Source organism: Chelonoidis abingdonii, chromosome 4 (genome assembly GCF_003597395.2).
Source record: "Chelonoidis abingdonii isolate Lonesome George chromosome 4, CheloAbing_2.0, whole genome shotgun sequence".
Classification (NCBI taxonomy): domain Eukaryota; kingdom Metazoa; phylum Chordata; order Testudines; family Testudinidae; genus Chelonoidis; species Chelonoidis abingdonii.
In genome coordinates, this window is record NC_133772.1 from 72,559,908 (window position 1) to 72,631,996 (window position 72,089).

Below are 72,089 nucleotides of genomic sequence, written 5' to 3' on the forward strand. Positions count from 1 at the left end.
AGCAGACCATGAATTCATATCCCTGCAAAAGACTACAGTTGATTTTCTATAGGAACCTTCTAAATATAAAAAGTGGAAATTATAATAGGATTCACTTTCTTTTCTTCTTAGGAATCCAGTATCCGTTTTTTCCCCATAAGACAGTCACAGTTGCACACACAATTAGCAGTTTCAAGTTTCTTTTTACTGAATAACACTCCAAAGATAAACCATTGCAGCACAGCAGTTACAGTGCACCCCAGCTAGACTAACATCATTAAATAGAGATTTGTTATTTTCCTTTAAAATGAGTATAGCACTGGGCCTAAACTTTAATATCTATATATTTAAACCTCACAAAACAAGTACAGGGTTTGGGACTTCTGACAGTTGGACATCTTCTGCTTTCATGTAGGCTCACCCTGGGTATTATATTGATAGCTAGATAAAAATTTAATTGTACCACATAACCAATTGTTTCAGTATCCACAGTTTGAGTGCACACACAATCTCAAATAAGAAAAACTGATATTTACTGTAGCTGTTAAGCTCAGATGGGGTCTTTGGTTCAATTAATACAACTTGCAAAGACATTTGGCCTCTGGTCTATGATTCCTCCTTTATGGCATTTTCCCAGTCTCAATCCACTGACTTCTGTAAAATTACAGGAAACTGTACCAAGATCCAACCCACAGAAATAGTGAGGGTTACACCTGGGAGCTCTATCTTCTCCCTGCAGGGCTAGGCCTGGATCGGACTGGCGCTCAAAAAGGCTAACCATTTTATAACCCTGATAGAACTTATCACTGACTGGTCAGGAGCTTCCAGCTTCCAACTAAGGATGTATGAGTGTGCATGCAAGAATGTCTACCCTTAATGAAGCCTTCCACATCAGCTTCATGGTTAACAACTTCTTGAACTCCCTCTAGTTCAGTGGTCCCCAAACTGTGGGTCGTACCCCCTAGCCTGGGCCAACCCCCACAGGGGAAGGGGGAGTGAGCACCACCCAGACCTGTTCTGCCCCCAGTTCTGCTCCAGCTCCAGCCCTACCCCCAGACCAGGCCCCAGCTTGGGCTCCCTGCCCCGTGCACAGCCCAGCCCCAGTCTAAGCCCCTTACTGCAGCCCAGCTATTACCCTGGTTGCAGCTGTGGCTCCACCCCCTGGCTTCCAGTCCCACTGACTCCTGGTCATGGCTTGGCTCCTGGCTCCGGCTGTAGCCCCACAGCCTCAGCTCCAGACCTGGCCTCAGCCCCAGCCCTGCTCTCGGGGGCAAGGCAGGCCTCATATAGATTATATTACAGGAAAGAGGGATACTACATAAAAAATCTGGGGACCGCTGATTTAGTGACTGAAATAGCCACCTGCTCATTTTCAGTCACTCAAGCCTCTATACTGCCACCTTGTCTGTGAATATTTCCAAATCAACTCAGAGAAAGTAGAAACAGTAGCTGTAAATACAGCATTAAAGTTTTTGGCTGAACATGAACAAATAAGAAAAACAAAGAACAAAGGGAGTTACACAAACACATCTTAATTTAGGAAAAGTTCTGTTTTATGGCTCACATTTTGTAATCTTCACAGGGGGGTAGCAAAGGTAGCTTTATTCCACATGAGAGTAGCAAAGGTAGCTGTGAGGTCCAAAACAGTACGGCAGTATCATTGGTGCTGTTTGTGGCCAGAAGCACAAACCAAAATAGCTATAGTGGCATGTGTTACAGCCCTAGCCCCTCTTGCTCACAACTCTATCTCCCTGCCAAGGAGAGCTGAATCTTTCCCTATGTTTTTGTCTGAATGTTGTGGCCTAAGTCCATTGCTAGTTCCTACAAACAAGAGGTTTTTACTGAGGAGCCTGAATGGATCATTTTGACTAATCAAGTCCTTTTTCCCAGAGACTGAAGAGAAAGAGCCAAATTCAGACCGTGGGTGGATGTAATTCCATTGAAGTCAGTGGAAAAACATCCAACTGCAGAACGTTTGAGCCGCAAGTGTCTTAAATCAAGAAGCATGGTGGTTCTCCAGAAGTATAGCTTTGTTGTCCAAATTTTATCTTTCTTAATCACTATGGCTTAAAAGTCTTTCTTCCAATTTTTTTTCCAGATTTTTTCCCCTAGAGTTCATAAAAGCCCTTTTATTTATTTATTTTTCTGGGTGGAGGTAAGCAACTTAGAAAAGGAGCATATTTGTATTGATTTCTTTAAATGAACATTATCACATTCAAATAAGATCTGGCAGCCAGACATTATGTGTTGAGCTTTGGTACCTGACCTCTACTAATTTAACAGCATGCTTGAAATGAAGTGCATTTTTAAATTAGCATGATGTCAGGCAGATTCTAAAATAACTCCTGTTAGTTTCAGACTGCCTAAACTGGCCAACAGGTGTTGCTAGTGTTCCTTGATTTCTCCATATTAAGTATTACTGTTTTCTTTAGACAAAGGGCTAAACAATATTAGAAGCTGTAAAGTTAGGGTAGCCAAGCCATTTTGGGGCAGATTACCTGTGCAATAGTGGAATTGCAATGGTTCCAATACAGTCAAGATTTGTTGTAGGCCTAGAGAGGGAATAAGAAGGATTTGTCAAGGCAGACTTTACCCTTTCTACCCTATTACATAAGGGTGAATTGGTTTGAATATAACAAAAACAAAGCCAAACTTTCAGAATCAAACCACACTGTTTTATGAAAGTTAAAAAGAGTTTGCATAATTTGAATGCTTATTTTTATGAGTCCCTGTACTTATGGATTAGAATATAAGGCACTGATTCAACAAAGCACTTAAACATTTGCTGAATGTTAAGGTGAGTAATTCAACTGAAGTCAATAGGATTACTCAACTGCTTCAGGTTAAGCATGTGGCTAAGTGCTTTGCTGAACTGAGGCCTAAATATGTAAATATTATTCCTGCACATAAATGTTTGCAGGATCATGGCCTTCCTCTTTATTCTCCATATTGTGGATTGATCTTCTTCAATGAAAAGTAGATTCACTGGGTTATAGTTCTACACTCCTTTTGCATCTCCCAGCTTCTTTTGCCTTTTAAATTAAGAATGAGGGTATACTTGGAATTAGCCAGGAGACCATATCATTTCTGTCTGATTCTTAGCTGTTTTCTAGCCAATTAAATGATGGGTATCTGAGTGAAATATCTACAGTATCTTGCTGATGAGCAGACTGGTCTCAAGATAAACTTTATATTATGAACAGGAAATATGTACAGAATAATATAACAAAATTTCTCCCACTTTATGTAGCAGAAGCCTTCAACTTCTCTACCCTGCTCTTGTTTGTTTTTGCCCCATTAGGAAGTACAGTATGTCATAGGAAATCCCAGAGCAGCATGAAGAGTGTACAGGAAGTGTGGCATCTCCATATTTTCTGGAGAATTTAGCACAGGGAACGGCAATCTTTGGCATGCAGCTCATCAGGAAAATCCGCTGGTGGGCCGTGACAGTTTGTTTACCTGCAGCGTCCACAGGTTCGGTCGATTGCAGTTCCCACTGTCCACAGTTCGCCATTCCAGGCCAATGGGGGCTGCGGGAAGTGGCGACCAGCACATCCCTTGGCCCACACCACTTTCCGCAGCTCCCATTGGCCTGGAACAGTGAACTGTGGCCAGTGGGAGCTGCGATTGGCCAAACCTGCGGACGCTGCAGGTAAATAAACTGTCATGGCCCCCCAGCGGATTTCCCTGATGAGCCATGTGCCAAAGGTTGCCAATCCTTGATTTAGCACAATATCCATCAGTCCTGTGAATCTGAGTCACAGAAACACAATTGAAAGATAAGGAGCCTGATTCTGATCTCACATCAGTTTTACATGAAGGTTAGTCTTGATTTTCTTCAGTGTTAAATGAGATCAGAATCAAGCCCAAAGAATTTTACCTCTTTTCTGATAAGTAAGCAACTAAGCGGGAGGCCTTGACTGCAAGGCAGATGGTGAAGCATGAATGAATGAACATCAAAACATTTTTCTTTCTTCATTTCTAACTGAAATTGCTTTCAGCTTGCAGAATATTTAATGAATCCTCCAGTGATCACTTTTTTAGTCTCCCATTTCCCCCATGCTCTCTCAATCAGCTCAGCTAGTGATGATCATGCACCATGTAGATGTATGAACCATATTTTAAGATGTAGAGACATTATAATTGATTTTTTTCCCCCTTTAGTTGCTGTGAGGAGTGACCAGATTCTTTGTCTCTTTCAAGTCAAGTAACACACTGTTTCTCCTTTTTTTTTTTCATTTAAACATACCTCAGTGAGGCGTGTGCTGTGGGGATATATGAGTCCCTCATGCTGAGCCAACAGGCTAGCTTTTAATTTAACATTTTTCAGGGTTTTTGAAATGGTAACCAAAAAAAGGCTAAAAAAATTTAAAGAGAATGTTGAGTCCATCTACATCCTATTATCAGTCCCATAAATAACTGTCTGCTTTATTAATGGCCATCTTATAAATATGCCCAGAAGATGTTGAATTTGAAAGGAATTTCTCTTTTTTGAGCAATAGTCTAGTTACATTACTAAATTAATATATTCAGTTAATGAAAATAGGAAAACATTTTTTTTCCATTAAAAAGTTTTACTGTGGACTGAAGCAGATGTATAATTTTCATTTAAAACAGTATGAAAATGAGATCCCCTCACTATCATATTCTATCAAAGACAGATTTATTATGCTTGAAATTGACAATCAAATCACAAGCCTATCATTGATGCTGTTGCACCTAGTAGGGGAATGTCCTCATGCCCTGAAATATAGATTCCCTCTTTTTTATTATAAAAGCAGCTAGATAGTGAGTATTCCACATGTCCCACATTCCATATTGGCCACCAGCTACTTCAACTAGTCTGACTGCAGATACTAAGAGCTATTAGAAAAGTTGTGAACACAATGGCAGAAAGCAATGTCACAGCAACACAACATATTACTAAGTAAAATTTCCCATTCCTTATTTTTTATCATCATCTTTATCATCATAATATTGTCTTCTTTTTCATTTCACACTCTGTAAACTAGGTCTCTCTCTTCCTATAATCAAGCATTTTAGATGTCATTTTTAAATATTTGCTTCTGTTAGTAAATGATCAGTAATTCATAGATATTCAGCACAACAGTAGAAATGGCCACACTATAATAATTGAAAAAAAAATGATTTCTAAAATAGGGATACATTGCAGTTTCTAAGGAAATCTGGATGTTTTTCAGGGCTAAATTCATATTCTGCAGCCTTACTCTTTTGCACTGTCATTGTTAGTCATTCAAACACATAGGGTCAAATTCAGACCTGATGAAAGCCAAAGCAACCCTATTGAAGTCCACAGAATGACACCTGCTTACATCAGAATGGAATATGGATCTCAGAAAGAAATACAGTCAGATTTGTTTTCCAGGAGAATGCTGTATGTGAGTTATCTGTTGTCTGAGATCTTGAATCTTTCCATTTAATCTGGGGCTGTTTTAAACAAAAGTAATGGAATGAAGCCACTCGAGTGAAATTGACTGTGTCTAATACAGTACAGCTTTACCATAAAAGTGTTATTTCTGCTTATTTAATAGGCTCAGTTTGTCACTACTCCTCACTTCGAGTATGCATAGTACCAGGTTTTTTATTTCTTTCTGAGGGTTTTTGTTTTTGTTTTTTTGGGGGGGGGGAGGGGCGGGGAGGGAAGTATTTAACCTTTTGCACAAATCTATAGTTCTTCCAGGTAGGTCAATATTTTTGAAGGTTGGTGTCTGCAATTAGGTGCTGCAGGCTATTTTTAGGTATCTTTTAAAAAGTAGCTTTATTTTCAGAAGTGTTACGCTCCCACTGAAGTCAGTTTTGGCCTAAATGCCTATATATTACACATTACAAAATTATATTCAAATACCAAGTTTCTGTAGATAATGGATTCATAATGCTATTAATTGTCCACTTCTCTAACCTCAGAGTTGCTCTTCATAGCTTCAGTTATAACATCTCTTTTTACCAGCTGAAACAAAACATTGGTGACATAGCTGAGAGTAGGAGGAGGAAAAGAACATCCTTTGCTGCAGCTTCCCTCTGTGGAAATGTGGATCATCTGGCTAGGACCCCAGCAGCGTAGAAGTGCTCTCCTAGCTTCAGTCCAGCTTTCTCTGCAGGAGACACAACCAGCCAGGGAGCAGCCGGGAATAGCAAGAGCAATAACAAACTCTCCTCCCTCTCTGCATGAACAAGGATCAGCTGAGGCTGGACCGAAAGGGAATGAATTGGCTCCAGCTGTCTTTCTGGAACATATGGATGCTTCAACATTTCACGCATAAGCACACTATGCCCACTACTATGCACTCGCTGCTGTTTTTTAGGCATGTCTTTTACACAACAGCATAGAAAACGTGATCAGAATACACACACGTACATACATATATATCTATATCTATATATAATTGCAGGGAGGCTCAGGGACAGGTCAACTTTAAAAGAAGAAAGTGAGTAAATTTAGATTAAATTGACCACTTACAAGTTGGCTGTGTCCCTGTAACTATGCTACTAATTTAGAAAGTTTCAAGATCAAAGACCCTTGTTCAGTGCTTAAGATGTGTCTTTCAGAAAGCCACATTAGCAATTAAAGAATGACACTCTCCAAGAAGCATAGCTTTCTAAACACACGGAGAATATCTGTCCACATTACCTGCATTTAATTCTGTAACTGGTAATCGGATGTGAAGCCTTTTATTTTTGATTAGTGTCTTTCATGGAAATGGTATTGTAATTGTATATTAAACATTACTTGAATTGAAATATGGCTTTGAAGTTTAATAACTAGGTACCTCGTTAATAACGAGGTTAATAACGAAGTTTAATAACTAGGTACCTCGTTTTGAAATCCTCAAAATTGAGATTTGAAGACCTCAAGCTGCAGGGAATCCACCAGCAAGCGACCCATGCCCCACGCTGCAGAGGAAGGGGCCCTGGAGGTTTTTCGCCTTCCTCTGCAGCGTGGGGCATGGGTCTCTTGCTGGTGGATTCCCTGCAGCTTGAGGTCTTCAAATCTCAATTTTGAGGATTTCAATAACTCAGTCATGGGTTCGGGGTTGTTATAAATGTGTATGGGAAGGGTTTTGTGGCCTGCCTTGTGCAGGAGGTCAGACTAGATGATCATATTGGTCCCTTCTGACCTATGAGTCTATGAGTCTATGAGTCTATGAGGTACCAAACATGCATCCATCATGTAGTAATTAGAGCTGCAAAGGAAATTTTAGTTTCCACCTTTTTATTATTCTTAAAGAATGTGTAAGACCTTAAATAATGGTTTAAATGATATGAGTGATGTAAGATAAGGAGAAATGATGTAGCATTAGAACTATCAAAGTTAGCATCTAATACCAGGTGATGCCCCGATCCAAAAGATAATCTGATTACCTGACAGGAACAAAGCATACAGAAGAGAATTTTAGTACAGCAGTAAAAGAATAATGTTGAGGGCATAGAATTCAACAAATACCCCAAAATGTTTAAGACTGTTTGCACCAATAAACAATTAAATTAGCTTTAATTGTGTTTGTGCCCCTTTTGTGTTCACTTGCCACAAAGATTCTGCTGCATGAGTCCACTGCAAGGATTGTTGGCAGGAACTGTGAAAATTTAGCAAAGATTAGCAGGTTCATATAAAGAAAACTCTGAACTTGTGAAATGTGAGTATTCACAGAGAAGCCTGATTCCGAGTTCTCCGTATCAAGTCAGAGAAGGGAAACAAAACTACGAATGGACATTGCACAGCAGCACTCCAGCCACATGCACTTCCCCTAGCTGCACCTTCGGTTCGCATGCCGCCTTTGCTGGGTGTTGTGAGTGGTTGGAATAGAGACATTGAGCAAATCTATATTATCTAGGGGACCCCTTATGCTAGGGATATTTCCCCAGGGGGCCAAATCTGACAAGTTAAAGCCCCTGTGCTCTGCTGAAGTGCTCAAAAGAAAGAAAAGGCCACAAATCAGGCCCCTGACCCTTATCCATCACCAGGAGGAGATCTATTAAAGCAACAAGTGGAGTTTCTGCTGAATCCAGGCCTGTAATCAAAATGGTAAGGGCCAATGGCTTTTAAGGCAGACAGATACTCTGGGGGACTAGTTTCACCACAATCTTTCCAATACTCTTCAACCAACACGGAAGATTAGACAGTGGCCGATTCTTAGCCAAACTGAGGCCATTTAAAAAAATGATGGCCACACAACAGCTTCTTGTACAGAAGCCAGCAACCTACCATCTCTGGGGGCAGCACTTTCATCGTCCACCAAAAATTGATCCAGTTCTTCCCTGCTCTGGCCTTCACTTCACCGGGAAGATTATGGGTTCATGTCAAAGGTATCTGGAGTCCAACATAGACACTTGCAAATCACACTAAATACATAAATACAAATGTAATTAGAAAAGTATTTGGTCTTTTTTATATCCAGTAGCACCACTGGACTTGAGTGTTTAGGGCTTGATTCTGCAAGGGACTGAACAATTTGGCCCTGAACCAGCACAGAGCTGGGGCCAGGAGCAGGGCCCTGTCTCCAGAAGGGGAGGGGACACAGACAGGGATAAGGGGGCCAAAGCAGGGGGTAGGTGTGAGGCCAGTGGTGGAGCCCCACATGTGGGGCCGTCAGCCGGGACCCTGTTTGTGGGGCTGGCAGCCGGGACTCCCGGGCATGGGACTAGCAGCCATGATGCGGGACCCTGCATCCATGGCCTGGAGCAGGGCCAGCAGCCAAGACTGCGCATAAAATCTGGATGCTGCAGTACCCCCGTACCCTTACTTCCCATGCCTACGGTGCTTAAAGATAAGGCCATGTTTAAATGCTTTGCTGAATCAGAGCCCTCAACATCTCACAGTATCAAGCTCTTCTTTTATTTTACAAACCCTGACTGATCACAATAAAATTAGAAATTAAGCAAATAAATCCTTGTCCTTGTTGCTTTAAGGAATTTCATACAATGATGTTTGGCTGCAGCATAGTCTTCTCCCTTCTGTGTTTCTGTTGTAAAGGGTTTGGGATGTATATTTCTGAATGCTTAAGTCATGTGAGTCAATAAACAGGAATATTGGCACAGTTTGTGTGCATGCCATTCTTCCCACCATACCCCTATTATTTTTCCCTCTGGGTAATTACACTAATATACAGCAGAACGTAGTGACGCTTGCAATGACTTTATGGGAATTAAGCCTTTTAAAAAATCAATATTTATTCCAAAGAGGCTAGTCTAAGCAGAGGGATGTATCTTTGCATCAATCTTTGTTCTTGACAGTTCAACCAGCTTTAACACAATTAGAATCTCCCAACTTCTATAGAAAAGATACAGTAGCACATCAGAGTGTTCCTTCATGACTGGCGTTGAGGAACATTGAAAGAGAAGTTAATCTTCAGTAGGATTATCAGAGTCACATATTGTATTTGAGAAAATTGAAATATTTTGTGTCTTAATCTTGCTATTTCCTGTTTGGAGTAGGGATGAAAAGTAAAAAAGGAGCTGGAACTGGATTTTTAAAAATAGTAATCTTATACAATTGTTTGCATTGATATTCATCTAATTTAGTGCAGCACATCTGCAAGCTCCAATCTCATCTGCATCTAACATGAAAATCAGATTTAAACCCTTCTTTTTCAGAACAGTCATTGACTATTTCTTATTAGAATATAGATATTCAGGCCTGTCTGTAAAGGCCTATGCTTTAAGAACCTAGGTGTATTTTTATCACTTAGCTAGTTATAGCGGTATAAAACAAAGAATCAAAATCACAAGTCTGCCTGTGTATGGGCCTTCTCCCACTAGGATAGTCTGAGGTCTTGTTCTTATTCCTAGATTCATAGACTCTAGGACTGGAAGGGACCTCAAGAGTCATCGAGTCCAGTCCCCTGCCCTCATGGCAGGACCAAATACTGTCTAGACCATCCCTCATAGACATTTATCTAACCTACTCTTAAATAGCTCCAGAGATGGAGATTCCACAACCTTCCTAGGCAATTTATTCCAGTGTTTAACTACCCTGACAGTTAGGAACTTTTTCCTAATGTCCAACCTAAATCTCCCTTGCTACAGTTTAAGCCCATTGCTTCTTGTTCTATCATTAGAGGCTAAGGTGAACAAGTTTTCTCGCTCCTCCTGATGACAGCCTTTTAGATACCTAAAAATTGCTATCATGTCCCCTCTCAGTCTTCTCTTTTCCAAACTAAACAAACCCAATTCTTTCAGTCTTCCTTCATAGGTCATGTTCTCAAGACCTTTAATCAGTCTTGTTGCTCTCCTCTGGACCCTCTCCCATTTCTCCACATCTTTCTTGAAATGTGGTGTCCAGAACTGGACACAATACTCCAGCTGAGGCTTAACCAGCGCAGAGTAGAGCGGAAGAATGACTATGGGGCAGCCATAAACTGGGAAGCGTATGGTCACATTCTCACAATCCAAACCAGTCACATTGAAATAAGGTGGTGTTGGGCTGTTAGGAATACAATCCTGTCCCGATAATGCCTATCACCACCAGATAAAGAAACAGATCTTAAGACGGTTAAAGAAAACTTAATGATAGCATCCTGTCTGGCAAGAAATCACTTGTCAATGGTGGTGAAACCCTCATTTCTGTATTGTTTTATCTTTATGGCCCCACTTCTCTATTGTTAATCTGTCTGGTTCTCTAATTGTTTCTGTCTGCCGTATAATTAATTTTGCTAGGTGTAAGTTAATTAGGGTAGTGGGAGATAATTGGTTAGAGAATTATGTTATAATATGTTAGGATTGGTTATATAGATTTCAGTATAAAATGATTGGTTAAGGGATAGCTGAGAATGTTACTATATAAACTGGGGTCAAACAGGAAGTAAGTAGGGAAACTGGAATCATGCTTGCTGGAAATTAACCCCAATAAACATCGCATTGTCTGCACTTCAGACTTCTGGTCTTTTGCTGCTTGCTGTCTGCATGACAAGAACCAGGGAAGTGGGACAGTGGAGGGAAAGCCCTCTAACATTGCTCCCTGAGGCCAATTTTTCTTCTAAGCCCATGTCTACACTACAAACATTTGCTGATGCAAGTTACGTTGGCATAAAGCCTCTGCGGTCAGTATATCACTTGTGAATGTGTATACTTGGCTCCTAGTGTCAGCACTGTGCATGCTCACAAGGTATGCTTTTATCAATGCATAGTATGATGCACCATGAGTATGTATTCCCGTGTGCATCCCACCACCATCCATATGGTGTCTTATGGGAAGTTTTGGCAATACATGGTAGGGCAGAAACAAGTTGCACAGGGGTAATGGGGAGCAAGGAGGGAATCAATTTCCCAGCATTCAACAGCCTCCATCACATAATGTCATCATTATCCCATAATTTTCAAGCCTTTTTTAAAAAATCCTTCAAATCTGCACTGCCCTCTTCACTGTCCACCATCTCTGACAGAAGCCGGGAGCCTGCAGGGCTCTGCACTATTGTCATAAGCATTGCAAGGACAGGATGTACAATCCTCTGGTATTTGCAGAGGTACATGAAGAACCAAATCAGTGGGGAACATGATGATTTCTTGGAGGACAGATTGCTGTGAGACATAGTGAGAACCAGTTTGAGGTTGTTGAAAATATAACTCCAAACCTTTGAAAAACTTTAAAGCTATAAATAAAAAAACACATTCTATTATCATCTGAACTATAATTAATGTACATCACACATTTAAATTATAGCCATGGGAAGGTGTTAGCAGTGAGGTGCATTAATATCTTTTACTATTCTATTTTACGTATGGCTAGGATAATTGGCAAAGAAAGTCAACTTCAAGTGACTTTTTATACATTAAAATAATCCGCTTTTATTAAAGGGCTGCTGTATTTTGCAAAGTGACTTCTAAAAATGGCACCTTCTTACTCAGCAGATTTATCATCTATGTGTATTCAGAGCCAGAACTGCTTAAACAAACAAACAAACCCTACATTTTTGCAATTTTCACTCCTATCATCTCTACAGAATCAGCAGCATAACTTATTTATTATTTTTATCTGGCATTACAAAAATTCTCAAATATGAGGCTATGGTGACAACACAGCTTTGAAGTATAATAAAATATTAAAAATCAAACTTGGGTAGTATAAAAGTAAGATCTTTGGGACAGACCATCCTTTAATGTATGGCCACAGTCCTATAAACTGCTCCACATGGGCAGATCTCTACGCTTGTGCAGATTCCCACTGAAACCAATAAGGCATTGTATGAGGGGAGGGAAAGGGCGGCTGCCCTCATAGAGCACTGAAGTAAGTGAGATTAATCACAGTACATAGAATTACACTTTTTTCAGGATTGGGGGCTATGTTTATACAATTTGTATAAAAGGAACCCAAATCCTGACTGGGGCTGCAGGTGTAACAAATAAAATAAATAATGCTGGAGACCCTGTGTCTGATTGTTGCGTTTACATGTTCTATCTAAGAGGGCAAAAACACAAAAAATTGTTTAGTAAAGTGTGTACAAAATGTGTAATATTTATTCTCCATATTGGGTGGTTTACTGGATATTTTGAAACAAGTCACCACAACTGATGCTTATCTAGGCTCCAGTCCTTCAAAACACACATCCGCTTAACTTTATGTATTGAGTAGCCCCATTAGTATCAATTAAAATACTCACATGTCTAAAGCTGAGCACATGGTAAGTGTTTTGCAGAATCAATGCCCCCATTTGACATCTTCTTCCACCTGTCTAGACAATTAGTGAAGAATAATAGAAAATATACATTTTGACACATTTTCTGATGGCTGAGATTTGACCTTGTGTTAACTATACATTTATGTAATACATTAAGGCATCTGTAATTGAAAGGTCCCGAAGAAATGCAATCATCATCATCTATATTTCCTAAAGGCTTGTCTGCTCTTGGTGCTCATTCCTCACCTAAAGTCATAATCTTGTCTGGGTATCCTGTTTCTGTTCCTGTGGAAATGATTGTGATATCCCAGAAGATTATGGGACTATGGTACTGGAAGCACAGATCCTGTTTTCAGGCAAATTCTCCTACCAAATTAAAGAATAAGGAGAAAAGACAAAACAGAATGAGAAGCTTTCAGCAGAATTCATTTGGAATAGAATAAAAAGTACTTCATCAGATGCATGCAGTGGAAAATACTGCAGGAAGATATAAATACACAGAGGACATGAAAAAATGGGTGTTGCCGTACTAACTATAACAAAAGTAATGAGTTTTTTTTCTCCTGCTGATAATAGCCCACCATACCCGATTACATTTGTAAGAGGAGTCAGGATGAGCCCTACCCTGACATCTGGTGGTGAATTATGGGGAGCGTGGAAAGGAATTTTAGGTATTTGCATTGGCACACCCACCCCACCTAGCATAGCAGCCTGGGATGGTTATTTTGACAGCTCTGGGATCCCCAATTTCATTGTTATTGGGGCAGGAGGAATAAAGTGTTGTCACCCTCATTATGTGAATGAGGAACTACGAGACAGGGATGTCTCAATATAAATTAAGTGACACTTGCTAGACAAGAGACATGGGTTCCAAAACCCAGTGAACTGAGAGAGGCTGGGGACAGGTATCTGTGCCTGGTGGTGTAGGCTCCTTGTGTGAGCCAGAAGCACCAGTTCCACCCACTCCTCTCTCCACTGTGGAATATCAGAGTTAATTTTTTTATTCCCTTATGAATCTAGATACAGGTTACTGAGCTGAACTTGTTTTGGGCTAATGGTGCACTAGCACTGGGGCTCCCCTACTATGAGCTGAAATCATAAAGAGTTGACATCACTAAAGACCTGGAATTACTGAGCTGAGAGCACTGAGTACTGTGCTAACTATTGGGGGAGACTGAAGCTATACTGTGGAACAGAGCAGCTGGCAGAGTGGAGTGGAGCAGTTTGTGGGGACGGCTGGAGGAGCAGAGTGGAGTGGCTGGTAGAGCGGAGCAGTTCGTGGAGAAGGTGGAAGCAGAACCCCACGGAGAGGCAGGGCAGTTGGCCCCAGACCACGTAAGGTGCCCCTTTCTACCTAGGCTGGGCGGGGGGACCTCTGCAGATAGACTCTCAAAGTCTGGGGCTGCACTGACCTAGGACAGAGACTTTTGGGTTGTGGGACTTTTGGTGATTTGGGGGTTGCTGGACTCAAGAGCCCAGGGAAAAGGACACGGCCCAATTTCCTGGGGTGGGTCTTTGCTCACGGTTTGGTCTATGAACTCTAGTTGAAATGTTTTCCCAATTTAATGCTTGTTGTTTATCTCATCTAATTAAACCTTTTCTGCTACACCGAGACTCTGTGCTTGTGAGAGGGGAAGTATTGCCTCTTCAAGGTACCCAGGGGTGTGTGTAAGATTTTCCCGGGTCACTGGGTGGGGGCTTGAGCTGGTTTTGCAATGTGTTATTGAAACAGAACTCCTGGATACTGAACCCATCCCCTTGATGCTGCCAACTCAGAGGGGCAGAAGGGTTGCACATTCATTATAGTTAGTATGGCAACATCCATTTTTTATATCCTCTGTGTATATAAATCTTCCTGCTGTATTTTCCACTGCATGCATCCTATGAAGTGGGTTCTAGCCCACGAAAGCTTATACTCAAATAAATTTGTTAGTCTCTAAGGTGCCACAAGTACTCCTCTTTCTTTTTGTTGATACAGACTAACATGGCTACCACTCTGAAAAAAGATCAATGGATTTTCTTTTGAAAGATTCCTCACAAATATGAAAACAGACTTGTCCCATTCATGAATTAAAATTTACGTACTGCCAAGCATGGAATAATAATTTATCAGACCTACTTTTTAACATCACTAATTAACAGAAAAGTTATCTGGTAGTTCAACCACATGATTAGGAATCAGGACACTAGTATTTGATTGCCAATTGCCACTGATTTATTGTGTGGCCTTTGGAAAAGCACTCAGCTTCTACTTGCATCAAGTTCGCTCAAACATTTTGATGCTCTGAAAGTAATACCGATCTATCGCAATAGATAGAGTCCTTGGGTTAAACTGATTAATAATTAGTGCAAAATATTATTTTTATTCTATAAAAATTTTATTAGAAATATGTTGATTGGATAGGTTAAACACTCAAAAGGCAGAAAATGACAATGCTAAGGTTTTTGCTTTCACAACCTCAACTCTCTCCCATTATCAACATGTATTACAATGCAATATAATTACATGACCAATACATATAGTAGAATAATACACAAACTGATTTGCAAATATTTCCACAAATACAAAAAGTATGGCTAGTTCAATGTTACTTGTGGAGGTAATATTTATTATTACTGTTATGGTGCCTAGAGACCCCAGTGAGGCTCTATTCATTCACCTAAGGACTTCCATAGCTCTTATTATTATAGTACAGAGTACATTGTGCTAGGACTGTACAAATACACGAGACAATCCTTGTTCCAAAAGAACTCACAATCTAAAGTCCTAATCCTAAAGTCAGATCTCCTAATGCAGCCCCCCGTAACCCTGGGAGGGGCCAGTTACCTCAGATACGTTTTTGATTTTACTAGGAACTCTGTGTCTCTACTAAATTACCTGTAGTCAAGGCAATGCCAAGCCATTGTTGTTTGGCATGTTCAGCTTGTGCAATAGCAGCATCTTTCTCTGGAGCATGCTGGTTCAGCCTGTGCCACTTTTCTGTGTAGGGACAGACTCAGAGGTAAGAAGGGATAGATATGAAACGAACCCTGAGCTCTTAATGAGCAGATGTGAATGCTACTGCTGCAGTCACTTACTGATGCTACTTCTGTGGAATCACTGCAGTAACTTGTACATGGTGAGTAAAATGAAAAATTCCCACCTACTCAATGCACAGGCAGAGAGAGATTTAGAGAGTGCCATCAGTAGACCTCCCATCAGGAATCCAAATTTCTCAGGCTAATAAGAAAGGAGGTATTGATTCTTTTAATATCTCTAAAATCATAGTTGCCTCTCTTTTCTCAAAGCAACAGTACTTTGCAGTTCACTAGAAACAGTACCTTGCATTTTTCTTCTTTGCACTTCCAACTGAGGAAGAGATGGTTACTTCCTGAAACTGTGGTTCTTCAAGAGGTGATGCAGACAGATATACCACCAAGGTATGGGCAGACCCAGCTCACTGGAGCAGGAGAATTTTGCCTAGCATTACCCATAGTGGAATGGCACTCGTGTCTTGTGGCCATAGCCTCTCCCCTGGATATATGAAGCAGTGCTGTCCTGACCCCCCTTAGTTCCTTTGTACTGAATGCCCAGGGACTAGACTGACGCAGAGGGGTTGGAGGTTGGGGTCGTGGAATATGCATCTCCATCACATCTCAAAGAACCACAATTGAAGTAAGTACAGTAACTGTTTCTTCTTCAAGTAGATGCAGCTATGTATTCCATTTAGGTAACTTACAAGCAGTACCCTTGCCAGGAGGCAGGTCTCAGAGTCTACCTAAACGAGGATCGGAGGACCACTCTACCATCAAGGAGCAAATACTCTATGGCCTATTGCACATTTAGGAGTAATGCCCATATTCTGTAGCCAAGATGCCCTTTTCATGGTCACTGTTGAGGACATGACTCTGGCTGAAGTATCGCAATCTCCATTGGGAACTGTAACAAAGTCTTAGCCACCAAGCAGCCTTCAGTGATATATACACGAAATTCCTCCCTTGAGGCTTTGCGCAGCTGGTCCACATATTGAGACATGGTATAAGGTGAAGAGTCACTCCTGTGCTAGGCTCCAGCCAATCCACAAGCCAGGAACTGTTCTGGTGACTCTCAGGGCAGGTACATAAGCCTCACAGGAGGAATAGCAGCTCAGTCTGCTCAATGTCTCTCTTTCCTGCCTGATAGTGGCAACAGACTCCCCAAGCCTTAGCCTGGTCCAGTCCTGCTCTTGCTTCCACCCTCTTACTAGTCTTGCTTCAGCCTTGCTCTCACTCCAACCTCACTCCAGGACTGCTCTGGAAACCTGATTCTGGCTCTGGCTCCAGGCTCTGATCACTGGACTGACTACCATGACTCTGACCACTCAGCCTGACCATTTGCATTATGTTTCTGACACAGCTGTCCAGCTCAGAAAGTCATATTTGGACAGCAATGCCTGCTGGTTAGTAATACACATCTGCAAGGAAGATGGGGTGTAAATCTTCCTGCCCATGAGGTCTATCTGTTTAGAGCCTTTATTTTTGGGAGTAAACTTAAATCTGTCCTGCTGGGCTCTATTGTTAAGAGTGATTAAACTGGGAGTTTGGGACCGGATGTAAGTAAAAACCCTCAGATTCCTGCACAGGAATGAAGTAGACTTTCTCCATGCGCTTTGCAGTAGGCAGTACCAAAGCTGGTGTGCTCCAGAGAAAACTTAACAGGCTCTAGGAGCAAATTGTTAAGAGGGAGGGTGACTCTCCCAGGGGTAGATGGTTGCAGGATACCCAACAAGGTATGGGTATTCTCCTGCAGGAACTCTGCTTGAATATCCATGGAAGCAGCCACCTGCTGCAAAAGGTTCTGGTACACTTTGAAATCCTTCAATATTGAAGAAGAGAAAGAGCTAGGCCCTGCAGAATTGTCCAGGGACAAAGATGAAATGGTTAACTATGTCAGATCCAGATCGTGCTTCAGGACCAAAGGACCTGGAGGGGATGACTCTGGAGGCTCCCCAAGGGGAAAGTTCACTGGTGCCTGGGCCTGTGGCAGATTGACAGTCACCTCCACAGGCCGGCTCAGTGATCTTGCCTTAGAGCAAGATAAGGAGTGAGGCCTCTGTGACAGAGGAGCAGTCCACAGATTCCATGGAGACCACTGGTATGGATAGGACATTGATGACCAGTAGGCACTGAGCCATGGGGCCCTGTCTTGACCACGATATGAGCACCAATGCTGGTACGCATATAGTACTCCAGGAATAGCCCCCAAAGTGGGTCAGCTGATGGAGAATGGAAGAAGGAAGATTCCAACCCGGACACAGAGGAGTCTTGGGTTTCAGGGGATAAAGGCAGAGCCATCCCTAAGGGTGCAAACAACTGGTCTGACTCATCCATAGCCCAAAATGAAGGAGGAATTGGTGCCACTGGTGGAAATGGTACTTCTGACCCCAAGTGTGCCTCCATTGTTTCTGTGCCAGAAGCAGTGCTGACTCTGAAGTCAGAAGCAGTACCAAAATTCAGAAAGAAATACCACGAAATACCCTAGCAATACCCTGAAATACCCTAGCAATCTAAATTTAGGTTCCAAGACCTCTCCCCTTTGCCTCCCTAAATACCATTTGTACCAATATGTACCATGACTGTGGGGTCTTCCTCACTAAGCACTAGATAGCCTGTCCTGATGTCTTCTTCTGTACCTGGCGGGCAAGATGAAGAATAGTTCTCACTGTCAACACATACACAGCTAATGATATTGCTAATGCTCTAATCCCATAACACCACAGTCTGTTTGCACCTCACAAACATTTCCCAATCTCCTAGACTGACTTCCAGGACCTCTTGTCCTCTTATATCAAGCCTATCTGTTGTGAAGTTGTCTTGCTCTACAAACAGTGGTTTTCAACCTGTGGTCTGCAGACTCCAAGGGGTCCGAAGACTATGTCTGAGATTTCCAAAAGTGTCCAAACCTCCATTTTAAATTTTTGTAGGGGTTCAAAAATGAAGAAAAAGGTTGAAAATCATTGCTTGACACTATCCCTTCATGTTATCTCTATAAGGAATTCCATTGCTATCTGTTGATCCAATTCAGCAACTCTCCTCATTACACCAAACTCAGAGAATTAAGAGCTGCTTGCACTGGGCACGTACATATATCATTTGGCCAAAGTAGTCATGCATTTTCCCCTTATCCTGATTACATGATTGCTTGTCTTCTGCCTTCAGGGTTTTTACTTACTGACTGGGATATGTCTAACTTTGAGGCAAAAGTCTGTATTTGTTTTATAGGTTTTATTTTGTCCACTGGCTAATAAATGAGCAGTCAATTCCTCTATGGTGCTGGACTGCCCCACAGTACACATTGCTGTGTACTCATTGAGTCAGAACTTCATTCCATCAACTTGAACTATCTGAGAACAGAAGAAAAGGCTACATTAACTGAATAATTTATTTACAACATATAATTTGGTCCACTCCCAAGTAGATCATGCTCTCTTTCCCCGCCATTTTCTCTACAGGCATTCCCTTTACTGTATGTACCCCAGCGCTATTCACACACAGTTTAATATATATTTCAGTATAATTGTTTGTATGGTACAGATTTATCTTATGAGAATCACAAGAAGTGACTTATGCTTCCTCCTGAGTCACTGCTGCAGTTAGTAGTCATAGCTGCAAAAACACAGCACATAAAACCAGACTGTTTTCTATCATCCAGGTGTACTGATTCTTTCATTTAAAAAGCAAGTTAAAGCAAGAAATATTATGGAAGAAGGCACAAGCACAAGTGTGAAAGAGACAGGAACAGGGGAAGTTAGTTCATCAGAAGAAAGGAGGACAAGGGAGGGAATAGCAGGAAATTAGGGCAGAGATTCTGGAGGGAACAGAGCTTAATGACTGCTCATGTTGCTTAACTGTCACATAGGTTCTGATCTTATTCCCATTGCCATAAACGTAAGTATGACTGACTTTAGAGGAACAGATAGGCCCTTAATCTGTAAAGTGTTTTGTAATATATGTAGCATTAGAGATGCTATAGGAAACCATAATTCTATTCTGATGACCCAAATCCATATGTAGTACACAGCTGACAGGTGCCAGTACAGTCTGATATGCTGGTGGTAGAATTAAAAAACATGGTGGAATAGTGCATTAGTAAAATAAAATTTATTTTTATTTTATTTTTTTTTTCTGCTAGAGATCAGGGATGATATTTTTGACATAGGTCAGAAATACGACTGAGTTTAATGAGGTTCTGTTTAGGCCCCAAAGGACAATTGTTGACATTTACAAAACAAATCACAAAATGTCCACAGCTCTGCACATTGTCAGATCAATAGATCATTTTTAGAGGAATCATTATTGTCTTTAATAGGTAGGACATGCATGTAGGCATGGAGACAGCAAGTTAGAAGAAGTGAGGTACATTGAGTTAGAGCTGCATAGGAGAAGCTTGCACAGACCCTCCTCATCTATGGAAGTGTTTAGTCCCTTCAGTTCATGAGCCTCATATTCAACTACAAAATGGTTCAAAAGCCAGCATGCAATAACAAAACAATATTTTTCCATAGTCTCTTCTAACATTGCACCCAAATATGAGCTGAAAATCCAAAACATCACACCCATGTGAAATAGCTGCTTAAGGAACATATTGGAAGCCAAATCACTTGGAACTTCTAAAATGACACTGGAGAAAGCACTAGAATAATGTATTCTGTAGGAAACTGCACTTCCTGAGAAGGCTGAATGGATGATCTCATAGGTCTTTTCCACTTCTCTCTCCTACAGTTTTGTAGAAGAAAAAAAATGCCCCAATTTTGTTTAAAAAACCCTCTGGCCCTATAGTATTTTACATTTAATTGAGCTTGCGGGTGGGCAAATCCTGTCACTACTAAAGTTCTCAAGCTTTTCCATACCATCTGGAACAATCCACATTACAAATGCATCTGAAAATCCAGAATTTATCATAATTTTTGTAATTTACATCAGTTTAAATGGCATTAATTTTGGAAAGTCAGTTTATTTTCACCTAGAAATTTTTTTTTTTTTTAAAACAAAACCCACTTCATTTGTAATTTATTTTATAAAAGTAACTCTGGAAAACTCTCTCACACTGTTCTTCTGTTCACTAGAGTAGCTGTATGTAAACGTCAAGCTGTATTAAGTTGCATTATATGCTAACATTAAATTACTGCAAACTGCTGATATGCTTTTACTCATTATCTTGCTGAGACATCTGTCAATATTAATATGATAAATGACTAAGCAATCATCCCTTGTAAATAAGTGTATCAGATCCAAATGCAGGCACCCTTTACGTAATTAAATGGAAGCTTAGGAATAGGAGATTAACATACCAATTATTTTGAATGACATTGTTTATGCCCATTTTTACTCTATGTAAATTAATAGTTGGTTAAAATGCACATGGCATGACAGAACAGAAATTCACCAGGACGACCTTTTGTTTCTTTTACTATTTAAAATATGATCTGGAGTTGTATCACCACACTAAAATGCTGAGGGCCCCTTAGATATTCTGCAGGAAGCCTAAAATAGGTATTCACAGTATCCCTAATTCTTCCATGAGGTCAATTCATTTTGTCTAGTAGCTAGAGAAGTGGGCTGGCAATCCATTCTCCTGAGTTCTGTACCCAGCCATGCCAAATGCTCATTGAATGACCTTGGACCAGTCAGTCAATATCTGTGTGTCTTACGTTTAACCACTTGGAAAATAGATATAATTTTAACCAACCCCTTGGAGATTTATGAGGCTTAATTAATTATGTTTGCAAATGCTTTGAGATCACATAGATATGCAAATGTATTTAGCACACACACACGAGGAGTATGGCAGTGAAATAAATACGGGAAGGAACAATATTAAGAGGTATAAATTTATTCAGGAACAAATATGCTAGAATCACAGTGAGCCTCAACCACCAATCAAGCATCTGATCCACACAGCCAATAATATCACAGCAGTTTTAAGGAGAAGGTGCCTATCCCTTGATATTTTGTTTGCCTGGAGCTCTGAAGTAGCTGTAAATGAGAACCTTATAGCCCTGACATGTACAAGGCTGTAGTCCAATACTATATTCTTATCTTTAGTTGCATTTTGGGGACTTGCTAGCACTTGGGTTCCAAACCCAGTCTCAGTAACTGGATCCTTTCTGGATTTGGTGAAGTTCTTTAGTTTTGTTGTCCTGCATTCTAAATGCATATTAATCAAGACACTTCACAAGGCAAGGCTCTCATGAATGTTCCACAACATTCTTGTTGTCTTTTTGGTATTTCAGAAGGGCCAAAACCAAAATTACCAAGTGCAGACAAATCCAGTGGATATCTGTGACCCTGAATCACAGGATCAGTAAAGACTTATCCACAATCCTTGCAGGCAGTTTGGAATCATCCTGTTAGCTGCTGCTGATAATTCACATTATAGAGTAATATACATAACATGTCAAATGGCAGGGCTGCTGATAAAATTTACAATAATAAACATGACACATATGCATAAAGAAGAAGCTCTTTTGTAGGTGTATTGGTCACATTATTCCTCTTTGATGTATAACACACCACTGTTCCTCAGTAATTTTGTCAGTGACCCAGCTGTTGCTTTATTTTCACTGTAAAATAGCTGCCTATCTCCAAGACTTCCTGGAGAAGGAAAAAGGCCCTTTAATGAAAGAACTATTGCGTTTTGAGTACAAATCTATTTATTTCTTGAAATAAAAATGATACAACACTACTCGTACGCTTCTTTCAGGAACCTCAATGCACTTTGCAAATGTGAATTAAGCTTTCTAATGGCCTAATGAGTGAGGTATTATTATAAATGTGGGTACATGCAGGTACAGAGAAACTAAGGGTTAAAACATTGATTTGGGTACTTACAGTTTTGAATGCTCATCTTGAGACACAACAGGCCTAATGTGCAGAAGTGCTGGATACCCAACTACTACAACTTAAGGGAAGAGTTGCTCTTTGTGCCAAGGATCTTGAAAATACAGGTCCACATTCTTCAGTTTCAGCACCTAACCACTAAAGCAGCAAAAATCAGTGGATTACTTTGGAAAATTTGGCTTTAGGGTTTTTTTTATTTTTTAAAAGAGCAGAGACTCGTGCCACAGAAGTGCATGTGCACTTGTGTAGTTGCTTTTGTGCAGCCCAGTCTCTGATGTGTGCATGCAAATTGGTTTTTCACAAGTCAACATCCCTGTTTGTGCACTTGTATGCACATATATCACTGGAACCAGCTTCCATTTAACTCAAGAGGAGCTGGATCAGGCCTTCTGCTGCTTCAATAGTAATGTGTAATCTTCTAATGTCTAGTCCCTCTTCTCATTAGGTATACATTTCTTCTGTGGCTCTTGCTAAGTTTTGGTAAGTGTTGCTAAGTTTTGATTGTCTCATTATAGAAAGAAGCAACAAAAATATGCACAGAGTTTATGACAAGTTTGGGCAATGTAAACTGCTGGACAACAGCTTAAAGTAATCAGTTTGAGGAGTATGGTTGTCTCAAGAGGTGCATGACTAACACAAAACTGTGAGAGTGGCAAGGAAATAAGTTATCAGGGATTGATAAAAGTACGTAGAGGACTTTCAATCATACTTGGAAGTATGATGTCCCTTCTTAAACAACCAATTTCTCATCAAGTGTTTTTGACATTAATATTCCTGTTGAGAAAATGGCACTCATCCTGAGGACAAAAGAGAATGTCAGTTTAGAACAGCACACACTGGAAGAGTACTTAGGGCCAGTGCAGATTGCTATAAATTCCAGGAAAATAAATGCTTTATATAAATAAGTGCTTTCTAAGGTAAAATAATATCACCTATGCAAAAATAAATACTTTTGTCAGCATGAAGTTTTATATTTTAAAAGAAATCACTGGAAACTATTTTTGGTTCTTAAACATGAAGTAATTCATGATAAAAATCTTACTTACATATTCTCCCTCTCCTTATCAAAATGAGCATAGAGTTCTTGTAAAGAACACTAAATCATTGAAATTAGAGATGGAAAAGATTTTAGGTTGTTTAGTACAAGCTCCCATTCCACTACTGTATGTTATTTGGGCAGCATGTTTGCTATAGTTCTGCAAGGAGAGATTGTGCGGTCTGTTTCATTTCCACCACAGATAGGACAGAGGGAGCAAAATATAGCAGATTACTTGCTTTTGCAGACAAACACCAAACTGGAAGGTGACAAAATCCCAGGAGGAAAGAGAAGATTCAAATGAATGTAGAAGGAGTGAGGAATTAAAGTTAAATTCAAACTGGAAAATTCAAGTTTGTACACTTTGGGGCAGGGGATTTATTTGTAACAGAGAAATGTCTGGTGAGCAGTAATGCTGAGGGGAAAAGTGTTAATTGCAAAAGAAAGGAGTGAACTAGATAGACTTGTGGCAAATTGCCAGTACTGTTCTGCTGGGTCTCGCGCTTTCTCTTCTCTGGGGTAGGTTCAGGGCGCTATTGCTTGCCTCTGAACCAGTTCTTAATCATTCCCCTAGTGTCCTTGGAGGAGGGGAGTGGAGAGGGAGGGACCTGGGCCCGCCCTCTACTCCAGGTCCCAACCCAGCCTGGGGTTGTGGTAACCACTTGACTAGCGGTTTCTTCCCCTGGGTTACTTCCCTCTCATACCCGTCAGCTTGTGAAGGGCTTCTCGCCTCTCTTCTATACAAGCCTGGTGCCCTTTACCTAGGGTTTCTGTTGGGCTTCCCAATCCACCCGCAGCACTCCTCCAAACCTTCTATTTCTCTCTGGACAAACTTCTTCTCTTCTGCAATCTGCACTCTGCTCCAATCCAACCTTTCTCCTTTCAACTACCACCCACCCCCTGTCTGACTGAAGCAGGGGTTTATATCCCATGACTGGAGTCAGGTGCTCTAAGTGAAGTCAGGTGCTCTAACTGGAGTCAGGTGCTCTAACTGGAGTCAGGTGCTCTAATTGGCCACAGCTGTTCTAGTTAAACTAAAGCAAACCTTCCTCCCTTGGCAGGGAATAAGGCCCCCTGTTAACACTCTTATGCTGCCTTCTGGCCATGCTGTATCACAGACTCTACAGTGTAATATGGTTGAAGAAGGAAGCTAGTGCCATACTGGGCTTAAAATGTAGAGGCATAGATCAAAGAGGTAACATTTACTCTCTGTGTAATGTTGGTCCACCATAGTTTTGAAAACTACATATAGTTTCATTCACCCTAGTTCAAGAAAGGTACCAGCAAATTGGAAGCGATTGCTGAGAACGACATGAACAGTGGTTAATAGCTTAAAGGGAGGATTGGTTAGAACTACAGATAACTTGGCTCATAGTTAGGTACCATGGAGATAAGTGATTCAGAAATACCTAAGTGCCAGATAGCGAGTCATGATACGATAAGTTTCCAAATATCAGAACATAGAAACATTAAAGAAAGGGGGGATTTTTACGATGATTTTGATGTAGAGGGATAAAATTAAGCAGGAACAATGGGCTGGACATCAGACAAAAATTCTTAACAATAAGGTCAGTTTGACTGGGGAACAGGTTCCCCAAGGGCAAAGTTATTCCAGCTTGGCCCAGACAGAATATTCAAGAAGTGGAACCATATCCTAGGTGGATGGGAAAGGACTGGATGATTATAGATCTTTTCAGTCCTTAAATTCATTTTTAAAACTGTTTATTGAACTAATAAAAACATTTGGTATCCTCTGACTCTAAATACTCTACACTGACAGGTAAGAATAGGCAGACACCACACACTTAGAAAACCTGAATTACCAGTGGGTAGTTTGGTAATAAAAGGACATAATATATTTTCAATGCTACAATGTTTCTGCCCCACCCCCACATTACTTTTTAGTTTTTCTCTGGTGTTCAATACATTTTGGATGTCAGCGCTATTATGTTTTTAAGTTGTTTCCTAAGAGCATTCAGCTGTCAACATCTAACTCCAACAGAGTGACTTTAAAATTGCTTGGTAAGAATAAGCTTCTGTTCTTTTGAAATGAGCTATTTATAAAGGGAAAGAGGAGGTCTATTCCTTCAAGTCATAAGCTGAATCTTGCAAACAAAACTTCTGCCCAAGGCTTTACCCTGTTTATAGAAAACATGAGCCCAAAGCTAAGGCAAATACATCATCTGTCACACATTCTAGCATTCAAATAGAGAAATGTGCAATATTGATACATGCAGATTCAAGGGAATAATCAAACCAGAACAGGAAGTTGGATGTACATACAAGTTGCTCTATATTGAAAATAAATAACATTTTCCACTGACGTTGAAAACTGTCTCTGCATAATAATGAAATGGTCCCTTAGAGTCCCCCCCTCCAACTTTACAGAGGAACCCACCCAAATCAGTGTAAAGCTTAAACAATGTTTCACTTTCTTTGTTCTGCAATGGCAATGTAACTAGCTGATCATCTTAGCTTCAGGAAGGTTTCTACTCCTGCTGATCATGTTTGCTTCAGGGACCCACTTATAGTGAAGTCAGATATAACAATTCCAGTTAAGCGATGTGAAAGTCTCAGTAGTGCTAGACTTTTGGAATGTGTAAATTCCTCTTCCAGTGGAAGTGGGCAAGAAACAATCAGATTCTAACCTTAATTTCTCCAAATTTGTGGTGCTGGATAAGAATGGGGGACAGTGTTCAGATTCTCTGGTCTTGTTTGGGCCCATTATAGAGGTCAGATTATGCCATAAATTTCAGATTTGGAACTAGTTCCAGATCCAAACCTCCCCAAAGACCAGGTTGTTCAGACCTGATATAGTCCAGACCTATTTCTACATTTCAGCTAATATTTTCAAAAGATCTGTAAGGATGTAGAGGCCCAGTTCCCACTTGAATTTGATGGGAAGGCCCAAACCCATGTAGGATGCTTTGAAAATCTCAGCATACAGTTTTGGTAATAATTTCATTGTAAATGTTGCTTTTTATTCAATTATCTCAAAGTACTTTTCAACCACTGATCATAAGGCTTGCAACAACTCAGTTCAGTAAGTATTTCATCCATTTTTCAGATGAGCAAACCAGGGCACAGAGAGGTCAAGGAACTGATTTTCAGAAGTTGTGAGCTGAAATTAATGTGACTGTGTTCAGAAACTCTGAAAGTCAAGCCCTAAGTGACTGGCCGAAAGTCAGTGGCTGAGTTCACATTGCAAACCAGAGTATCTAATACCAGGTCCTTTTCTCTAGTCCTTAGATCAATGCTCCCGCACTGTGCACTTTTTCCATAAGACAAATGACAGTGCTACATAAGGGTTCTTCTTTTTTTCACAGAGTTTCTATGGCTGTATCTTTTAGAAGTTCCAAAGAGCTTTCAGGAACAGTTTGAGTGATATCAAATGGTGTGAATCACAGAGAGTTGGTTTTGAAATGGTTCATGCCTTTAGAGCTCTTTATAATGCCAGAAAGAAACACACAAGTGTCATTGTTGTAGTGGAATACAGAGCTGGTCAAATAGTGAGAAAAGGGTATTTATAAATATTTTCTTGAATACAAATGCTGAATTCAGTTCACTCTGATCCTGGGATTGTATCATAAATGAGGCTACATTGTGACTTTGGCACAGCACTAGGGAAGCGGTGGTGGGCAAGCTACCTGACCAGTAGCCCTGGGAGGAACCATGTTTCCTAGACACATATCTAAGTCACAATTCATCCTCTTTGATTACTTTATTGCTACAATTATTACCCTTCTGAATTGGCTCAGCTGCACTAGTCAGCAAGTGAGTGAAGGGAGAGAGACTTCATCTACCCTGGGGAGAAATCAAGCAGGCATGGAGCCTTCCTTACATCTCTACACTGAACCCAACGTCCAGGCAGCACTTGTGAGGTAAATTCTTCCACCCTCCTATGCCCCAGTGGAGGTGTACAACCTCGAGTCACAATCTAACCCACTAGTCACAAACACTCTGACAGCTGATGTGTATTCATCCCACAACTGTGTAAGCCAGTATTCACCTATTTACAAAGTTTCAGACATCCAGACAGGGAGCCAAAACCATGCTGCATAAATGAGGAGATCAAACAGCATGAATAATAAACAGGGAAACCATGGAAGAAAATAGCTCACATACAACCCATAGGGGGTGAAAAATATTTTCACAAACAAAATGGTGGATTTTAATAAATAAATATATTCAAAGAAAATCAGATTTCTCTGCAAACTAGTCACTAGATAATAAATAAATAGGGAGTGACATTCATTGTAAATATCATTTATAAATGACGAGTGTGACTAGATCTACGGGAACGGTCCCAAATACTGTGGCTTAGGCAACATCGTTCAGAAAATAAGAAGTGTTTTGAATGTTAATATATGTCTTCTACTGGGCTTGTACAATCTGGTGCTATTATCATAAAGAATGATCAAATGCTAAATGGACTAAGCTTTATCATTGATTTCAGTGGCAGCAGGATCACTTCCAGACTAATAGAAAATTGTTTTTCTTTAGACAACCACTATTGATTTATTTCTCATAGAATTCATGTTTCTGGCAGGGTTTTAATATCACAATCACATCTACCTCTAATACCCAGCACATCAATACCACATCAGCTCTTTAAAATCAGAAATTCACAGGTACTGATTCTCCTGGAATGCAAAAGATAAAAAACCTAGAAATTCTTTCTCCAATTAACAGCAAATAATACCCAGCACAAAGGTTTAATCCATTTTTAATAATAAAAATAAAACTCCTTGAATAAAATAATCTATTTTGTCTACGCCTTTGTAAATTATAATCATCTCAAAAACTGGGCATCTGTCTATTTATATTATTGCCTGGATAGAGACAACTGTGCAACTGTGAATGCCTCCAAGTCACCAATTCTAGCTTTTTCAGAAGTGTTAATATTGTATTATATTATTTCGCATGACCTGTGTCAGGAGAAGAGAATGAATCCTAGAATGAGAGAATAATGGGCATATATCTCTCATTTTAGGTTTTCTTAAAAGCTCTTTTATCCAGGAGACATCAACAAACATTTGGCTGGTGTCAGTGGATCTTTGACCTGATTGATTACATTCATTGTGTGTGACTATGTGGTTGGGGATTTAACTTACGTTTATCAAGCTGAAAAAGATATGAGAGATGGGTGAATTCTCACTCCAGACTGGAACTAAATCCTATGTCTTTTTCAGAGCTCAAAATGTATTTGATCAACTTCTCCCTCTGGCCTTCCCCTAAACCCAAATGTTGTTGATTTCTGTTTTCTTCTTGTACCTCTTAGACTAAAAATTAATTTGATGAAATCACACAAAAAAGTTGTTCTCACAATATTCCTTTCCCGACAAGAAGCAGGTTGTACCTGAAATCTCATGAAATGTTTTGTCTAGCAAAATTTACACACAGTTTTTGCAGAATCAAGAGTTTATAACAATTTGGGGAAGTTACAGATGACCATTGGAACCTTGGGTGCTTACCTGAATGGAGTCACCAAACCTTTGGAGGCTTGCAATAGTTATCAAATTGACAAACTAATGCTTTTTAAAGGGATATTGCTTAGTTTGGTGGCTTATTGGTAGCATATGTTGGAATAGCTTTACCCCTTTTGACCTGAGCGGTTAGCCAAATTTGGGATGTTGAAGTTCTTCCAATTAGGAGGAGAAATTGCTGAGAGTCAGGTGTTTCTTTGATGCAATTTTGTTTATTTACAAAGGATAGACAGAGTCAGATTTCAAACTCTGGAATCAAACCAGGGGAGACTGTCCTTTCTCACAGGTCCCAGACTCTTCCAGCCTGCACCTCAACCCATAGTCTTTTTGGGCTTCTCACAGGGCCACACACCATGTCTCCAGGCTATGCCTCATTGGTTTTCTTTTGTTTGGATGCTGCTGTGGTACTTCAAGTTGGCTCTTTCTCTGCTTCTAACCCCCCCCACCTCCACCCCCACCCTACCCAAACAATGCCCAGCCAAGCCCCTGACCACATATTCCTGTGTGGTTTTGGATGCACTTTTGTTTTGGCCAAACACATGGGGTTGTGTTTTGGGTGCTATGGCTATATTTTACAGTCTCTTCTTTACATTATCCTGAATGATAGGTGATGGATACCTATCCGCAACAGTATTTCATTTCCTATCTACATATCTATCTCCGTTTTTATGCCATACTCACCACTATGTTATCAATGCTTTTCTGTTCAGCTAACTGTCCCTGAATCTTTTCCATTAATTCCCATGCAATTCCACATTTTAGACAATTCAGACTCAAAACAATTTTCCATAATACAGTAAATCTGTTTGGGAATTTTTTAAATGTTGTTTTTAACATTAGAACACTGATTAAGCAACCTTTTAGGGCCAAGCCTGTGAGAATGGAACTACATTGATTAACATCCACTGTCACTTACACAAGTAGAACTAACCTGTATTTTTTCTATGTGATGAAACTCTGGTATCATGGCAGGATTTTACTGTGTGTGACAGTTCCCCTTGCAACACCGTTGTCTCATTCTCTATGCTTCAGTCACTTAAGTCTTCTACACAAAATAGCACAATTCAACTATTCATTGTCAGAGTTGTTGCCACTGATTCATTTATTATGAACTATGATACTGAACATAGAAATGTGACACATAAATATTCCCTACAATAAGGTATTCATCTACTAAAGAGTATCTTTCCATTTGACCAGATGAGTCACTTAAAAGACAGATTCACAAGTGTAAAACTAGACTAATGCCCTTGACTTCAACTGAATTCTTCATATTTACATCTGTGTAACTGAGAGCAGGATTTGACTCACCAAAAAGGTAGAACGATCCAGCTCCTTGTTTTTTTTAAAACTCAGTATTCCCTCCAGAACTCTTACATACACATGTTCTATATAGGGCTGACCAGAAAACAAGAATTCCATTCCGAAAAAAAAATATGAGGTTCTGAAATTTGTTTTCATTCTTATGTGATACAAAACTAATACCTTCCAAATTTTTTCACAAAAAAAGAAATATTTTTTTAAAAAAAGGAGATCCACTCACGAATGGCCAATTTCCTGGTGGTTAGGTCACTCATTTAGGATGGGGATGGTCAGGCTCAAGTCCCTACTCTGACTCAGATTATTCTGGAGTGAGTCTGTCTGGTTTTGACCAGAAAATCCATCCTGGACCTTCCAGATAGAAGTTTAGTCAAAACTGATAAATGTCCATGAAAAGTTTTAGTTTCCATAAATTGATATTTTCAGAAGAAAAGATATTTCATTGAAAAATTCCTGACCAGCTCTGTTTCCATGCCCCTTCTCATAATCCCACTACTGCTGGTGCAAACATCCTCTTGTTTGTAACAATCTGCCAATATATCTTCATCCTAAAAAACACCTTTTCTTCTTAATTTCTCTTTATCTGGTTTTAGTCTATTGACTGAATGCTCTCATTCAGTCAAACACTGTCTTTCATATACACTATCTTTTTCAATTCATACCAAATTGTCCATTGTATTATTTCGTTCTATAAAAGCATTTGGGGACTGTGGTAATTCAGCCTCCCAGTCCCAGACCTGAACTTTAGCGTCCACAATCTGGTCCTGTCCCAAACCTGGACTTTTGCGTCCAAACTCTGGGGGCTTACCTGAAACTTCCCCAAGCTCACTACCAGCTTGGATATTCTCGCTGCCACCAGGTCAGGTATTAATTTGGAGAGCCTGACCCCCCCCCTTCCTTTCTCTGGTGTCCCCAACTCTTCCTTTGGGGAACCCCCAAGACCCAGAGCCCGGGGTCTCTCTCTCTCCCAGCTTCCCCTCCCCTTTCTGGGGTTAGCCGGTGCGAGACTAGATTTCACTCTTTGAATGCAACCGGAGAGGCAATCTAGCGTCCCCGAGGCTATGCATTCAAAGCTAATCACAGCTAGCACACAAGGAAATTCCCCCTCCCTGATCTCGTAGCAGTAACTAGAAAAAAACTTCAACCACAAGAGAACAGAGATGATTCTTTGTCTCTTTCCCCGTAGCCTGCTCTTTCCCTGGAAACAATAGGAAAATAGCCCACAGCCTGGCTTTTCCCTTCCCTTTGCCTCCCCAGGAAAAGAAACTTCCACAAAGTTTAAAAAGAAAACTTTATAGAAAAAAAGAAAGAAAATATAAAACAATCATCTTGCATTAAGAAACTCAATACAGGCTCTTGCTTATAAGAAAATATAAAGAAACAGTCTGATTTAAAAGATAGCCCAATTAAACCGTCCAACGCAACCACATACAGGTAAATACAACCCAAAGCTCTCATCAGCCGAATTGCTTGGGGGTTCCCTTGTACTCACAGACGTGTAGGAGACACTTGGAGATAAGTGCATTAGGAGGAAGCTTGTTAACTCACAGCCGAGAAACAAAAAGACACAGCCATCCACATCTATTCGTGCAACCCAAACTCCTCACAGCCGAATTGCTTTGGGGTTCCTTTGTACTCACAGACTTTTGGTATAAATTGAAATAAGAAGGAGTTAGAGGAAACCTTGTTTACTCACAGCCGAGAAAACACAAAGACACAGAGTAACAACTTCCCGCCCCTGACTTTAAACAATCCAGTTCTCTGATTGGTCCCCTGGTCAGGTGTTTGGTTACCCTTTCCAGGTAAAAGAAACTTAACCCTTACCTTACCTATCTAGTTATGACAGGGACACAATTTGTAATAATGGCACTATACAGAATACATCTGTATAACTGTGTGTCCAATGCTTAATATAGACCTGCAAGAGGCATTTTTAGAGAGAGGACTGCTGGATGGCAACCCAAAAATTTAGAGTGCTTGCAAAATACTTATACATAAAAATGAATGTATTGGACTCCTGAAAATGAGACTATGGCTTCAGAAGAATTAGAAGTTGATCAAAGACTAATATATGTGTGTCAGCTGTAATATTTATTTGCGCTGAAGAGCCAAAAAACTACGTTTGCATCCATCTGATCACGAGCCAGCTGCAAGCTTGAGGTTTGCTCTAAATTATGTCCACAAGGAGCTGTCATGGTAGTCAGTGATTGCTTGGGGACATGTAAACTCAGCCATAAACTTTCTCCAGGATGCAGCCCTTACACTGACAGTAACAAAAAGTTAGTATATGACCATCTATGGTAGCTTTAGGGCTTCTGTCAGAGTAGCGCAAAACAACTAGAATACAGCTGATGATCAGTGTTAATTATACAATGGTTCAAACAGTTACATTTCCACTATTACCAGACTTCACTTACTGGATATGTGCAGCGTATCAAAGATTTCACTGAACACGTTGTTAGTAAGAAATGTTGTGTTGGTGCTGTTTAAAGGTGTTTAATTAGCTGTTTTAATAGTGTGTATAAGGCAAAGGTTATGTAAATCTCTGGCTTTAATGAAATCCAATATGGAGTATATCAGCTGTGACTCTCAGACTCCATCTCTGTAAGCAGACTAGTTTACTGTTAAAGACACTGGATTTCCCTGGCTCAAATCGGACTGAACCAGTTTTTCCCACCAAAACCTGCCCCCAACATTCTATTCCCGTAGAACTTTTCCCTCCAAAAATTCTAAATAAGAGTCTGCTTAGTGCCTGCAAGGTGCTGTCTATTCCAGCGGCAGTGCATGCATGGTCGGGTCTTCCTACAGCTCTAGAGCTAGAGAGAAGAGTATCCCTCAGCAAAGCTAAGGAAGGAGAAGTCTGTCATCACTATCCCTGTCACAGTGAACTGAATCCATTTTACCTGTGGAGGCTCCTGCTTTCCTGGTGCCTGTCATCCCAGAGGGTCTCCCTGCCTGCGACGAAGTCCAACAGTCGTCGGGACTCCCCAGTAGTCCTCCTCGAAGGCTCTAAATCAGCCGGAGAGTAGAAGGTCCTGGGCTTTGCACCTGCATGCTGTGTCCACTGCACCTAAATCATAGGAAAGGTTTCTGTACTGAGGTTTCTTTTATTGTTTTTCTAAATGCCAAAGGGAGGTTTTGTGGGTCTGAGCTTCAAGCTCCTAAAGCCAGTCACTGAATCACTGTATAGTTAAGTTGTGTTTCTTCCCCCCCATTTTCCCCAGTTTTTTGTACCCTTAATATACTTACCTTTGTTTGCACCATATTACCTTGTTTCTCTTTATTTTTATTATATCACACAGGGAGGGAGGGACACTCTTATTGTAAGCTAAATCCACTGGTGACAGACACGGAAGGGAGGTGAGTCTGCTCTTTTGAGAAAAGGGGCTTTCCTTTTCTATCTTTCCCTCTACCATTTTTCTAGTATTTTCTCTCTGAAGTGTTACCTTATTCCTCTTGCAGTACCAATATGTTAGAAATACCATGTTGTCATCATATGACCCCCACTCTGAACCTTAGTGTCCAAAAGATGGGGTACCAGTATGAATTCCTCTAAGCTTAATTACCAGTTTAGATCTGATAGGCTGCCACCAACCAGGACTTTCAGTGCCTGGTACACTGTGGTCCCCTCAAAACCTTCCCAGGGGATCCCCAAGACCCAAACCCCTCGAGTCTCACAACAAAGAGAAATAAACCATTCCCCCTCCCTCCTTTCTTCCTCCCAGATCTTCCCCTCCCTGAGCACACTAGAAGATCACTGTGATGCAAACTCCTTGAATCTTAAAACAGAGAGGAATGTCACCTCCCCCCCCTTTCCCCTCACCAAGAGGCAATACAGATTCAAGCTCCGTGAATCTAAAACAGAGGATTCCACCTTCCCCCCTCCCTTCCCTCCTTTCTCCCACAAATTCCCTGGTGACTACAGACTCAATTCCCTTGAGCCTTAACAAGGGAAGAAATCAATCAGGTCTTTTTAAAAAGAAAAGCTTTTAATAAAAGAAAGAAAAAGTAAAAATTGTCTCTGTAAAATCAGTTGGAAACTGTTACAGGGTCTTTCAGCTATAGACACTGGGAATCCCCTCCCAGCCTAAGTATACAAGTACAGCCAATAGAGTTAAAATCCTTCCAGCAAAATACACATTTGCAAATAAAGAAAACAATGAAAAGACTAAATCCACCTTATCTACCTAGTACTTACTATTCTGAAAATATAAGAGACTGTATCAGAGAGATTGGAGAGAAGCTTGGTTGCACATCTGGTCACTCTCAGAACCCAGAGAGAACAATGGACAAACAAACACAAAACAAAGACTTCCCTCCACCAAGATTTGAAAATATCTTGTCTCCTGATTGGTCTTCTGGTCAGATGTTCCAGGTTCACAGCTTGTAACCCTTTACAGGTAAAAGAGACATTAACCCTTAACTATCTGTTTATGACACGTGTTAAAGTTTATGAATAGAGAAAAATGAATGTAAGACCAAATCATCTAGTATGATGCAGTAACAACTATGGGATCCTTTCATGGTTGTCAATATGATGTCTGTTGTGACTTGATAACAAAATCAGAGAAAGAATTCAGGTTCTGTTGCTGCAAACTGCCAGCCACTTTAGCTAAGGAGATTCCCAGTTGCTATCTCAGAGCACCTAGAACGCATGTGAGTAGACCTCATTTCCATCAGCAGAGGAAAACTGTGCACATTCACAACAGCTCATTCATTTCAAAATAGGCAACTCAAATCCCATGATTTTTAATCAAGTATATCACTAGCCTATTTCGGAGGAAAATGAAGTTTCATTATATTCTACATTTCAAAACAAAACAAAATCAGAAACAATGGACAAAGTCATCAGATGTATAAAACATTATCACTATATAGGAACTGATTTGCATCAGCTGTCTTAATATTTTATGAAACAAATAGTTAAAATAAAACTTACAATTCTTTGAAACATTTGGCTACATTTTGAATATCAGACTGAGTTTCTCCCATGTCTGTGTAGGAGTCAGCAGTCCTGTATGTTGGTTTGTGGTGGAATCAAATATTTATTCAGAAATGTATGAATCATTATGTTATATAGCACTCTTGGAGAAGATGCCTCAAAAAGCTTAATTAAATAAAAGAGCATACAATTAAAAGACATGGCCAAATGAATAAATCTTAAGGGTTGATTTAAAAATCACTCATGAAAGTCACAGCAATAAACTTGCAATGGGAAGAGAATGTCACAGACAGGTAGATCATAAGAATAAATATATCACACACAGATGGAAGTCAAAATATTACCGTAGCAATTAATAATATATAGTATTTTTATAACATCTTTCATCCCAGAAAATCCCAAAGCCCTTTACAAGCTCTCTCTGTATAGGTAAAAATCATTCAGAAATGTAGAACATACTGCAGTGTTAATTTGACAATTCCAGTTTAGTTATGTTTTTTATAATAATTCATATTGTACTAGAAAATGTAATATACCATATATTTGAAAAAAAATCATCTTTGGTACATGAGGGTTCAACACAACACTCTTGAATCTCTGCTGAGAAGTGGGGAGACACAACCAATTCTCCTCACAGCTTACAACACGTGCAGTTTAGCAGAGTACAGGTTATTCGGGTCCTTTCTTAGTCCATTTATTAGGAAAATATTACATCCAGGCTGATGTGAACTGAGTGCTTCAATCTAACACAATCTCAAATGGTAAAAGTAAAAGCTCCTAAAACAGAAGTTAACAATGGAAACAGAGAGTGACCTTTCCTCTATAGTAGCTTTAGTAACCACCACCACTGTGATCTGTAACATTGGGACTTTGTCAAATTCTAATACTTATCTGAGGGAGAAAGTGTTCAGGTGCCCATCAAGGATGGATGAACCAGTTCAGATAAAAAATGCAGCCCTCCTCTACTCTTCCTCCCTTCATCAAAGACTTGAATCACACCTTTTGTGAGATTCATAATAATTTGGCTCTCTTCCCACACTGTAACTACATTTTCTATTTCCAACAGGACACAGGAAAGAAGGAGCAAAAAGTCACCTGAAGACGTGTTCCTGTAATTTTTCTAGCTTGACCACTGGAAGCAGAGATAAAACTTGTAAGCTAGCCTTTTCTTCTCAGAGAAACAAGCGGTCAACACTGAAGAGATGAATTTAAGCCACAGAAGGCAGCAGGAACTTTTCTGCTTCAGTTGAAGTCAACAGCAATGAATTGCTTATGTGACTTACCCCACAGTAGTCGACACTCTCTGGGTCAGATCTTCAACTGATGTAAAATGTCACAATTTACACAGTATAGGATCTGCTCCTCTTTATGTACAAGCTGGTAGTGAGACAATTTTGGTACTCCACAAGATGGTCCACAGCCAAAAAAAAGTGTAATGAACTGGGCACTGTAATCTTCTCTCTTTTGAAATTAAATATAAGAATGTAAAATCTATGGGAAATTAATTGGAGGGAATGAATTTGGGTAACAATGAACTGACTCTGTAGAAAACGGATATGTGAATGTGCTCCTCCCTTTATATCTATTCATGACTCTCATAATTACATTAGTGGGAGCATCTTATGAAGTAGATCATTGAGTGACTCCCAAAAAACTGGAGAATCAGCACACTTTTTGCATAGCTGAAACCACAAAGCAGTAAAAGTTTGAATGCAGTTGGAATGACCAGGATATGATTTTGGCAATATTTTGTGACTCTGGCAAAAGCTGTGGTATGTCTATGCTGCTGCTGAGATTCTGGAAAGAGTGTGCTGGTGAGGGAGGAAAGGAGATGTAACTGCTTGGTGAGAAGGATACAGTCTGTGTCAATTTAAAAATGAAATTTATTTTTAGGACACTTTACTCTGGTTTTATGTCACCATAAATACTATCTGTGTGCTGGGTGACATTTATGACTCCTTAGAGGTCTGCCAATATCAAATAATGCTTTTCTTTCTTGAATAGCAGTGACACATGCTGTATGTCAATCTTCATGGTTTCTTGACAGTTGCTTTGAGACCAATGTGGTTTCATGGCAAGATCATGGAGAAGCATGCAAAAAAAAAAAAATAAAGAAGTTTTATTGAGAGTGGTATGGGTGGATGGCTATGGGGATATGGAAACTGCCTGTGGATTGTTAGTTTGAATTGTGTTGGATGGCAAAGAGTGATTCATCTGTTGCAGTGTAGAGATGTTTTAATTTCACTCGTAGATGGTTCTCTACGAGTGAAATTCATACATTTGCGGAAGGCCAGGACTAACTTTATGTGGGGAGTTAATGGGATTGGATATATGTGAATTTTACACAGTGTGATTACTTATAACTGACCAGTTTAAATCTTTGTATTAAATTTACACACGGGTGGTAGTGAGCTTCATTTCATTTACGCAATAAAGGACTTAATACTGCCGTGCTGATTCATGATGGTTTCAGTGGGATTTCTTTTAGAACATATGCTACTCAACATGAGTCAGGATGACAAACTGACACCTAAATAGTGGACAATCAAATGTGTGAAGCATAGTACATGAATAAATCCTTCCTTCCTTGTCTGTACAGCCAGCATTGTCTCATTATGAAACACAAACCTTAAGGAAGGAGAAAATGGAAAATCGACATGATGTACTCCCCTTCCTACAAATTCCCCACAATGCAGGATTTTTCTAAAATGTATTCTAAGTACTCTGTGTTGTTTATTGATTGATAGTTAGGAAGTCCTACAGTCTCTTGCCTGGAGTGGAAATTGATAAACATATCACCAGAGATGTATCTCTGTGATCAGCATAATTGAGCTGAGTCAGTTCTACAATATTCATTCATTTTAATTCATGATATTAACAAACAAATAGCCCAGAAGAACATGGCCAACGCTGGTTAAACATTCAGGCCCAAATTGCATGTATCATTTCTTTATGAATAATACTTTTATTACTCTTACACATTGAACAAAGAAACTAGAAAAGTTCAACCATTAGTGTAAGCTAAGCACCAGTGATATAAAGACTTGAGTATATATTAAACTAAGGCTAAATTTTGTTATGAAACCTGTGATACAGCATGGCCAGAGGGCAGCATAAGAGTGTTAGCAGGGGGCCTTATTCCCTGCCAAGGGAGGAAGGTTTGCTTTAGATTAACTAAATAGAAGGTTTGGAGGAGTGCTGCGGTGGATTGGGAAGCCCAACAGAAACCCTAGGTAAGGGGCACCAGGCTTGTATAGAAGAGAGGCGAGAAGCCCTTCACAAGCTGACGGGTATGAGAGGGAAGTAACCCAGGGGAAGAAACCGCTAGTCAAGTGGTTCACCACAACCCCAGGGCCCTGGGTTGGGACCTGGAGTAGAGGGCGGCCCAGGTCCCTCCCTCTCCACTCCCCTCCTCCAAGGACACTAGGGGAGTGATAAGAACTGGTTCAGAGGCAAGCAATATCGCCCTGAACCTACCCCAGAGAAGAGAAAGCGCGAGACCCAGAGAACAGTACCGCAATTTGCCACACGTGGTGTCAGAGGTGGGATCTGCGCGCTGGGACATAGTCCAGGGGGAGACATAACCCTCCCACCCTTAAGATGGACGACGTGGTCAAGGCCCTTATACATGCCACCGCGGCCAGCAGGAGGCTACCAGGGTCCAGGCAACCGCCCAAAAGAGGCGACTAGATTGCAGCAAGAGACTAATCAGCTGCTGCTGAGTCAGGCTGCTCAGGACCGAGCCCTGCTGAGAGACCTAATAAGCCAGATGAAGACCCTTATGGAACAGAATCACCACGGGGAAGGGACCCGGACCATACGGGCTAGCCATTACTTACAAAAAATGACCAGGGAGGATGATGTGGAAGCATACCTCCTGGCTTTTGAGAGAACAGCCCTGCGGGAGGCCTGGCCCCGAGAACAATGGTCTGGTATCCTTGCCCCATTCCTATGTGGGAAAGCCCAGAAGGTCTATTACGATATGTCTGCAGAAGCTGCAGCAAACTATTCCCAGCTAAAGGCAGAGATCCTGGCCAGGTTCGGAGTGACAACGGCACTACAAGCCCAGAGGTTCCATGAATGGCGATATATGGAGGACAAGACACCCCGAACGCAGTTGTTTGACTTGATCCACCTGACCCGGAAATGGCTGCGCCCTGAAGCCATAGCTCTGAGGAGATGATGGAGGTACTAATATTGGACCGGTATATGCGGGGGTTACCACCAGGACTCAGGACTTGGGTGGGTCAGAGAATGACCCCTCTATACTATGATGAGTTGGTCTCCCTCGTGGAAAGACAACTGGCAGCCCGCGAACTGTTCCAGACTCCAAGCGGGGAGACACGGCAACCCAGGAAGACAACCCCAAACCAAGGCCCCGGACTGTCGAGAACTCTAGAAAAACTATAACCGGGAGGAACGACAGTGAGGAATGGCTCGAGGCCAGAAAGGGACCTGGGGGTTTGGGAAGAGTGGTGGGGGCCGGCCAACTAGCCCCAGGCAGGGGGTGATAACCGGAATGAGGGGACGGTGTTATGAATGTGGGGAATTGGGGCATATAGCAGCCCAATGTCCCAACAAGGAGGTGCCTATGCAGTGTAATCTGGGGAGTTATGGGGAGCAATGTGGCCTGATCAACCTGGTAGGGTTACATTGACCTCACATGGATTTACCAGACCAGTAAAAATGAATGGTATAAAAACCATAGCATTAATAGATTCGGGGAGTGCTGTCACGTTGGTCTCGGGAAAGTTGGTGGGAACAGACCAACTAACTCGGGCCAAAAGCACAGGGGTAACATGCGTACATGGCACCGTGAATTTTTACCCTACAATTCCAGTACGGATTGAAATCCAGGGGAATACCACCAGAGTTTCTGCAGGAGTAGTCCCCAAGCTCCCTTATCCTGTTTTGATTGGGAGAGACTTCCCTGGGTTTGAGAATTTACTGACCCCGATAGAGGCAGGAGAGGGTAGCAACCCCCAGGTTGAGACAGAGGCAACTAAAGATAGCCTCGCCCCAATGTTTGCTGAATTTGCTCCAGAATTGTTCTCATCCCCTGGAAAACCCCGCAGGGCTAGGCGAGAACGAAGGGCGGCTAAAAAGTTAGGGACCAGGATTCTGGCAGCTAATCAAAAGACTTCCTTGTGGGTAGGCGAACCCGCCAGGAGACAAGGAGAAGGTTCGGGTCACGGGGACTCAGAGGAGGTTCCTGGCCCAAGTGGGAGCACCCCAGGGGGAAGAGTTGAAATAGGCCCTGGAATTAGGTCAGTTCAGCACTGCACGTGAGACCTTTGGGCAGGACCAGGCCGAAGATCCATTATATGCAAACGTGAGGGAGGAGGTAGTGGAAGTAAATGGAGTGCCTGTAGAAGGAAAAGTCAAAGGCCCAAGGCCATATTACGTGCTCAAACGTGATCTGTTGTACAGAATAGAGCAAATACGAGGGGAAGAAGTAGAGCAACTCCTAGTCCCACGGAAACACATAAGGGCCGTACTAGAGTTAGCTCACAGTCATTTATTTGGGGGACATCTAGGGGTAGACAAGACGCTGGATAGAATACTAAGAAGGTTTTATTGGCCAGGAATACGAGCAGAAGTCCAGCGTTATTGTGCCTCCTGCCCTGAATGCCAGCTGCATAGCCCCCGACCTCACTTGCGGGCCCCACTAGTACCTTTACCTATTATTGATGTCCCGTTCGAGAGGATAGCTATGGACATAGTGGGCCCACTAGAAAAGTCGGCACGGGGCCACCGAAACGTACTAGTCATCCTTGACTATGCCACACGATATCCAGAGGCCATCCCTTTAAGAAACCCCACGTCTAAGGCAATAGCTAAAGAACTACTACAGGTTTTCGCCAGAGTGGGCATCCCTAAGGAGATCCTGACAGACCAGGGAACCCCGTTTACGTCAAAACTAATGAAAGACTTATGTGCCCTGCTCCGTATACAAGCCATTCGGACCTCCGTCTACCATCCACAAACAGACGGACTAGTCGAAAGATTCAATCGAACCCTCAAAAGTATGATCCGGAAGGTGGGTAGCACAGGATGGAAAGGACTGGGGACACTCTTTTGCCGTATCTAATGTTCGCTATACGGGAAGTTCCCCAGGCGTCCACGGGTTTTTCTCCCTTTGAACTCTTATATGGACGCCACCCACGCGGGATATTGGATATCGCCAAGGAGGATTGGGAGGAACAACCCAACCCAGGAAAGAATATTATTGAGCATGTGACACAGATGCGAGAGCGGATAACTCGAGTAACCCGATAGTACGGGAGCATTTAGAAAAAGCACAAGAGGCACAGCGGACATACTACAACCGGGCGAAAATGCGAAGATTTCAGCCGGGGGAAACGGGTGATGGTGTTAGTGCCGACCACAGAAAGCAAACTCCTAGCCAGTTGGCACGGACCATATGAGATAGTGGAAGCCATTGGAGAAGTGAATTATAAGGTTAGACAACCAGACCGCCGGAAGCCAGAGCAAATATACCACATCAACTTACTGAAGCCCTGGCATGACAGAGAGACGTGTCTGGTCACTCGAGGAGCTCTACCTCAGGCAGACGGCCCGCAGGAGCAGGTAAAGATATCTCCTGACTTAACCCCAGAACAACGGATGGAAGTCATTGAAATGATCCACCGGAACCAGGACGTATTTTGTACCCAACCAGGTCGAACGGCACTAGTAGTCCAACATCATATTGTCAGCCCCGGTCGAAGTTAGGGTGACGATAAGACCATATTTGGAAGTACCGGAAGCTAAAAGGAGAATTAGATGGAAGTGCGAGAAGATGTGGAACTCTGGTCATTGAAGAATCACAGCCAGTGGTCCAGTCTTGATCGTTTACTAGTCCCAAGCCTGATGGCACCCTGGGTTGTTACGAACTTCGGAAATTAAATGAAGCTATCCCACTTCGATTGCCTCCCGATACCACGCTGACGAGCTGGTTGATCAGTTAAGGGCAAGGCCAAATACCTAACCACCCTAGATTTTTGACCAAAGGATATTGGCAATACCTGGCCAAGGCATGCGTGGAAAAGACTGCTTTTCTACAACCCAATGGCCTGTTCCAGTACTCACTGTCCTTCCCTTTCGGACTATGGGGCCCCTGCCACTTCCAAGGCTGATGGATAAGTTATTACGACCCATGCCAACTATTGCCGCCGGTCTATCTAGATGGACTGTTTACATTAGCCCTGATTGGGAACACACTCTGGACAAAGTGGAAGCAGTGCTGAACGCTTTGCGAAAGGCTGGTTCTCTTCCGCTAACCTCTGAAAATTGCCGTCTGATAGACTAGCTGGGCAAATACCTCGGGCATGTCGAGGAGAGTGGTGGTTTGAAGCCCCAATGGAACAAGTGGAGGCATACAAGATTGGCCTCGACCGATCCGCAAGAAGCATGGTCAGGAGCATTTTGGTATAGTTGGATACTATCGGAGATTCACTCCCTCATTTTCTCACGAGAGCGGGCCATATGACGGATTCTGATAAAAGCTCGGGGCCCCGAGGATAGTGAAGTGGGACAGATGCGGCGGATAGAGCAGCATTTGCAGATTTGCGTACAGCCCTATGCTGCCATCCGTACTCATGGCCCCAGACTTCGCGAGAAGGAATTCATCCTGCAGAAGGACGCCTCGGAGGGGGACTCCGAGTGCCGTCCTTTTCCCAGATAGTAGGGGAGGAGGAGCACCCCATCTTGTACCTCAGCCGGAAAGCTCCTCCCCAGGCGAACAAAATCGCTGTTGTGAAAAAGGAATTGTCTGGCGATAAAATGGGCTTATGGAGACTCTCCGCTACTATCCCTGGGGCGGCGGGTATTTTTCCCTGTGGATCTGATCACGCCCTGCTCCAGTGGATGCATGGGAACGGAAAGAAACGCCAGAGTGACGAGGTGGTTCCTCTTCTTTGCACCTTTCCATTTTCGGTCCAGCATTAGGGCTGGGAAGCCACCGGTGGGCCAACGCTGAATGGCCTCTCACGCCAACACTGCCTCGTCGCCGAGTGCCCAACCCCTTGGTGTTGAGCGGGGGGGCGTGGCGATATGTGATACAGCATTTGGCCAGAGGGCAGCAGTAAGAGGTTAGGCAGGGTGGCCTTATTCCCTGCCAAGGGATGAAGTTTGCTTTAGATTAAACTGAACAGCTGTGGCCAATAGAGGCACCTGACTCCAGTTAGAGCACCTGACTCCAGTTAGAGCACCTGACTCAGTCATTGGGGTATAAACCCCTGCTTCAGTCAGACAGGGGGTGGTAGTTGAAGGAGAAAGTTGTGATTGGAAAGCAGAGTGCAGATGCAGAAGAGGAAGAGTTTTGTCCGAGAGATAATAGAAGGTTTGGAAGGAGTGGCTGCCGGTGGACTGGAAGCCCAACAGAAAACCCTAGTAAGGGGCACCAGTTTGTTATAGAAGAGAGGCCGAGAAAGCCCTTAACACAAACTGACGGGCTATGAGAGGGAAGTTAACCCAGGGGAAGAAAACCTGCTAGTCAAGTGGTCACCACAACCCCCAGGGCCCCTGGGTTGGGACCTGGAGTTAGAGGGCGGGCCCAGTGTCCCTCCCTCTCCACTCCCCCTCCTCCAAGGACATAGGGGAGTGTTAGAACTGGTTCAGAGGCAAGCAATATCGCCTTGAACCTATCCAGAGAAGAGAGTTGGCGAGACCCAGAGAACAAACCTGCAATTTGCCACAAACCCTACATCACAAAACCTCTCCTGGTAATTCAGGTTTTTGTTTTACAAAATGGGAATTTAGGTGGCTATTCAAACAATTAAGGGTTAATGCCTCTTTTTCTGTAAGGCTGGTTAAGAAGTTCAGAAAGCCTAGCTGACCACCTGACCAAAGGACCAAGTGGGGGGAACAAGATGTTCAAAAGAAAGGAGGAAGTTTTCTTTGTTTAGAGTTTCAGTTTCAGCCGGAGTGAAAAAGATCAAGGAACCAGCTTCTTATCAGAGTAGTAAGTTTTAGAAAGGGATAAATAGTTTTATGTTTATTTTCTTTGTAACTTGTCTTGGTACCACTAAGAAAATTATCAAATTTGAGTGTTCTTGTGTGTATTAAAGTTTTTGCCCAGGGGAACATCCTCTATGTTTTGAATCTGTTGTCTGTGAGAGTAGCTGGTATACTAATCTATCCCAGAGGGTTTTCTTTTACCTTTCTTTTCTTTAATTAAAATCCTTCTTTTTAAATACCTGATTGATCTTTTTCCTTGTTTTTAGATCCAAGGGGGTTGGATTTGGATCCACCAGGAGTTTGTGGGAGAAAGGAGGGGGGATGGTTAATTTCTCCTTGTTTTAAGATCCAAGGGGTTTGGATCTAGGTTCACCAGGAAATTGATGAAGTCTCTCAAGACTACCCAGGGAAGAAAAGTAGTGCTTGGGGGTGGTGACAGCAATACCAGATCTAAGCTGGTAATTAAGCTTAGAAGTGTCTATGCAGGTCCCCACATCTGTACCCTAAAGTTCAGAGTGGGGAAGGAACCTTGACAGGGGGACACTCTGTGCTTTGCAGAAGGCATTGCCCTGTGTGTGTGAAGGGTAGGAGGGGGTGCACAAAGGTGGTTTTAAATCAGTTTTTCACTACTTGGATTATGGACTGTTGCTGGGTTTGAAAAGACCCTGGGCCATACGTTAGAAGAGAATTCTCAAAGTACTGGACACCATGGTACTCCTTGTCCCATCCATGAGCCATCTCTTGTATAGGGACAGAGCTAGAATCAGCTCCCTGGTGTCAATAGGTTTGTTAATTTTTGCAAATTTGTCACTGAATCTTTTGGTTTCCAAATCAGAGAAAACATGCAAAGTGTCACCTCAGAAGAATGCAGATATCAGTAATATTGCAGAGATAGGTAAGAGGAAGCACTGAAGTGTTAAGTGACTCCTAAGTTAGATATCTATCATCTATACATTACAGATAACAGCAACTCCTGACCTGTTCAGATATATTTAAAATGCAATTAACCTTTCTCAGACTCCAAAAGATACAGATACTGATTCTCCAATGCCTTATGTGGGCCTAAAGCTGGTGCAGCCAGTTGTGGAAGGATCAGCTGGCACATGGAGACTCACTGGGGATGTAGAGTCATGCAGGGATATGGTAGTGACTGTCCTCAGCTTATGACTATCCATGAGGTCTGGGAACCATTCTGTAAAATACCTGATGCTCCCAGTAAAGAACTGTGACTCTACAATGCACCTCGCTATATAAACTGTACCTTAGGAGCACCATCTAGCTCTTACTGTCTACATGTTCAGGAGTAATTTGTGGGGACTGCAAAGCTACCACAGCAGACTTTAGTAATTTAACAGGATTAATAAATACATGCCACAAAATTTATTCTCAAGGGGCTTTTGACAGACTCAAAGGCACCCTGAGCTTTTGGGGTTAAGTAACACATTATGAGAAGGAAAAGGGTGTTTTTCATTGGAGAAATGATACTGGAATAATAAAAAAAGCCTTTGCCTCAGCCAGAGGCTTTATGATATTATATTACCTGAAACTTTCATATATCAAGAGAAATAAGAAGACTGATCCCCATTAGAATCTGAGTCATCATCTCCCTCCCATATATTTTTCCTTCAGAGCCTAATAGAAGCAAGTGGAAGAGGAAACCAGCTCATTGAGGAATGCTAAGATTTCATCCAGTGTGATCACTGATTTTGGTAGCTCCTTTAAAAGGGCAGTATGCTCAAAAAGATTCAAAGATCCATTTCACCATGGGAAATAGTGGAAGATGGATCTGATACAGAAGAAAAAAAATGGGCTAAACTCTAGGTACCCATCAGAAGACTGTCAATAGTGGGAGTGTGAGATGGAAATTGTCTTACACCGCATTCTGCTCTCCCACCAAACAAACAGAGAGGTCACTCTATAGGTTCTCTACAACTAGAGTCACAAGGAAACATTCAGAGGCTGTCATCTTCACTTTTACATGCCTTTATCTCTTCATCCAGGAATGTCCCCACACACACACATTTGTATTCCTTGCAGAAAAAGTCATCAGAGAGGGGTGCTTAGAGTGAATTGGACACTTACGTTTATTTTGGAGCAGGGGTATACCCATTTTGTGGCCAAATGTGCACCTGATCCAGAATTAGATCCATTTTAAAAGGAGATGCAATGAGAAAGACACATATGATCCAAGAGAAGATAGGGAGGGCACAAATTAAAATAAGAAACAGTAGCTAGACACTGACATCATGAATAGCAGGAGAAATTCAGTGACATAAATTTAAAGAATTATAACTCTCCAAACTAAAGGTTTGTCAGATACATCACCTGAATAATCTGTCCATCATTAACAACTTAAAGTTTGAAGACTGTTAGTGAACTCCACTCACCACCAGTCTGGCATCTCCTTCTGGTCGTTCTGGGGATTAGCCCATAAGGTTGATGCCCTTTTTCCACAGTTTCATGTTGTCACTCCATCTCTCTCTGGTCTGCAGCCCCTTCCTCACTCTAGGAACCACAGCATCCTCTTCAATATCAAAGTCTTTCCTTCAGCAGTCCTGAGAAGTCTTTCCATTCACTGCCTCAACCCAGCAGTTCTGGGCTTTCCTCTCCCACCCTAACTGTTCCTTCCCTGGACTATTTCCTAGTCTTCCGGTTCTCCCCTTTCTCTGGGATTACCAGCTCCAAACCCAACTCTGTCTTCTCAGGGAGTGACTACCGCCCCTGTTTTTGTCAGATTCCTGGCTTTCCAGGCCTTACCTCTTCCTTTCCACCTGAGGCTGCAGTCAATCCCTGGCTCTTTCTCCAGGTGTAGTCTGTGGAGTAAATTTGCCTACCTGGTCACCTAAACCCCTTCCAGTCTTGTGTGGGGTGAACACCCCATCAAAGACACTATCAGATAAAGTTTCCAAATATTCCAATAAGTCAAGTTGAAAAAAATAAATAATATACAATAGGTAATAGCTAAAGCTGGGTAAAATTTTTCAGCTGAAATATTTTCCTCCCAAAAAAGTGTTGTTTTTTTTGTTGTTGTTGAAGATGAAGTTTCTCAAGAAAATGACATTTTATTTAAAAGAAAAAAAGTGAAACTAGATAATTTTTGTTTTAATGCATTTTTCTCTTTTGATTCTCAAAAAACTTAATATTCCCCCCCTTTTTCTTTTTTTGCCACCAAATCCAGTAGAATCAATGTTTACATAGTTTTCTCTGACTCATTTTCCTCTTTCTGGTTGCTGAATTCTTTAGTTATACCTCCCTAATTTTTCAAAAATTCTTCAGCTTTTCAACAGTGATTGAGTTAATAAAATTGGTTTCCTTTTCCACCCTAACTTTTCCAAACTTGGAGAAGTTTTAAAATGTTGCAAAGTGGAAAAGAGACAAAGGAATAAAAGCCTAGACACAATGTCAAAGAAAGGGGAAGGAAAAAGAGGGAGAAGAGAAAATCTGAAAAAAAAATCAGGTTTTAAAAACTAGAACTGAAAACATATTTGGAAAGATATTAATCAAATACATTCAAACAACAAAAATTATTTCAGGAAGTTCCTACTGAGTCTAAATTCACCCAATAAATGTCTGGCTAACTGTTTCCTCCATTCTAGTGCATCAGAATTTTGTAGAAAGACAACATGTCCCTTGTCAGGCTTTTAAATATTCCACATAAATGATTCCCATGAGTTAACACTCTTCTTTGAATTTTCTGTAGTTTGATTTAATTTTTTGTAGATGTTGTCCCCTATTACTGTGCAGTCTGTGGTATGGTGGACATTCTCTAACACCTGAGTACAAGTTACTAAAATATTACTTTTAAAAACTCTTGGTTTCATCATGTGATGGACAAAGAGGCTTTATAGTCCAGAGCAGCAGTTCTCATTCTCTAGTCTGGGGACCTTTAGTGTTTCATAGAGCCTTTCCTTATGGTTGTGCGCTATAAAAGCTCATGAGAACCTGGCAGTGTGTTGGTGGGAAGGATGCACTCTGCAGAAATCTCCCTTTCCCTTATGAGATGATTTGCAGAATGATGGAGCTGGTCTCAGGAACTTAAACAAGATTAACTTGCACTGAAGCAAGACAAAGGAAAAAGCCCACAAGTTTAACAATCTACTTTTTCTATTGAAAAAAAAGACTGCTTGACTGTGACAAAGGTTACAACTTCAATTGACCAGCTGAGTTGACTAAGACTATATGTGCTTATTGGTAAGATCAGAGATGCATTTAAAGGAATAAGTTTGACAAAAGCTATGTTTGCCTTAGTTTAGCAGAATGTACCACAGATATTAATTTTTTTTCTGTAAATTAAGAGTTGTGGCAAATCATATCAGGTTTTTCCTCCCATTCAATCTGAAACTTGTTCACTGTCCTATAATAGGAGCTGATCATAGAGTCAACCTGTTTTTCCAAGTCTAATTATGAAGGGTAATGCTCATTGTTCTGCTGAATGACAAATTTCTTGTCCTGAGTTTGCAAGATGCTATATATTTCAGACGAATGGATCCTTTTCACTATTTAGCATGCTATCTATAAGTTTAGACATTCTAACTACCTGATAGATTGACGGAGGGGGAGAGGAGTTGCTAGGGAAAATCTTATCTGCTTCTGCCTATTAGAGCTTTCACAGAAAGAACAGGTCATAACTGGTACACTTGACCAGCTACACCTTGTTGAGTACATTCAAAAATATCTGTGGAAACAATTAGATGGAGAGACGCTTAAGCTCAAAGTGTGTGTGAAAGGTATCTAAAAAAAATCCAAACCTTCTTCTGGCAAGTTTATGTTTCTGGATCCTGAAGGGTGAATTCCACTGAATAACATTTGGCTGTTGTAAGACATACTATTGCTGCAGGTCAGGTGGAATTTTAAAACTCCAGGATTATACCACATATTATATCACCATGATTCTAAGCACAAATTTTTTCTTTAGAGACTGGAACTAGAAGCTGGGGTCAGAGGGAGAATGGGCCTTAGATGGTGAACCTTGGGGGGGGGGGGATATTATGAATGGCTAAAAAGACTGAGATAAGACACTTTAGGACAGTGATTTTCAAACTTTTTTTCTGGCCACCCAGTTGAAGAAAATTTTGATGCCCATGAACAAATGGAGCTAGAGATGAAGATTTTAGTGTGTGAGAAGGGCTCAGGGCTGGGGGTGTAGGCTCTGGGATGGGGCTGGAGATGAGGGGTTTGGGGTGCAGGAGGGGGCTCTGGGTTTGGGGAGGTTCAGGGCTGTGACAGGGGGTTGGGGCGCAGGGTTGGGGCATGGTGGCTCCCAGTCAGCAGCGCAGCCTGGGCCGCAGAGGCAGGCTGTCTGTCTGTCCTGGCATCATGGACCACACTGTGACATGGAAGCATCCAGCAACAGGTCCAGCTCCTAAGCGGAGACACACAAGTGGCTCCACATGGTTCTCACCCATAGGCACCTCTCCCCAGCTCAGTGCAGAGCCAGTGCTCAGGGTGGGGGCAGTGTGTGGAGCCCCATACCCCCAACCCCTCGCTTAGGAGCCGGACTTGCTGGCCACTTTTTGGGCACAGCACAGTGTTGGAACAGGTAAGTACTAGCCTGCCTTATCTCTTAGCACCGCCGACAGAACTTTTAATGGCCCAGTCAGCAGTGCTGACCAGAGCTGCTGCGACCCTGTCTTCCATTCTGTGACCCAGTTCTGGGTTGTGACCCACGGTTTGAAAACCACTGCCCTAGAAGATGGCGGATGAGACATCCTGGGATGAGACTGGGACTGGCTAGGAGAAGAGGCTGGTATGGGAATGAGAAACTAGATATTGGAAAGGGTGGACTACGTCAAGAAGCTGCGGGGGGGGAGGGGGCAGGTAGGAAGGACACGGGACTGTGACAGGTGGGAGGGAATGGAGCAGAAAAAGTCAGGCTTGCCAAGGGTAAACAGAGGCAGAAGGTTCTGTGACCACTGGAAAATACTCCCCTCCAGTGCCTGGAGTGGAACCCAAAATTCCAGACTCCCATAGTTTTTTGCTGTCAGCAGATATCTGGGAAACCCACTGACAAATTGTGTTTCATCCCCCTCAAGTGCCGGTCCACACAGAGGATGACAACCCACTATTGCTATCAGTTACTCAGTTAGCTCAAGCGGCAGACATCTGTATTGTGGATCTAATGCTGATTATTCATGTGGATATCAATATAATACCATGTGATGGAATTTCTGTTTCTTCAATTTGATATTTTTTAAAACCTAGGAAGTGGCGTGCACACACACACACACACACACAAAGATGATAAAAGAACATTAAACTTGCAAAGTCAAACACTTAAAAATTAAAAAATGTCAGGATTAAGCTTGTGCAACCTTAATTCAGCCCTTTTGTGAATATACATTATTATATAGTCTTTAATAGCATGATCACATACTATTTTTTCCAACAGGGCCTGTGCCTCATTCAATGGCCCTTCTTTTGTATAGTAAAGGAGGCTGTTAGCTGTAAGTTTGCTTTCTCATTTGCTGCAGAAGTTGGAAGGTGTGTACCTGCTGTGGTTCTGGGAGATGAAGGGCCTACACCTGCCCATAGCTAAAGGCCCTCTCTCTTTTGAAGGTGTGTAGTGAACAAGGACAAGAACTGCAGAAAGAGAAATAATGGTCTTGTGGTTAAAGCAGTTGAATGCTGCCCTGGAGGAAGGCCAGATTTCCATTTAGGCACAGTAGGCAACGTGCCTTGGGGCACTGGTGTTCTAGGGGCACCTTACCTCTCTAAAACTATGTGCAACACAAGAAGGTCAGTTGTAGGCAGGGTGAGTGCTGAAGATGCTATTCCTAGGGGCATGTAAGGTGTAAATCCAGCCCTGCCCTGGAGAACTGGATTTTATCTTTGTCTTCATCACAGTGGTGCTCTAGGCAAGACACTTAAACCCAACTTTTCACAGGTTTCTGTTAATTCTGTGTTTCTCATTTTCTGAGTGCCCAAACTGAAAAACTTGGGTGTAGCAGGATGGATCCCTGCACCTGTCCTGAAGGGGTTAAAAGCAGCCCTGGGAAGGGGCTGTGGCTGGAGAAAGCAGCCTTCAGACTGGGCTGATTGGGGAAGTGGCTGCAGCTGGGGCCATGCCCCAAACTGAGCAATGGGTCCTCATAAAAAGGCCAGGGGAGCGAGAAGCAGACAGTCTCTCTCTGGCTGTAGAGGGAGAAGGGCCTGGCTGCAGGGAGCTAGACAAGGTACCTTGAGTGGAGCAGGGCTGGAGAAAGGCAGAGGAGCTCCTGTCTGGAAAGCCCCAGGCTGCTGCCTAGCATTAGGCCAAGAGGTACTGGGGGTTGCAGGGGTAGGCAAAGACAGCAGGCTGCTGCCTAGCATTAGGCCAAGAGGTACTGGGGGTTGCAGGGGTAGGCAAAGACAGCAGGTCCAAACCCCTTTGCCTATGATGAGTGGCTGATGCTGCAGTCTGCCCCAAGGTGTGGGGGCTAGACAATGACTGGGCAGTAGCCAATACTGAGGCAAAGTGAGGATAGTGGGGTGGGGGTTCCCCTGGGAGGGGGGAGACCAAGTTAAAGGGGCACTGGGGTCCAGGGAGGGACATGGGGGCCAGCAGAGAACAGGTGGATCACCAGCCTGCAGAGGGTGCTCTGGGCTGGGACTGAGCTAATTCCCAGAAGTCACCAGCAGGACGCGCTGCAGGGATGAGTCTGCTCATCTGCATTGGGATATGATTTACAAGAATGCTGAACACTCACAACTGCAACTAAAGTCAATGGGAGCTGTCTTTTGATCTCATAAAGCACTAACAATGGTAAAGTACTCTTAAAAAAAAATTCAGGCTTTAGATTTCTCATATTGGGCACCAAAAACTCAGCAGGCACTTTTGAGCTTAATCTGTGTGCTTCAGTTCCCCATCTGTAAAATGGAAGAATTATAAATAATAATGCATAAGAGACAGAAGTATTCAATAAATATTTCTGTTCTGTATTTGGGCAAAAATTATACAGTCTCATCATATGGTGATAACACTCTTCTTATTCCATAAGTATCTCTGGAGGATGCTAAACAGAAGCTACTAAAGTTACACGTTTTTAAAACATCACATCCACACAGCTGGCTCTTCTCATAGAATCATAAAAAAACAGGGTTAGAAGAGATCTCAGCAGGTCATCTAGTCCAACCCCCAGCTCAAAGCAGGATCAACCCCAACTAAATCATTCCAGCCAGGGCTTTTTCAAGCTGGGCCTTAAAAACCTCTAAGGATGGAGATTCCACCACCTCCCTAGGGAAATAGTTTTTCCTAATATCCAGCCTAGACGTCCCTCACTGTAACTTGCGACCATTGCTTCTTGTTCTGTTTTAAAACTCTTGGGTGCAAGTTAAGGCGCTCGCTGGACCATTAATGTTGATTTTCCATAGGTCTCGGAGCACTAAGGAAGTTCCAATAAATAGCTAATGTGCAAATTTGGAGGATAAATAGGATGACCCAATGTCATGGGCATACTCACTGATTTCAGCTGGAACTTCCTCCTGGCTACTCTGGAAATAGCTCTCTCTCCAGGTCCAACATCTCTCTTTGTGGACTCCTCACCCCTTGTCCTCTCTCTCTCTCTAGGAGCTGCAGCTTTCTCTTTGAGACTCAGCCCTCCAGGTAGATCACTACGTGGTTTCCCCTTCTTGGGTATACAGTCTTAATGGACCTGATGCGCAGACAACATCACTTTGTCTGTGGCTGGTAGGGAAACCCAGGCCTGCCTACTACTCTGGGTTTGATCCCAGGGACAGTACAACAAACAGTCAAGATCTGCTCAGTCCCCAACCTCAAGGCTCACTTCCCTGGGCTGCTTGCTACTCGCTTCCCAGAGGTTTTCTTCTCCACTCTGTTCTCTTTAGAGTACAGCCTTCCCACAGCAACTGACTTACAGGTTTCTATTCCATTCCTGGGTTCCCCCCTTCCCACTCTAATGTCACAGAGGGTGGCTGCAGACTTCCTCATTGCAGCAATTTCTGTTGCCAGCTTCCTGGCTTTATACTAGCTGAACCCATACTTGCTCAGGTGAGCTTCACACTCCAATCAGGAGTTGCTCCTCCAGCCTAATGACTTCAGGTGGGGCCCATCACACTAATTGGCCCTTCCTGAACGTACTTAACCTTTTCAGGGTTGATGTAGAGTGAACACGCCATCACATCTGGGTAATTATGGGACTGTCAGCCTGACATCGATTTTGGGCAAGATAATGGAGTAGCTGATACAGGACACAATTAATAAAGAATTAAAAGAGGGTGTCTGAGTATTCCTAAACCTCAGACTGCCAGGAGCTGGGACTGGATGACAGGAGATGATCACCCAGTAATTGCCTTGTTCTGTTCATTCCCTCTGAAGCATCTGGCATTGGATGCTGCTAGAAGACAGGATACGGGGAGCACTGGTCTGATCCAATATGAGGGTAATGTAATTAATGCAAATCAACATAGGTTTACGGAAGATAGATCATGTCAACTTAAACTGATATCTTTTTTTTCTGATGATGTTACAAGTTTTGTTAATAATGGTAATACTGTTGATGTAATATATTTAGACTCCTGTAAGGTGTTTTGCTTGGCACCACTTGTCATTTTGATTATATCATTCTAGGGTTTTTTTTTTAAAGTTAGTCCATTTAATATGCATCATTTTAAAGAGAGACTGACTGATAGCTGTCAAAATGTAATTGAAAATGTGGAATCATCGTCAACTGGTTATGTTTCCAGTGGAGACTTGCAGGTATCAGTTATTTGCCTTATGCTATTTAACAGTTATATCAATGATCTGCAAGAGAATATAAAATCGTCACTGATAAACTTTGCAGATGACACGAAAATTGGGCAAATGATAAAGAATGAAGAGGACAGGTCATTGATTCAGAGGAATCTGGGCACGAACAATATGAATTTTAATAAAACTAAATGTAAACAATGGGATAAAGAATGTAGGCCATACTTACAGGATGGGGAATTCTATCCTGGGAAGCAGTGACTTTAAAAAAGATTTGGGGGTCATGTTGGATAATCAGCTGAATATGAGTTCCTAGTGTGATGCTGTGGCCAAAAGACCTAATGTGATCCTAGAATTTATAAACAGGAAAATATAGAGCGGGAGTAGGGAGGGCTATTTTACCTTTGTATTTGTCAGTTGTTGCATGTCCACACTATCTCCTTGTGTTGGCAGAGTGCATCCACACTAACATTCTTGCATCCACACAGAGAGCAGTGCACTGTGGCAGCTATCCCACTCTGCAACTGGCCGCAGGGTGTTTTTGGAAGGGTTTGCAATGCCTCACACGATGAAGGTTTATCAATCCCATCCTTTCAGGGGCATCTTAGTAGATTGTCAGCTGCTTTTCAGCTGCACTGTGTTGGGGGAGAGAGAGGAAAGTGACGTACGTGGGGTGGGGGAGACAGCAGGCTGACTGACCGATTCTGAGGCAAGGGGAGGGGATCCCCTCCATGTCTGCCCCTTGGCTCTGCTTGGCACAGCAGCCTCTCCAGAAGCTGTTATACTTATAAGAAGCGCACAGGAGCTTTTTCATGGGAAAAGACAATATGCCATGTTTATTGAAGATACAGCAATTAGCTTATGCATTTAATTACACACAAACACAGAGTTCTGCCAGTGAATGTTATCATTACCAGTTCAAAGTTTGGATCAATCTAGTGGCCAGCTAGGTTGACCACGGGTAAATAGAATCCGGGTTCTGTCAGTCATGACACAGTGCTCTGAGGAAGTCTTGGTAGGACGAATCCAAAGTTTTCTAGCAAGGCACTCTTTATATAGTGATTTTTTTTTTCATTGGGATCAATGAGTTTTGCGACGTCATGCTGTAATTAATTGCCGTTTGATGAGTGCTTTTTTTAAATTTTTTTACTTTTTTATTTTTAATTAGGTTTTTTAAGGAGTTTTTCCATGTTGGTTTTGATTACAGCTATTTTGTTTCCATTGATAGGTTCCTGTCTTATTTTTAGAGTTGTTAATTTGCCCTTCTTTGACATTTTAATAGGGGCATGATGCAATCTCCTGGCGCCCTTACATCTATTCTTGGTTTTTCCCTAGAACATTTGGTCTATTGGTGGCCTTTACACTTATTTTTTAACACGCACATTCCTCGTTCACACATAAAACAGGATTGATTTACACAGAGCATTTGAACAGAAACATCAAATTACAATGCAGGAGAAAACAATCATTAAGTAAAATCATTACTTATTATAAAATGCTAAATCTACAACAAAGTGGTGACCCTAAAGGTCTGTCACTGCCTTGAAATCAGCTTCAGACACAAGATTCTGGCTGATGCATCTTTACCAATGGCCCAATAGGCCATTCCTTTCTGCTTTCAGAAAGCATGGCTGGCAGGATATGATCAAATCATACATCAATACATTTAATATATGCTACACAAGATTTTTTGTCCTTCATTCTAAATTATATAAAATATAAACATAAAATCCTACTTCTACAAAGCAGCCCACTCTGCCTGCCTGCCTGTGGTTCTGTGATTCCCTCCGAGTTCTCCCACAACCTCCTCAGCTACCAAGAGCCGCATTCTGAGCAGCTCTGTGATCTCTTGGTGCTGAGGAATGTCAATGCAGCACAGCAGGTCACCCCCTTTGCCCTAGCAGCAGTCTGCCTGCTGCCTGTTCCTCTAGTGCACGACAGAACAGGAGCATTGCATTTTGATGATTTGCTCTTTGTTCCCCAAAGGGAGCAGCATGCTCAGCTGTCAGATACTTCCTGGAGCTTTGAAAGGGAATGGGTGCATGCCTACAGGGCAGCAGAGATAGAACGGTCATTGCAGACATTGTGGGATACTGGTGGATTCCAGTTATGTCAGTAAAACAAACACCAGTGCCTACCCTGATGCTTTGTCACTTTAACTTTGCCGCAAAAAGCTACAGGCGGTTTTATTGTGTCTGCAAAACAGCAGAGTTTTGCCGCCAAAAGTAGCTTTGTAGTGTGTGGATCTCCCCTGTGTTTTCAGCAAAAGACAGCGTTTGCCAACAAAACTTTTTAGTGTAACCCATAGGTGCCAACTTTCTCTGGCGCCAACAGGTGCCCACGCCCCTCTGCCCTTTTCTCCGCCCCTGGCCCTGCCCCAACTCCACCCTATCCCCGCCCCTGCCCCCATTCCAACCCCATCCCCAAAGTCCTCGCCCTAACTCCGCCCCCTCACTGCCCCTATTGGGTCCCTTCCCCAAATCCCTGCCCCGGCCTTGCCTCTTCCCCCAGCACACCATGTTCTCCTTCCCTCCCTGGCCCACGAATCAGCTGATTCGTGGCACAAGCGCTAGGAGGGAGAAGGGAGAAGCAGGATATGGCAGCATGCTCACGGAGGAGGTGAGCTGGAGCAGGGGGGCGGGGCAGGGCCACGGGGCACCAATTTTTTTCCCTGTGGGTGCTCCAGCCCCAAAGCACCCACGAATTTGGCACCTATGGTGTAGACAAGACCCTAGTTATACAGCAGTTGTTAAGAAGAAAATTGTTCATTTCAAGTTGAACAATTGACACAAATTACTGTAGAAAGATGGTGACCATTGGGAATTAAGCTAAAAACAGAAAACTTTAGCATTTCTTTAAACCAAAAGCTCAGCAGATTATATTGAGAGAGGGAAAAATTGTTGGTTCACAGTCTTAATTTTGGGGGGGGTTGGAGGAAGCCTTTTTGTTTTGCAGATAGCGTGAAAATAAAATGTATTTAAATACAGAAATTTCAAAACAAAGAACTGTCATTCTTTGCAGCGATTTTTGAAGAAAGGGGGAGAAATGAAGTCAATATTCTTTTAAAAGAAGAAAACGACTCACAGATAAGTAGACTTGCTGTTTAAGTAGAAAATTAAATACCTTGCCATGTCCATCATTATGCCTTTTTTGGATCAGCATCATATGGCATGTATTTTCGGTTCACCACAAAATCCTTTACATTTGATGAGGCTGGCTTGTTGATTGCAGCAAGATTAGTTGCTAAGAAAAATAAGAGTTAATTGACTATAGCATGGTCAGTCTATCATGCAGACATTTAAGCTGAGATTTGGGGCATATTTGTCATTTTGGGAGTGAAAGGTACAAGTTTCCATGGCAACTCCAAAGCCTTTTAAAGCTCTGGCCTTACTGAGAATGTGCTTCTCACAGGCTTTTTGAGGTAAGTGTTATGAAATCGTTCGTGATGTGTCATTATTTGTGGTCAGGCAGTGGTGAGTAAAGATAATCTCGGTGGTGTCACAGTGAGACACTGCTAAGTGTGGAAAACTATATTTTGAGGGTATGCTCCTACAGGCTGTAAATATGATAAACTCATATTGTTAAAAGTGTCCTCATTCCTTTTTCAGTGTTTTAAAAAGTGCACAGATCATGATAGGTCTACTACCCTTGCATTTTGGATCACTGTGACCCAATCTTGCAGACTTTTATTCTTGTGAGAAATCCTTGTTTACAGCTATCGTCCCCTTGACTTTAATATTAATCGGCACAACATGACCAAGGCCATGGTGTCGATCAATGCTGGACTTGAAACACAGGAATTCCTGATCTCAATGTTGTGTTTAAAGGACGTGCCCCTATCTTTGACTTTCACTCCAAACTGTCAGACCCCAGCTTTTTCCCATACTGATATTAACCATTAAAAATATTTTCTGCATTTCTGCATTTTTACTTTGGGATGGACGAGAGGCATATAGTTTAGCCGAAACTTGTTAAATATTAAAATTTAGACCCCACTCCTCCCTGCATAGAAATAGTCAAGTCAATTGAATAGGCCTTTTCTAAGTTTCATATTCAATGGCAGAAAAATTTGCTATACTTCCCCAGTGTCTGTGTGAACAGCCTTTTTTTTTTTAAATTTTGTCTTTCCCTTTATCACTATTATTGAATATCATTTTGCTACCAGGATTTCTCGGTGTTATCCTTTTCAATAAACAATGAGCAACCAAATACTTTCAAGCTGGATGATTCAACTTATTTTAGATTAAGGCAAAGCAGTGGTTAGAAAATTAACATTTTCATGTAAGAGCATTGCACCCATTCTCCTTCCTAACCTGCTGCATTACTCTATCTCACAAATGGCAGCTGAGTTAGTATACAGCGCACTCTTAGAAATTTAAAAGGGCAATACACAGAAAAACAAAATAAGATTTGCATAGCTACATACAGTTAAAATTACTATTACAAAAGTTATTATGGTATCTTCTCCCAATTAAACTAGTTGCAGAATAAAACAATTCCCTTGGATACGAGTACTCATTGACTGAAACCTTCTGCCATTCTGTGCCTACATTAGACAAGGTTATTTTTGTCTTATTTCCTTTGATATGTGCATACAACATGCATTACTGTTAACAGGAATCACATAAGCATCATAAGGGAACTAGCAGAGTTTGCTCATAGAGTTTCCTGCTTAAATGGCAAGGACAGTAATTTTCAGATTAAGCTGCATTTTGATGGCTTAACCTATTACAGTGTTCATGTTTTATCATCTTAAATTGCTCAAGAAGAATTTTAGTCTGTACAACATGGTACCAACAAAGAGGGTAAGTAACTAGAGCTGCTACTTTATTGATAGAATGTTTGTTAGCTCTGATGCAGAGCATGGACAAACTGATCAGACTGAACAATCACTTAAGTTTGTGGTTCTCCATTATCAGAATTCCCACTGAGAGACTACACTGTGCATATTAGAGTGTTCTTGAAAAGCAGACTGTAGCTGTAATTCACTGATAACAAGCGATTAATTACTGTTTGTGTGCTCAGCAGAATGTTCTCAGTGTTGCCATGTACAAAAGTCCAAACAACTTTTCTATCTGAATAAACAGTTGGGAAAATGTATTTCAGAATGAAGTTGGTAATTAAAATGGGTATTTCATGCCATCCTCACAGGTTCACTAATGATCTGTTACAGTGAAATAGAGAACATTGGAGCAGTAGTAGTGGACCACCAGTGCTGAATTAGATCCGATAGACCAGTGTTTCTCAATAACCAATCCAGTGCTGGGGCCTGTCCATAAGATCTCCCTGACACACTTTAGGAAGGCGGCAAACTGATCCCTGGTATTAAAAAGGTTCAGAAACACTGAGCTAGACCACAAGAAGAGTTTGAAAGCCCAGTGGTGGCAGAGGCTAAGAATTTTCAAAGTCCCAACCAGAACTGTTCTATACAGCAGATTGCTTGACTGAGCAGGACTGCCTACATCAAGTGGCACAGAGAAAAACAAAGAACACAGGACATGTGCATCTACAATGCAATGAAAATAAACTGAATCTGTTCCCCAAACAACACATTATGGTCCTCCCTAGGAACTGAAGGACTGAGAGCACCATGATTTTAACTTTAATAATACTTAAATATAAGGATCTTTAAATGGAACTATGCTTATTTACATCTGGCCTAGACAGTCCAGTCTGAAAATCTGGCCTAGACAGTCCATTTACTGGGTAAACAAGTTGTCTCAACCTTTTCCTTAGTGGGAACCATCTTTTCTGTACTGGGGATCCTTCTCCAGGATCTCCCTTCCATCAGGCAGGATCTAATCAGCCCTTCCCTATTTAGCAATATGGGAAGGACAGGGTGGTTGTAATCCTCTGATGCCTGTTCATGAACCCCCTGTTCAAGCTGAACTCCTGAGGCAAAGAAACATGACAGCTATTCTATGTTCAGTGATAGCTCATACACAGCCATCTACATTTGACCATGTCTGGCTAAAAGTAGAAATGATGAATGTATTATCCATTCCCATCTCTTTCTGTGAAATGCCATGTGATTATAACTTGCATGACAGCATCTTAGCAGATACATGGAGAAGAAACTTCTGTTAGTGGGGGAGCTCTTTTTGTCTTTTTATTTAACTAATTGAAATAGGAGTTTGAAAGTTCAGGTTACTCTCATTATTATTGGATGTACATTCCACTGTGAGAAAAGGAGCATAGAAGGGAGAGAGAAAATATGCTCTCTAAAAAGATATACAGGACACCTGTTTGTGCCAGCTTAGCTTTTGGAAGCCTTTTATCCACTAAACAGCACATTCTTCCTTTTATAATCCAAAACCTGTCTGTGTTTTTAACTGAATCACTCTTGTGAAAATTAATTGGTTTTAATTATCAGGGAGAAAAGTCACATATTTCAACCAATTTTGCAAACTTGAAAATTACTTTGAGAAGTGTGCCAAATCTCAAATGCCACAAGATTTCCCAAACCCTTTGTATAGCAACACAATATTCAATGTCAAAAAACTATGTTAAGGCAGAGTTAAGATTGCTTGGTGATATGTCATCCCATTGCAGAACATTGAGTTGAGCAAAACTCAAACTTCTGAAAACCAGGAAATACACAGTTAAAGTTGCCCACATGACCTTAACTCTGCCTGTTTCAGCAATGACCTCATGTGACCTGTTAACAAAAATACCTTTATTCTGCTAACCCAGTAGCTAATGTACAATTTCTTCACCTTCTTTTACAACCCATTTACTGGCACAAGATTCAATCTAATATTATTAATGGACAAAAATGGAGGCAGAAAAGGTTGCCTATTATTTCCAGCAGAAAAGGGTATGCAGGTGGTATGAGTTAGTAGTCATTTAGGCAGGTGTATATTTCATGGTTCCACAATTTACATAGTGAGCCAGCCAGCCTCCATTTTCAATAAGCTGGGCCTTGGCACATCTCCCTAGCCATGCCCCAACCCATTCACTTTGTTCCCCCCTCCAACTTGACCCCTCCCCACGGCTGTACCCAGCCTCCCCCCTCACCACAAGCAGAGAACACATCTCACTGAAGTCTTTACTCCCTGGTATACAAATGTTTCTATTGTCGTTATTTCCCTCCTCCTATAGCCTGACTCACATACAATGTCTGGAGAGAAGGGCAACTATCTCTCAGTGGAATGTGTTCCTGGTCATGTTTCATAATGGCAGGAAGGTGGAATTTGTGGCAGGGCTGGCAAGAGAAATCAGAGACAGGATTTCTGTACAAAATACTTAGTTTTAGTTTTGTGAGAAAGATACTGACCTCTGTTAAATAGATGTACCCCATTTCTGAGAAACAGTGAAGTGCCTGAGCTTGTAATCTTTCTATGCCGTGCAGTATGCATTTTCCGGTTAGCCATGCACCCTCCTATTTCCCAATTGATATTCTTCCAACACTTATTAATAGCTTTCACATTGTCACTGTAGCAATTATTCCAACACTCAGCCAATTCAGAGAAAACTATCACGGTTCCTGGACACAAATCTTTGAGATCCATATCTGCTCTCATAAATTGTATGATATATATATATATATATATATATATATATATATGTAGTTATACGTTTCTTCCTTAATAGCATAGTTAGTTTAGTTTATAATAGTTAGCGGGGTTCGGGGAGTAGCCCTTCCCCCGCACCCGGTGCCGGAGCCCATGCCCGGCTCACCGGGTTTCAAACCGTGCTCCGCCTGCCACAGGCCGATGCCGACAGGAGATCCGCACGACTCCTGTTTGAAGTGCCTCAGGGAATCGCACTTGACAGCTAAATGCCCCATTTGCAAGGCTTTCAAGCCGCGAACAAAAAAGGAGCAGGACATTAGGCTTAAACAGTTCCTCATGGAGGCGGCTCTCATCCCTCCACCTTTGGCACCGAGTGCTGGTTAGTCAGTGAGCAGAAGTACCTCTGCGGCACCGGACTGCACCGGTACACCCAAAGACTCACGGCATCGGACGTCACCGGCGCAAAAGTTGGCTCCACGACGCTCCCTTTCCCCGAGGCTGAGGAAGGCCAAGACTCCTGCTGCTTCGGCACCACCCGCACCGCAGCCAGAGAGTACGCCTAGGTCAGATCGCCTGGCACCGACACCTGCTGCGGCACCGACTAAATCGGCGCCGTCGATTCCAGCGCCTGTTAGCTCCCGGGCGCGTGCTGCGGTAGAGCTCACCATGCCGTCCACGCCAGAGGCGTTCTCAGCGGCAAGGGACCAGATCGTCTTGACAGACTCGGTACTGCCTCTACCCCCGGCGAGGTTAATCCAATCCACAGGCAAGCCAACCTTGATTAGACCACCCTCTGTCAGCACAGCGGACCGGTACCGCTCACGTTTGCGGTCCCACAGAAGCTCCAGGTCCAGACGGTGCTCCCGCTCTCGACACCGCTCGCAGTCCCGGCATCGTTCTACTACATAGCACCAGTCAGACTTGCGGCACCGGTTGGACTCCCGTTCACCGACTCATTACCTGTGGCACAGCTCCGGTTCTCAGCACCGCTCCAGTTCTCGGCACTGCTCCAGGCACTGTGCCTCCCGAAGACATTCATGATGCCAGGATTCGAGATCTCGGTCGACCTCCTGACACCGATCTGGTCGCAGGTCCCGCTCTCAATCCCAGTACCGATACACGTCCCGGCACCGGTCCTCGATGCGTAGGGGAACCAGGTCCATTGGAACATCTGCACAGGGCTTCTTCGCTCCTCCATTGCCATCCAGACATACGTCGGTGTCCTCCCATGTGGACAGTTACTATGGCCAAGACCGTGATTCCGATGTGCCCACCGGAGTGTTTCAAGAAGCCCGGTCTCAGGACCCAGGACCTCACCAGTGGTCCTTTTGGACACCTTGGGCATACCACCAGGCCCAAGGTGCTCCGCTAGTTCCGGCCCACTCCGCTTCATCAGAGCACTGAGCACCAGAGGCCACAGTTAGTCGTCCTCCTCCACCCGGGACGGAGGAGCCACTAGTCCACCCACCGGGATCCCCGGTGCCACTGGAGCAGGAACTGGTGCATGAGCAAGAGGCCATACAAGACCCGCTCATCCCCTGCATTTCATCTTCTTCCTCTCCAGATGAGGCAGTGGCAGGGACTTCCTCCTCAGGGCCGCCTCCAATAGACCTAAGAGCCCATCAGGACCTCCTCAGGAGAGTAGCGCTCAACATGAACCTCCAGGTGGAGGAGGTCCCAGAGGTTGAGGACCCTGTAGTGAGCATCCTGTTGGCAGATACCCCCATTAGGGTGGCTTTGCCCTTTATCAGGACCATCCAGTCCAATACAGACACCTTATGGCAGTCCCCAGCCTCCATCCCCCCTACAGCAAATGGAGTGGAGCGTAAATACCTGGTACCCTCTCGGGGGTACGAGTATCTATATGTCCACCCTCCTCCCTCCTTGCTAGTTGTCCAATCTGTCAACATGAGGGAGCGCCATGGCCAACAGGCACCAGCCCCAAAGTCAAAGGAGGCTAGGTGAATGGACCTACTTGGCTGCAAGGTGTATTCGGCAGGTGCCCTAAAGCTCTGGGTGGCAAATCTGCAGGCTCTACTGAGCCGTTATAGCTACAAACCTGGACGGAGGTGGGTAGATTTACAGAACTACTCCCTCCGGACTCCTGCCAGGAATTCACTGCATTCCTAGAGGAAGGGAAAAAGGTGGCCAGAACCTCCCTCCAGGCTTCTCTAGATGCGGCCGACTCAGCAGCCAGAACTCTAGCCTCCGGTATCACCATGAGATGCATCTCATGGCTACAGGTTTCCAACCTCCACCTGAGTTGCAATATACCATCCAGGATTTACCCTTTGATGGTAAGGGTCTGTTCTCGGAGAAGACTGATCCCCGGCTACAAAGCTTGAAAGACAACAGGGTCATCATTTGTTCTTTGGGCATGCATACACCTGTGACCCAACGCAGACCTTTCCGCCCCCAGACTCATCTCCCGTACTTTGTGCCCAGACTCAGGCAAGACTTTAGCAGACGGCGCGGGCGGGGTGGCCATAGACGCCAGTCCGGACCCCAAGGGAGCCAAAACCGCAGCCCCTCAAAGCCACCAGTGGGGCCTAAGTCTGCCTTTTGAAGGTACGCCCGAGGATGGCGTACCAGTTTCAGGACAGGATCCTTTTCCTCCCTTCTCCAACCGCCTCTCCTACTTCCTCCCGGCGTGGTCCCAATTGACCTCAGACCTCTGGGTCCTAAGCATGGTGAAACAAGGATACCACCTCCAATTTGTTTCATCCCCACCTTCCAACACAGTCCCTCTTCAGGGACCCCTCTCATGAGCAATTCCTCCTACAAGAGGTGCAAACGCTCCTCGCCATAGGAGCAATAGAGGAGGTACCACAAGACGAAAGGGGAAAAGAGTTTTACTCCCATTACTTTCTGATTCCCAAATCAAGAGGAGGCCTCAGGCCCATCCTAGACCTGCGAGGCCTCAACAAGTTCATGATAAAGTTGAAGTTCCGCATGGTCTCCCTGGGGACCGTTATCCCATCCTTGGATCCTGGAGATTGGTATGCTGCCCTCAATATGAAAGAAGCGTACTGTCACATCACCATTTTTCCTCCACACAGGAGGTACCTTCTCTTTGTAGCCAACCATCAGCACTTCCAATTCACGGTCCTCCCCTTTGGCCTTTCCACGGCCCCAAGGGTGTTTACAAAGTGTATGGCCGTAGTCTCCACACACCTCTGCCGCCGTTGGATACACGTATTCCCATATCTGGATGACTGGCTCATCAGAGGGACCTCCGAGACACAGGTCAGACAGCATATAGGAATCGTCAGGGACCTATTTACATGATTAGGCCTGATGCTCAATACGGAGAAATCCACACTGGTCCCCACACAAAGGCTAGACTTCATAGGAGCTACCGTGGACTCCAATCTAGCCAAGGCTTGTCTACCCGAGCCGCAATTCCAGGCAATGGCAGCGATCATTTGAGGTCTGCAGAACTTCCCGACGACCTCGGCTTGCACCTGCCTCGGTCTCCTAGGTCACATGGCTGCCTGTACTTATGTGACCAAATATTCCAGGCTCCGCCTCCGACCCCTCCAAATGTGGCTCAATTCAGTCTGCCGTCCGGGCAGGGACCCAATAGACACATTAGTCACCATTCCCCCGAGCATCCTACGCTCCCTCGACTGGTGGCTAAACCCCTCACTGGTATGTGCAGGGTTACCGTTCCATCCACCACAACCCTCACTGTCCCTGACAATGGACACGTCATCTCTCGGATGGGAGGCTCACCTTGGACACCTTCGTACACAAGGCCTCTGGTCATCACAGGAGCTGACGCTTCATATAAATGTCCGAGAGCTGAGAGCAGTCCGCCTGGTGTGCCAGACATTCCAGCAGCATCTACACGGCCGTTGTGTCTCAGTGTTTACAGACAACACAACGGCCAACAAACAGAGAGGGACTCGATCTTCCCCCTCTGTTAGGAGACCATCCGACTCTGGGACTTCTGCATAGCCCACTCGATAGACCTGGTAGCGTCCTTTCTCCTAGGGGTTTGGAACACTCTAGCGGATCAGCTGAGCAGATCCTTCCTCTGTCATGAATGGTCGATAAGACCAGATGTTATTCTTTCAGTCTTCCAGAAGTGGGGCTTTCCCGACATAGACCTGTCCGCCTCTCGCACGAACAGGAAATCACATACATCAAAAGTCCCAAATGCATCAGACCTGGGAAACAGATAATGGTGTGGGAACTCCATAGTCCACTACACTCCAGAGGTGAGCTTGGAGGTAGATTTCTTTGGGGCAAGAAGGGGTAAGGTGCAGGTGGCCTGTATATTGGCAAAATGACAGGTTGTTGTTTTCCATTTCCCAGCTTGGAAGGTAGATTCTGTGTGGGGAGGGATTCTTGTTCTCCACCACTAAATTGCCCTCTCACTTAGTCCTTATTTGGATAGCTAGAATTTTCACCTTTTTTATTTTCACAGCCATTTCTGCATTTTACAGGTGCAGATGTACTGTATGTTAGTAAAGAGACCACCCTGACTCAGTCATCCATTGACCTTGATTTTCTGTTAGAACGTAGATAGCAACAAGGACAAAGCACGAGCCTGAGGATTTGTTGTTTGTTTTCTTCACGCATTGTAAAATGCTCCTGCCTATTTGATTGTTCTCACCTTAGTAGTAACAGGGCTGACACGATGCACTGCCCATGTGAAAATGATATTTTTCACACAAAATCCTTCTTGTGCTCCTTTGGGTCTTCCGCTTTGGATGACACTTTATCAGGTCTTATAGTTACTGGATTTCTTTTTTTCCTTTCTATTTAAGTGAATTTAATACTTGTGAAGAGTGCTAGGTTGAGAGCCCTAGAGAATCAAGTCCTCCATTTATCCACAGAGCAATTTATCTCAGACTGGATCTGGAGGGACAGCCTGTAGGGGTGACAATGGAGTCTCTCTCTCTCTCGCACACACACACCCCTTAGCCTCTCTTCTGAGATTGGTGGTGGTTGTTTTCATGATCTGGGCATCTTTGCAGTAGGAGCTAATCTGAAACGTCCAGCTTTTTTCATATCAGTGGTGACTCTTTTTGTTACTACAACCTGTGCTGGATTTAAAATAGCAAGCTAGAGATAATAAGTACCATATCCCATTTACCCTTTCTTGTTTCCAGTAGGAGTGGATGGTTATTTTGAATGTTAGTAACCTCACAGTTTGCCTTTCAGCAGCACAACTGTGAATGGTTGTGTTTGCTGGATTTCCTACATTAAGTTTATTGGGATTTGACTTTGAACAAAATAGATTACTTTAGCTGTGAAATGACAATAAGGACCCATAGAAAGTACTGAGCACAACTAAATATTACTTTAATAACTTGGAAGCTGTTTCATCTAGCTTCCTCTTTGTGTAGTTAACTCATGCATTGGTTTATAAATGGTATGTTTGTAATAGGAATGAGTGCCAATTATGTGGAGACTGATTTCTATATGAAATTAAAAGAAAATTTTAACACATCATAATTCCAACGCACTACATACTTACACAATATACGGGAACACTTTACTCCCCACTGACATATTGCCATCTGTGGGGTGTGACATGGCAGTTTAACCATGCACAGTATCACACTTCATTTTAGGACAAAAAATACAGTATACTATGCACAGGTGGAATCATAGAAATGGAAGTCTGGAAGAGATCTTGAGAAGCCATGTAGTCCAGCCCCCTGTGCTGTGGCAGGACCAAGTAAACTCAGACCATCCCTGACAGCCATTTGTCTAACTTGTTTTTAAAAACCTCCAGTGATGGGAATTCCACAACCTCCCTTGGAAGCCTGTTCCAGAGCTTAACTATCCTTCTAGTTAGAAAATTTTTTTCCTAATATCTAACCTAAATTTCCCTTGCTGCAGACTAAGCCCGTTACTTCTTGGTGTACCTTCAGTGGACACAGAGAACAACTGATCACTGTCCTGTTTGTAAAAGCCCTTAACATATTTGAAGACTGTTATTAGGTCCCGCCCCTCCAGTCTTCTTTTCTCAAGACTAAACATGCCCAGTTTTGGTAATCTTTTCCATAGGTCAGATTTTCTAAACCGTTGATCATTTTTGTTGCTCTTCTCTGGACTCTCTCTAGTTCATCCAAACCTTTCCTAAAGTGACTGGAATTGGACACAATATTCCAGCTGAGATCTCACCAGTGCCAAGCTGAGGGGGACAGTCATCTCCTGTGTCTTACATGCAATGCTCCTATTAATGTACGCTAGAATGATATTAATCTTTTTTGCAACTACGTCACATTGTTGACTCATCTTCAAGTTCTCATGCTCTATAGCTCCCAGATCCTTTTCAGCATTACTACACCTAACCAGGATGCAGTAAATTTAAGTAGGCAGAATATAATTAACCAAAGTGGATAATTACACTTGAGAGTAACACCCTTACTCTCATAAAAAATAACCACGACATTTTTTCAAGAAGCACAATTAGTCTGGATGTCATTTTAATATCTTGTCTGAAAGAGATTTCTTGCAGTATAGAGACCCCTAGCCTGAGACTAGGATTTGGTTCACTATTGATTTAAAGGGAAGAGTGCCACCTAATGAATCACCTGCACCAAAATTGTTCCCCTGTAAGGGTAGGGGGAATGTTCTGCTTTTCACCACTATAGTTTATATTTTAGTAATCATGTGCTTTGCATAGCCTTCCTTTTCAATCAGTGCTTTGGTTCAGCCTGTTCCCCCAATTGACCCCTCTATCCCCAAATTCTTTGACACAACATACATCTTAATTTTCTGTTCTTCTGTCTGTTCTCATATTCACAAGTTTATTTATGATATTTCACTAGTTTTGGTCTGGGAACAGAGATCCATGAATATGTATATTTAATACTTTTGTTGAAAGCTTCACTAAATTACAATATTTGCAACACAGCCAATTTAGATCCCTACCATTATGCCTCCAATTCTGCTTCACCTGTCCACATTTCCATCAAGCACAATAAATCCAATCTTGTATGAACCTCAGGACCATTGACCAAGGTTAGAATTCCACCAAAGAAAATATGAATACACTGTAAGTATGTAAATAGCTATACAACAGCATAATCAATTTATTTCCAAACAGAAATATCTTCACAGCTTAACCACAGCTTTGGAAAAGATACACAGAAAATTGCATGTCAAAATGATAAATCTGTCAATTTGTAAAACTGCTTATTGTTATGGGCATGACATTGACAATAAAATGAGGGGGGGAAAAATCTTATCTTGGAAAGGTTCTGCTACAAAAGACATACCACACCTGCTCTTCATTTATATTTGCATGTGGCTTGTTGCATTTATTCAGGATATTTTTTTTTCACAGGTCCATTGGCCAAAAGGAAAAACACAATCAAAACGCTGGCTGTAGAAAAGTAACTTACATTTTCAGGGTCACCATAAGCATGATTACATTAACTGTCTGCCATGTAAAACAAAGACTCCAAGCCATGAAATCCCAACTTTTCTTCTAAGCAATGGGGACGTGATTGGGCTACTTCTTTCCCTGAGGTATGAGAGAGAAGTACAGGCAGGGAGAGAAGAAGAATCTTTCTGGCTGGCTCTTGGGCTCTCTTAGGCTAAGCCTGCAGACTAGACTTACACAGAGCAATACTGGACCAAAGAAAGAGTATAGTCCTTAAAAGAAACGGACTTAACCCTAACTCCATTAAGAAAGCAGTATTACTGCTAGAGTTGGGGCCTCCCAAGTCCATTGAAGCCAGTGGGACTCGTTCCACAGACTTCAGTAAATTTTGGATCAGACCATAAATCTTAACCAAAGTAAAAAGTGAATGGAAATGTACTGCTTTTCCTTCATAGCTGTTTTGACACCTTTTTAGCACCTTTTAATGCATTATTTGATACTCACTTTAGATACTTAGGCTTATAAAACTTTAAAAGACAATTCTATGAGTTAAAACTCATGGATTATCAACTCCCTTAAAAGTTATTCCTAAATGGGAGAGAAATATCTCTTCAGTTCCCAGTCAGGCAAAACTCTCTGCTTCCACTGAAGTCAATGGGAGTTTTTCTAATAACTTTAAAATGTGAGTTACAGCTGGTTAATATCAAAGGATTTAAGTATAAATATTTTTTAAAAACCCTAATACCTACAAGTAGTCAAATATTTTCCAACTGAAAATTTCCATTGGTAAGTGCTATTTGACTAAATCAATGTGTTTCATGAGAATGTACTGATTATGTCAAAATTTAACGGGAAATCATGAAAACTATTTTTTTTACTTTATTTTTTCAACTTGTATAACATTCAAAATGTTTTGAAATATAAAACGGAAAATATCTAAAGCAAAATCACAACATTTTGACCTTAGTGAAACATTTTTGACAAGGTCACAAAATGTTTTGGAACACTTTGTTTCACAAGTAATTCCAAACTTTTGAGTATTCATCTTGCTTTGGAATGAAACCAAATTTCAGATTTCTCATGGAATGGAAATTTCATTTTTCAATCAGCTTCACTAATAACTGATAAAAAGTAATATATGAATTCAAATACACTGTAATTAAGCTATTAAATTTCTTTTAGGACTATGTATATTTTACACTACTCATAATCTTTGATACTGGTGTACAGTAGACTATGGGTTTATCCTTCTGTATAATATCTTCAAAATATGAAATTTTAAATAAAGAAAATATAAAAGGAATTTATTCTGCTGCAGTATAACCTATAAATAATACACAAAAGCCTTTTCATGGTATTTCATAAAATAAATAGAACTAAGACATTCCATAAAAGCACACACATTTGTTGTTGTTCAACTAAAGAAAAAAAAACATCCAATACTGAGGGGAAAAAAGAAAGTTATTTTGCACTGAAGAGCGAAACAGCTTCTAAAACATGAAGTGCATGGAGAAGAAATTCAGTCATGACATTTAAATATTTCAGCTGTCTGGTTCCTCTTGCTCTATCCTTTCTGTTCTTCCTTTTTGACAATATTTTTTTAAAGATACATACATATATATTAGTACTTAAATAATTTATCCAGTGAGGTTAGCCTTTTTTTCTGTTTGTGGAATTATGATTTCCTCAAATGTATTAATTATTATAAAAGTATACAACATTCCTTTGTTGGCCATTTAAGCTGTGTTGATCAGTTTTGACTGGCATGAGAAGTCCCATGGTATTACTTCTGTTCTCTTACTGAATATGAAATTCTGCTGCAGATGAATATCAAAAGTAAAATTCACATACTCTGGCAAATTCGAAATTCATTATCACTGGACATTCATCCCAGCATAGTCCAAGTTCAATGAATGTGCACAGCAAGTGCACAAACAAATCAAATTTGTTTTCATTTACTAGTCAAGGTATTTGTGGGAAGTATTCTGCAGTATTCATCTAGCTTTAGTGTAATATTTGGCCCCACTCTTGCAATCTCATCTACTCAGATGCACTTTTGTGCCTGTGTGAAATCCCATTGAATCTGTGGGACTCTCCACAGAAGACCTTTGACCACACAAAGTCCCAGCAAAGTCAAGAAGCTTTGCCTGGGTGCAGTGCTCCATCTGTGTGAATCAGATTGAAGGATTAGGGCACGTATGTAAATGATCTTTCTTAATCAATCTTTCCCTCAAGGAAGAATTAAAGCTCCAATGTCACCTCAAATTTACTTGCCCTCTGTACTGTGCATACATCAGCAGCTACCCAGAGCAATCTATTAAACTTCAATTATGGAATATACATTTTCTGTGTTGAATACAGCATAATAAATAAATTCTGCATGGACTACTGACAAGATATGTGCCTTCAGGAGTTCAGTGGATTCTGCACTTTTGCATCTGGAATAAGGATTATGATTTTATTTGCTGAGAATATCATATATAAAAATAGAGATTAGTGGTCAGAGTGAATGGAAAGGGACTACTAATAAAATTAATAATGCCTCAAGAGCATGAAATATCCCAATTTTACATCCCCTTAAACCAGTTTGCTGTGCTGTCTTGTTTATCGGGTTAGAAACTCCTCCTCTATCCCCCAATTCTGTTTTCTTTCAAAGAAAGAGAAAATGTTTCTCTCTTTCCTATAGCAAAGACTATTCCCCACAACCTCCTCCTCCTCCTCCATCTCCATTACCCTCTATCTGTTCATTCAGAATGTTACTGCTAAAATCAACTTATATGCCCATCATTCTGAGCATTACTCTCCAAGTTATAGCACTAACAGTAGGAAAACATATAATATGATTTTGCTGATGGAAATAAGGGAAAGTCAACTTCCTTGATCATCTAGCTTTCTGCACCCCATCAGCTAGTGCTCCACAGATCACCAGTTTTTGTTACACCACAGTTTAGGACCACTGATCTAAAATATAATCAACGTTTTCTTTTGATGCCACTCTATCTGCACTGTTATTGGAGCAGCATTTCTCCAATTCATGCATTTTTTTTTCTTGGGTAGTGGGTAAGAATTCCTACTTATTTTGACTTGAAGACTTTACTATTTAATGTTCCATGGATTTAGGAGTATAGATACCCTCACCAAAACATGTAGATCGCTGGAAATCTATTTGTTTTCTCCATCCATCTACCATACTCCAATTTCTCCTCTCTACTCATATCTTTTAGCATCATGGCTCAAAGGAACTTTTGAATATTAATGCTGTTTGAAGCACATGACACAGGCTTCCTAATTCAACATCTGCTTAGTAATGTATCCCTATAAATGCCTAGTG